This window comes from Pseudorca crassidens, chromosome 15, assembly GCF_039906515.1.
Source record: "Pseudorca crassidens isolate mPseCra1 chromosome 15, mPseCra1.hap1, whole genome shotgun sequence".
Classification (NCBI taxonomy): domain Eukaryota; kingdom Metazoa; phylum Chordata; class Mammalia; order Artiodactyla; family Delphinidae; genus Pseudorca; species Pseudorca crassidens.
In genome coordinates, this window is record NC_090310.1 from 84,042,622 (window position 1) to 84,113,825 (window position 71,204).

The 71,204-nt window shown below is 52.0% G+C and overlaps 1 pseudogene; it reads left to right on the forward strand.

Annotated features, from left to right (window-relative positions):
* The first annotated feature begins 9,202 nt into the window (after positions 1-9,202).
* LOC137208074 (ester hydrolase C11orf54 homolog) lies at positions 9,203-22,595 on the forward strand (annotated as a pseudogene).
* Positions 22,596-71,204: the final 48,609 nt, after the last annotated feature.

Below are 71,204 nucleotides of genomic sequence, written 5' to 3' on the forward strand. Positions count from 1 at the left end.
GGTCTGCATCTCAGCCGTGGGAGAGCTCCAGGCCCCCCAGAGGCCCCCTCTCACCCCTGGACCTTAGCACATGCTGTTCGCTCTGCCTACAAGCACGCCTCCGCCTCCCCCTGCCCCTCAAGATAACTGCCCTAACCTCCCAAGTCTTATCTCAAGACTGTTCCCTCTGGCAAGACTGCTGCTCCCAAGATCAGGTGAGGCCCCCTCCTTGGGGCTCCCACAGGCCTCCCCTGGGCTTATAACTACCTGCTTGTTTGCATATTTGCTCCATTCAGCTCTGAGCTCTGAGTGCGGGGACTGGGTCGGTGCCGTTCACAGTTGTACCCCCGGCACTGAGAACAGAGATTGGCACATTGTAGGTGCTCAGTAAATACTGCTGAGTGAACGAGAGATGGACGAATGAGTGAAGGTCCGAGGGGAAGAAGGAGCTGGTGCATCTCTTGTGCTTCCAAAAGGCAGAACCAGTTTTAGGGGCTGAAAAGGACATAAAAGCTGCTTTAATAACTGATTTCTTTGGGGGTGACGGGGAACCTCCATCCCATCGTGGAAGCTTTTAAATGGGTGCTGGGAACAACCTGACAGGGTCCTGGGGCTGAGAGGTCCCCGTCTGTCTCCTCACGGCACAGCAAACCCCGGGGTTGGGGCAGGGGCTCAGTAGGTACCCATTGGGTGGATGCATGTAGTGGTCCTCCAAACCCAGAACGTTCTAGATTTGTCCAGTAGGGCATCTTAAAATGTGGCTGGTCTGAACTGAGCTGTGCAGCAAGTATAACATACGTGGTGGATTTCACAGTCTTGGTATTTTCAAGTGAAAATGTCAACAATTGGCTTGCACGTTGAAAGGATAGGATTTTGGATATTTTGTGTTAAGTTCATATATTATTAAAATTAATGTTGGGAATTCCCTGGCGGTCCAGTGGTTAGGACTCGGTGCTTTCATTGCTGGGGCCTGGGTTTGATCCCTGGTCGGGGAACGAATATCCCTCAAGCCACATGGCGTGGCCAAGAAAAAATGATGTCACCTCTTCCTTTTTACCTCTTTTTTTTTTTTAGAAGGGATTACTAGAAACTTTTAAATGTGGCTTGCATTACATTTCAATCATGCAGAGCTGGCCTAGAATAGCAGTTCCCAACATTTCTGGATTCACTCCATTCTTTTGCATACGTACAAATAAGGAGTTTTCAGCAGTGTGTTTGAAAGGATCAAAGGACTCCAAACAGCAATCAGCTGTGACCACTCAGCATCGTCCTCAGGACATTTGCTGGGCTGGTGCAGTCCGGTCCCGCCCCCCTCCCCCGCCCCAGTGGCCTGGTGGCGTGTGGGTGACAACGTGGGACCCATCACTGTGCAGGTCCTGCTGTCTTCTCTTCTCCTCTGCAGTTCACACGCCACCCATCTTTGCAAAGGAAGTGCCTTCCTGCTTGTGGACACAACTCACGGCGTGTATTGTGCACTAAGGCCCTCAGCTCACTCAACCCCGAGGCCCCTTGCATAGAGGTCAATGTAAGAGTTTTGTATCATTTGCAGAAAAAGAAATGCTGGTGATTTATATTAAAAGAAGAGTGCACATCCCTAACCGAACAATCCCGTCTGTACAAATGGATCTTAGAGAAATAAAAGCCTGGGGACTTCACCGTCCCAGGAGCTCTTCTCAGAGCTGGCCTCCTCTGACCGCCCACTCCAGACACTGGAGGCCACCTCCTTCCGACAGGATGGTGCCCGCGCAATTACAATTGTTCAGTCTCTTGGCTTTCCCACCTGCATACACAGATGTCAATGGCAGGGTGGTTTGTAGTTAACAAAACAAAACCAGGAACAGCCTAAATGTCATGTGCAGGGTAAAGTGAGGAATATTTGCTGCTATGGAAAGTCACAAGTTAGGGCCACATGAATAGATCTGGGAAGATGCCAGCACAGGTTTCTGTAAAACAGTTCTGAGTGGTGTTTATTGCACGATTACACTTTGTGGGGTCTTCGAGGGGTGTTTGGGGGGGAACAGAGAAGAGGTGTGGATGGCAGAGTGGGGGATTGGGAGTGGGGGAGGGGAGGGACGGGAGAAGTCAACTTCCTCTTCATGCATCTTGGTCACCTGGCTTGTTCCGACAAGTGTGTGATGCGTTTATAATTGTAAAACAGTAGGAAAGCTGGGTGCCTCGCATTGATCCGAGCTGGGGGCCCTTGTGAGGACTGAGTGTCCAGCAAAGAGACTCCACTGCCTGCCTCAGAAAAATCAAGCACCACTGCAGCGGCTGCCGCCTCTTCCAACCCCAGGAATCTATTCCGTTTCTCATGCAGATTCTTCCGTGCGTGCAGTCTGCAGGGTGGAAGATGGGTTCTCTGCCTGCGCTGACACTAGCTTCCCTCATTCTTGCCTGGTCTGGGATCCCACCTAGACATGGGGTCAGAACCAGGAAAAGCAACAAGGAGAACACGGCTGAACGCCAGCTGGGGCGAGATTCAGGGGCGGTTTCGTTTAAGGGTGAGGGTCCTCCCGGCTCTGCTTCCCATTTGGGCCTGTGGAGACACTCGTGATTCTTGTTCCATTGTTTAACACCCAAAGAATTCCAGAAGAGAGAACGCCTTCCCTGGCTGGGAGCCGCCCCCGGCTCTGTGTGTTGGAAACAGTAAGGCAAGTTTCCTCTTGCTCCCCTCGTGAAGGTTTATCAGTCAGGCTCGGCGATGGGTGTCTGATGCTGTACCCTGGACCGCAGTCAGGTGAGGAATTCCTCGAGAAGATAAATCAGTGCGGAGACGGTGGAGACCAAAGCTGGGCAGGGCTCCTGGGTCCAACAGGCCATACGCATTGCCAGGGTCGGCGAGCCCAGACAAGAAGAGTCAGACCCAGGAGGCCCCTGGAGTGGATGCTTTGTTGCTGGAAAAGCCCGCGGGTGCCCGGGGACTGAGTGATGTTAATTCTGGGGACTCACCTTCATTAGGGAGACTAGGGCTCAAGGGACAAGCCCACGCACAAGACAGGCAGCGTGGGTTGGCTGCCCCAGAAAACTCAACTCCAACTGACTTTAATAATGAAGGGAAGGTTTGGGGACCTGCTAAACCTAGAAAGTCAGAAGCTGCTGTGGCTTCAGCAGCTCCAGCAATACGGCTGGGCCAGAGTCCCCCACCTGCCCCTCTGTGTCCGCTGTGTTGACATCATCCTCAGACCAGCCTGCACTTGGCCAAAGGTGACAGTCAGTGTCTCTTGTCACTGTTTTCTTCCAGGTTTAAAATAGTAGGAAAGAGAAAGTTCACTTCTGCAAGAGCCCAAGCAGTTCACTTCCGTCTGGGGCCAGGGACCCATCTTGGAAGCAGGGCCTGTGGCTGGACCGGGACCCAGGGCTGCTTGGCTAACCTGGCCAGGGCTTGTCCCCGAACAGAGCATGGGCCATGCTCAGCAGGGGGCCAGGTAAACTTGAATTCCTGATAAACAATGAAGAATTTTGAGTACAAGATGTTTAGAATGTCCAACATATAAATTAACAAATATATATATATATTAAGCCGTACGTGTAATGTATTATAATTTATATTTACACTTATATATTATAAGTATACATAGATATGGATATATATCTAAACGTATTAATGTTATTCACTGTTTATCTGAAATTCAAATTTAACTGGATATGCTGTATTTTGTCTGGCAATCCTGTGCACACAGGAACTTCAAGGCCCTGAGAGGGCAGTGGAACAGGGGAATGGATGCTGTCTGGGCAACCAGGAGTGTCCACTGCGGACCACGGAGAGGGCTCAGCCTGAGCCTGGATTTGCCAAGATTGACAGCATAAGGCCGGCAAGGCGATGCGTTCCATGCAGAGCTCGGACGCCGGTTGGAGCCCTGGCCTTGGGACCACGTTGCATGGAAAATGACATCTTTAAGCTGCAGCGTCATCCTTCACCCGCGGGGTGCTCAGCTCTGAGCAGAGGAACTGAGGAGATGGCAGCTCAGCCTCCGGCTCAGATCTGTGGGCCGCGTGCTGGAGGGCTCGGCCCCTCCTGATGGGCATTTCCCTCCACCCCTATTCCTGGGGAAGCTGAATGCTTATACTCAACTCCCCCCGTAAGTCTGCTGTGTGTGTGAGATGCAACCCGGTGTTCACTTAGTGTCATTCTGCTCTGCTAGACTGTGCATCCCTGGGAACGGTAGCCAGCTCCTTGCTGCTCATCAGGCAGCCCCCGAGCCTGGCCCGGGGCTGGCCCCAGGAGAGGTGCCCAGCACCCACCTGTTGGCCGATGGCCCAGCCGGTAGGGAGCAGAGCGAGGGTCTGCCTGTGGCTCCCTCACTCCCGAGCCGGGCTCTTGGTAACTTGCCATGTCCTTGAGATCAGGCAGCCTGCCAAGGGGGTCACAGGGGCTGGGTGTCCCTCTCTGCCCAGGCTCAGACCTGCTGGCCAAGCGGGCCCTCCCCCTTCCTGGGCCTCAGCGTCTCCATTCTGATGATGTTCCGGATCTTTTCCATCCTGGTGTCTCAGAACCGGACTCTGTCTTGCCCTCGTGCGTTTGCAGGAGGCTGCAGGTGCTCTACCGTGTCTGCTGGGAGTTGGCTGACGTGTACTGCAATACAGCAGCAGCAGAGCTGGGAAGTGGGAATTCAAAGGACATCGACCCACATCATCACTGAGCTCCCTGCACTCTTCTTGGCCGTGTGTGTGTGCCTTGCACGGATGTGTGCATATGCTTGTTGGGATGTGTGTGTGTGTGTGTGTGTGTGTGTGTGTGTGGAGGGGAGCAGTGGGGCAGTTCAAGACCAAGCAGGGCCACGCAGCAGGGTGAGTTCATCCATGGCGTGCTGCCCCCAGGTGGGCTTTAAGCTCATGAGAGGTGAGGCCACCGTGGGCCGGGGCAGTCTGGGAGCCCCTCCTGAGGACACAGGTCTTGTTTGAGCTCCACAAACATTTAATTGAACAGACATGGCCTTAGCAGGGGTGGGAGTGGACCCAAGTTGGAAGGCTGGGTCCTACTGGTCCCAGCGTGTGACCTGACATTGTTCACATCCTCTACGGAGGCCCAGAGCCGTTATCTGTAAAATGTGTACCAGTTTCCTCCGGGCCGCTGTGGCAAAGTGCCACAGACTTGGCTTCAAACAACAGAAATGTATTCTCTCAGCGTTCTGAAGGCCAGAAGTCCCAAACCACGGCGTGTGGGCAGGGCCGTGCTCCCCCCCGCAACGGTAGGGTCTCCTTCCTTCCTTGCCTCTTCCTGGCTTCTGGTGGCTGCCAGCCATCCTTGGTGTTCCTTGACTTGTAGCTGCGCCGGTCCAGTCTCTGCTTCCATCATCCCGTGCCCCTCTCCCTGTGTGTCCGTGTCTTCACATGGCTGCCTTCTTACAAGGACACTGGTCATATTGGATTATGGGGCCCACCCGGCTCCCGTTCCCGGCTTGCGTGGCTGCCCTGACCAGCTGGCTCCTCTGCAGGTGGACTGGTGGCCGCATGCCTTGGGCCTTCTGTGGATACCTGCTCAGGTGTCTGCCCTTGTCTGTCCCCTCCTGTCTGGTGCCACCACTCACTGTGACCTTAGACGCCCCTGCAGGTGCAAACCCCAGGCTTCCCTATTCAGGGCTGGGAGCCTCTGAGGAGGTCCTGGGCCCCACCTGTGGAGGGAGGACCCAGGGAGCCCCCAGCCCTGCCTATGGAGAAAGATGGGGCCTGGAAGGAAGAGTGTCCCCCTGGGGGAGCAAGCTTTCCAAACTGCACACGTGCTCCTTCTATGAGCCCTTCTGCGGCTCGTCACAGCCTTCAGGACAGCCCCGGCACCCAGCCCCATCTGCCGGGGTCCTGCCTCTCTGCTCTTTTCTCCTACCGCCTGATCTCTTCACGCCCAGGCTACGGGTGCACTGGACCTCTCAGTTCCTCATGTGGACCCACCATCTCCCACCCACAGGCCCTTGCTCGTGCTGCTGCTTCCTCGGACAAGAGTTCCCCATCACTGCCACCTCCCAGCCCTGCTTCAGCTGCCCAACCTCCCCAGCTCTCAGTGCGGCAGTCACCACCGACAGGAAGCCCCTCCTCTGCCCCCAGTCCAGACTCCTCAGGGTGCCCCATTGCAGCACGGAGCTCCGGAGGGCAGGCCCTGGTGTGTCAGGTTCACTGACGGCTTGCGGGGCTTAGAACAGAGCCTGGCACAAAGTAGGTGCCCCGTTAATATCTGTTGAGGGATCCAGCAGGATGCCCCTCGGACTTAGGTGTTAGGCTTCTGTGAAACATCGTCTCCCAGAAGCACTGAATTGCATTCCAGGAGTAAGATGAGCTCTGGCCTGGGGAACGCAGACACAGGCACCGCAATTGTGGCAGGGCAGGAGGGACTGAGGGCAGGGAGTATCTTCCCATTCCTGCCCAGGATTCTCTCCTGAACTGTGGGTGAGGCCAAGCAGGAGGGGTAGAGGAACTCCCTGAGTATGAGGTTGGGCAAGTCACTTGAGTGCCTGGGAGCTTGGTTTCCCCATCTGCAAAATGGGCTAATAGTCATCTCTATATTTCAAAGCATGGTTGTGAGGATGGGTGCCTGCGTGTGCCAAGTATTCCACAAATCATTATTGTATTTGTTTCCTGGGGAAGTTGTAACAACGTAACCACAAATAGAGTGATGTAACAACAGACTCTTATTCTTCCATAGTTCTGAAGATAGAAGTCTGAAATCAAGGTGTTGGCAGGACCAGGCTTTCTCTGAGGAGAGAATCCTTCCATGCCTCTTCCTGGGTCCTGGTGTTTGCTGACATATCTTGTCATTTCGGGCTTGTAGGCACATCACTCCAATCTCTGCCCCTGTCATCACATGGATTCTCTCTGTGTATTTCTCCTCTCTGTTTGTTATGGATTAATTGTGTCCCCCACCCCAATTGTCTATTGAAGTCTTAACCCCCAATGTGATGTTATTAGGAGGTGGAGTCTTTGGGAGGTAATTAGGGTTAGATGAGGTCATGAGGGTGGGGCCCCATGACGGGATTAGTGCCGTTATAAGAAAAGACACCACAGAACTTGCATGCTGGCACCCTGATCTTGGACTTGTGACCTCCAGAACTGTGAGAAATATATGTCTGTTGTTTAAGCACCCCCTGTCCACCCCATCTGTGGTCTTTTGCTATGGCAGCCTGAACTGACTAGTTAACTCTCTCAGTGTCTGCTGTCTCTGTTTCTCTCGCCTCTCCTTCTGAGGACAGCTGTCATATTGGACGAGGTCCAGCCCTGCTCCAGGATGCCTCATTTAACTCGATACACCTGAAGGGACTCTAGTTCCAAACAAGATCACATCCTGAGGTTCCAGGTGGATGTGGATTTCAGGAGGACATTTCAACTCGGCACAGAGGTTATCTTGTTTAATGTTTCATCCAGCCCAACAATTACCCAGTGAGATCAGAATTATCACCACCATTTCTCAGATGAGGAAACTGAGGGCGCAAACAACTGCCGAGTGACAGATGTAGGACTTGTACCAGACGTGAAACCAGGACACGAATGAGGAGGTGGGGAGTACCTGGGTCCTGAAATTCACGGTGCCTCTCCAGCTCTGCAACGTACACAACTGGCTATAAAGAGGAAACCTGAAGGAAAAGAAAGAAAACTCAAATTGTCTCTGTATGTTTACAACCAAAGGGCCTCTCTGGGAGTAGCATATGAAATTTTAATATTTTAGGCAGGCAGGCAGTACTTCTTGTCTAGACATGGAGAAATGTTGAGATGCAGAATTATTTCCAACGCTCCAGCCAATGCAGCATGGTTCCTGCCTGTCCCCCCAGATTATGGGGTGTCATTTACTGTGCATCTGTGGACATACATCACAGAGGCCCCAACTGCCCGCGGGTGGCCTCAGCCGCTGCATGTCACCGTGATGCAGTGGGACTGAGAGATGCCGGCTGGTGGGTTGTCTTTTCCCAGACAATTGAGCTGCTTACAAATCAATAAAAACAAGGTTGATTGGGATGAGGGCTTTACCAGAGGCTCGCACCACTGTTAGAACGACAGTGACTGTGTAAGAGGGATCATTAAACCTGTAATTAAGCTCTCAGAAACATTGGGCAGGGAAGGGAAAGAGAGTAAGGGATGGGGTCGGGTTGGCGTTTCCCATTGTTTGGCCATATTTCTCTCTTATTTGCTACCTGGAAAGGTAAGCAGAGCAGGCTCCTGCTGGCCACTCCGCTGGGATGCTGAAGCTGGGGCTGGGGCACCTGACCCGCCCTCCTCTAAGCTGTGTGATCTTCAGCCAGTTCCTTCCCCTCTCTGTGCCTCCAAGTCCTCGTTTATAAAGCGGGCTCATGAATGGGCAGAATTAGTCTCTTCAACCCCAACAGTCCCCATGGGACCCAGACTGGAGATCCACGGAGGCCGAGGCTGGGAGGCAGCTGAGGATGAGGGCAGTCCTTGCCGCTCTTGGTGCCTCCTGCAGCGGCCATTTAAAGAGGGCACACTGTGTGCTCAGCAGCAAGGGGTTCTCTCACCTGCAGATGGGGAAACTGAGGCTCAGAGCCGGGCAGCGGCAGAACCAATGCTCGGACCCCAGCTTCAGTTCCCTCCCTGCTGCATCTTCATTCACCAAACGTTTCCTTACATTGACTGTGTCCCGGGCCACGTGCTGCCAGACAACGGCGGAGCCCCGTATAGCCACCAGGACAGTGGAGGCTGGCAGAGCAGCTGGGACCCCACCTCACTAAACCTCTCTGCATCCCGTCGTTACTCAGATGCAGACTGTCAATCAAGCAGCCACATGTGCCCAGTGCCCCGTGTGCTCCAGCCACCAAGGGCTGCGCTTCTAATCTGGGACGAGTGGACAGAGGGATGGCGAGTGGGGTGAGGTGTCAGTAACCCCCAGTGTCCTTGTTACAGAGCTGCCACCACCCTCCTGGGTGGCTCTGGCGTTTTCCCTTCTCTCTTGGGCCCTCCCATGGGGTGGTGTCTGGTAAAAACATACCCTCTCCGCCTTGTCCAAATGGCAGTCACAGAGGTAGCCCCGGGACGTGGGGCATTGCACCCTTGAGTCCTTATTCTATTCGGCATTGCTTGTCACCCAAACCATGTGCTGCCTTTCTTCCAACATAACTATGAAGCTCCTCAGAAATGCTCGTGAGTAAGTCCACAGATTCTGAGGCTGGTGGGTGACCTGTTCACTTGTTGAGCACCTACTGTGTGCCAGGCTCTATGCTGAGAGCTCTCCTTTCCGCCTCAGCATGATCCTTTGAGGGACAAATGCTACTGTCCAATTTTACAGACAATGGCAGTGAGGTGAGTGTGGTGGGCAGAATAGTGGCCTCCCAGCTGTCCACAGCCGAGTCCCCATAGCCTGTGAACATGTTACGTTTCGTGGCAAAGGAAGATTAGGTGGAATTAAAGTTGCTAATCAGCTGACCTTGAGATGGAAAGACGATCCTGGGTTATCAGGTGCCCCAGCGGAATCACAGGGTATTCATAAGTCAAAGAGGGAGGCAGGTGGGCAGCGTCAGAGTCATGTGATGTGAGGAAGACTCGGTGGACATTGTTGGCTTTGAAGGTGGGGGAGGGGGCCACAGTGAAGGCGGGGGGCCGGCTCTGGAAGGCAGCAACGGCAAAGAAAGGGGTTCTCCCCTAGAGCCCCCAGAAGGAATCAGCCCTGCCAACACCTTGATTTTAGCCCAGTGATGCCCATTTTGGACTTCTGACGTCCAGAACTCAGGGATAATAATTTTGTGTTGCTTCCAGCTACTAAGTGTGTGGTAATTTGTCATCACAGCCGTGGGAAACCGACTGCAGCTAAGTTCCTCATCCTAGGTCACATATAGTAAATGGTGGGGCTGGATTTAAACCCAGGCCTCAGGGACAGGTTCAGGGATGGACATGCGAACAAGGCTGGCAAATCCAAAGCAATCCTTGGAGTTTCCTTGGAACAAACAGGAAAAGAAATCTCTTTCCATCAGGGCTGCTGAAGACATAGGTGCTATAGCCTGGAGGGGTGGATTAGCTACCACTAGGTAAATGTCGTTCTGAATTACAGAACTGGGGTGAGAGGAAAAACAAGGTGGTGACATTATTTGAGCCCCTGGATACCACCATTCCTGAAACCAACACATCTTTACATTCCGGGAACAAATAAACATGCCTTTTTGCTCAAGCTGGTTTGAGCTGGGCTTTCTGTCTCTTACAACGGACAGATTCCTGGCAATCTCAGGATTTGGGCATGGCTTTTGAAAACCTAAAGGATTAGAACTTGATTTTGATTTCCTCTGTGCAAACAACACCCCCCACCCCTTCCCCCCCCCCCCACTGCCCTTTAGGTTTTCAGAGAGAGAGCAAAAAACTCAGATGCCAAGGAGCCTTTAAATCGTATAATCCTACAACGGCACAGCCTCTAGGAGCCTCTTAGTCCTTAGTTTTACCCTTTTTACACGGATACAGAGAGTGTGAGCGACTTGCCCACAGTGACACAGCTGCTAGGAGACAGCCGAGACCAAAATCTGGGTCTTTTCATCCCCACTCTACCCCTTTGCCTTCTGAAGTTCCACGAGAAAGGGCTCTGAGTGCACACTTTCTGGATGGTTTTCCTGCCGACAGGACTCAGGAAAGAACTGGGCTTGTCCAGCCTTGACTTTGCCGCACTCGTAACATGGCTCACGTTTGCTTGTGGTCGAGCCTTTAGAAGGCGGCTTTCTGGCTGAGCCACTCTCCAGCCCCGGACTCGCCTGGAAGTCACTGTGGGTTCTGCCCGTCTGGTCAGCTGTGGGTGTGCAGTTAATATTTCCCAGACTACGCTTTCTTCCTGGTCCCCAAACTCTCTGACCCCCTCAAAGCTCTGAGAAGGGAGGAATGTGTCGGGGTGGGTCTCCCAGCCATCTTGGTTTCTTTGCTGGTTACCTGTCCCGCGTCGAGGAATCAGATGGCTTCACTTAATGAGCAGCTGGGAGCCAAGAGGTCCAGACCCCAGGTTCGTGCTAAAAATGCCAGCTGTGTCCAAAGCCGGCACCAGCTCACACCCACCGACCAGCCCAGGTGGAAACACACCCTCTACTCCTCCTCCCGGCTCACGCTTTTGTTTTTTCCAGCCTCGCCACCATTTACAAAAGATCTTTCTGCATCCCCTGCCGTGTTCATGGTGGGGGTCCTTCCTCCTCTTCCTGGGAGTGGTCTGAGCAGATTCCCAGCCTCTGATCATGAGCTGGATATTTACTGAGCACTTACTAAGTGCAAGGAAGCTTCTGTCAGTATTAGTATCAGTATTAGTTTAATCCTATGAGGTGGATACAAGTCTCGTCCCATTTGAGATCCTAGGGAATGTGCCCAGGTGTGTGGAGTGACTCCCCCAGGACAGCACAGCTGGGAAGAGGCAAAAGTGGAGGCAAAGCTGGCATCAGTCTTACTCTGTCCATTTTACTGTTGAGGAAACTGAGACCCAGAATGGGGAAGTGACTTGCTCAAAGTCACACAGCAAGTGAGTGGCTGAGATGGGCTCAGAGTTCCTGTTTCCTGACTCCCAGTTTTCTGTCTCCCCCAGGGGTCCCACAGGCCCCCGGGCAGCAGACCGGGTAGAGCATGTGGACGGCCTCCACCATGGCCACCAAGGGTCCCTTCTGAAACCTGCCTCCGCTAAGGTGGTTAGAAACCCTCCCCAGGTGGGGATCCTGCCCCGCAGTGGGCGGTCCTATCCGGCCCATGGTTCGCAGTGACCCCCTCCACCAGGGCACCCCACCTGCCCCATCATGACCCCCAAGAACTGCAGGGCTCCTGGGGTGGGCTGTGGAGAGCACAGCCTGGTGCTTTGCTTGAAGCTTTAAAAAAAGATTCCATTCAAGGTGGATTCTGTCCTCTTGGAAGGAGAGAATCCACCTTCTAGTGGGAGAAGCAGATCGTTGCTGTGGCTACTTCCCATGAGGAAGTCGTGAAAACAGAGCAGGAAGCTGGGCTGGGGGGAGGGGTCGGGGAATCTTGAGGTGAAGGGGCAGGGAAGGCCTCTCTAGGGAGGTGACATTGAGATAAAACCTGAACAATGATCCGGAGGTGGCCATGAAAATATCGAAGAGCTCCAGGCAGAGAGGACAGCAAGTGCAAAGGCCCTGAGGTAGGAATGAGCTTGTCTTACTGAAGAATCCATAAAGTCAGTGAATGAGGGGGTGGGTGGTCAGAAATGGAGTCAAAGAGATAGACCTTCTTAGATAGAGAAAATAACCTATCAGTGATGTCCTCCACCACCCAAATATCCAGGGTGCGGGGGGAAGGGGACTTAGGTTTATGGCAGGTACATCACGTGACACATACGGCATTTCGTGCTGCTCTTGTATTAACTGGTGAGGTGAGAACTCTCATCACCCCCATTTAGCAGAAGAAGAGCCTGAGGGTCCAGGAAGTGGGAGGCCCGTGGAGCTATCGCTGGCCAGGCTGGCTGCTGATGGGGCCTGTGGGCTGAAGGAGGCTCTTTGCTGAAAATGCAAAGTCCAGGGGAGCTTGCTCGCCCGGCGTCTCAGCTTTCCTCTGTATCACAACGTAGTTCCACTTTTCCTATTTCCAGCCAAACGTTTTGGAAACTCTGGGAGGTGTCAACCCATACAGGCTCCAGAGGCTTCTGGGACTGCTTGTGCAAAACTGGTGGGGGGCGGGGACTGATATCTGCCAACCTTTCCTCGCTCAGACATGGGGCGTTGCGACTCTCCCCCTCAAGGGAGAGGGGATCTGGGGATGTGGAAAGCACCTCTCTGGGTGCCGGCTTTCCGGAGAGTCTGAAACACAGCGTCCCACGGTAAGGAGCTGAAGGAAGCAGGCGCTGTTTTGGCAACGTGTACGGATCACTCACAACTGGTTTGACGGGCGATGGTGCCCGGGAGGCCCAGGAGCCCTGGCACCCAGCCTGAGGACGGCTCCTTGCATGTTTGCTGGGGGCGTGTAACCCATGGAAGCTGCGTCCGGCATCTCCCGGGGGCTCCCCTGTGCTTGGCCCAGGTGTGACGGGACCCAGATCAACCTGTGCCGGGTGGGAAGCCGGGATGGGCACGTGAAAAGATCTGGTCTTCTGTTCACAAATATTTCTTGGTACTTCCTTTGTCCCAGAACCTATCAGCACCAGGATGCGGCCACAGGCAGGACTGATGGAGTCTTTTCTCCCGAAGCTAGTGTTCTACTGGGAGAGCCACAGGCCATATAAAGAAACAAATAAAAATACGCTACCCAGGAGTGACACGTGATGGGAGGGGATGAGGTGACCCGTGGAGAAAGGGGGGTCATGGAAGACCACTCTGAGGAGGTGGCCTTTGTGGGGAGACCTGAATCGAGAGGGAAGACCCCCCCCCACTGGGGAAGGACAGAATGACACAGGGCCTCATGCACCCAGTTGATGCTATCTGTCAGCTGTGCCCCTGCCTTGAGGCCCATTTCACAGATCAGTAAGCTGAGGCACAGAGAACCAAAGTAACTTGCCAAGGATATAGAGGCAAGAAGTTGAACCGAAGCCCCCTGGCTCCAGGGCCCACACAGAGAACCAGTAGGCTGCACAGCCTCCCGAAGATACCTGGGGACACAGGGTCCTGCCCAGGATTCCCACCGTAGCCTGCGGCTCCGAATCAAGTCCCTGTGCGCGTCTGAAGACCACGTGGGGGCGGGTGCTGGGCAGCACCAGCCTGATCGATGGAAAGCTGGCCCTACCCCCTCCCTCGTGCCATGTGTCCCCCCACTTCTGGGTGCTCTCAGTGGGGACCTCGAGCAGGTTCAGAGGGGAGGCTGCCAGTTACAGCTCCCCACAGTAAGTGTGGCAGAGGGCTGAGTATTTTGTTTCCAATCTGCCAGAGACCTGGAGGTAACCCCTTGGTGCCCAGGCCTGGCTATGCACGGGTCACGTGCTCTGATGTCACTGCGGCGTCAAATCGCTAGAAAGCTTTTTAAACACTCTCATCATGAACGGGTAACAAGGTCCCGAGGTGAGATGTGTGAAGCTAGCGTCCCTGCACAGCATCCGTCATCCACTGGCCTCCAGAGTCTGGCCGCACTGGTCCCCTCCAGCAGCCTGAGAGCCACCAGCCGGTCTCACCAGTGGCATCTGGGAACGAGAGTGCTGGGCTGAGGCTCTGTTCCTAAATGTCTCCAAAGCCCCGGGCCTCTGGCTCCCGGAGGGGTGTGAGTTCTGTGCTTCTGGGAAAAAGCAGGGAGCGATGCCCCGCTGCTTGCTCTGGCCGCGGACTCTATGCTGGTCTTTGCGAGACCCGGTGGACAGGCACAGCTACTGTGGGGCTGGCTGACCCGATTCAAGTGATTCCATCAACTTCCGGCCCTTAAGCAGCTGTCCACCATCCAACCATTACTACGTTCCCAGCCCCTGCGCCTTGCCTCCAGCTCAGTCTCACATCAGAACTGCCCCTTCTCCCGGGAACACGCCTCTGGATGGCCCACCCACCCACGCGGGAGGGAAGGGTGGGTCCGACCGCTTGCCCCAGCCCAGCCAGCCCCAAACGTCTCTTCCCTGGAGCCGGGCGGCCAAAGCAGCCTCAGGACTGGAGGGCACGGTCAGCCCCTGGCCGGAGAGGGTGGACGGCTCCTGGCGGCCCAATGGAGCAGAAACATGAGAAAATGAAGTGCATTGCACTAAACTTCAGGCAGGAAAAGCATTGACTCATCCCCCTGCCCCCAGCCAATTTTTTTTTTCCCCCAAAAAGCAACCACTGAACTTTTTCTACTTTCAGTCCCCAAACGAATTCAATCATGTTTTGGGTTTGGGTTTTATTGGGAGACGGACCCCAGTCGTGCTTTGTTTTCTCACTTAGGTTCTCAGTGATCTCATCAACCAAGTTGGGGTGTCCTCAGGGCTGGGACCTCGTGGGCCTCCTCTCTTTGCCCCAAGTCCCTCTCTGTTTCAGAAACAGTCAAAAGTAATCCTCCAGCATGAGCTCCCGGGAGGCTTGGGGCTAACAGGAGTTTGACTGGGTCTTGGCACCAACGCTGTGGATACTTCATTTTAAAATAATTAATTAATTAAGTATTTTTGGCTGCGTTGGGTCTTCGTTGCTGTGTGCAGGCTTTCCCTAGTTGCGGTGAGCTGGGGCTACTCTTCGTTGCGGTGCACGGGCTTCTCATTGCGGTGGCTTCTCTTGTTGCGGAGCACGGGCTCTAGGTGTGCGGGCTTCAGTAGTGTAGCACGCAGGCTCAGTAGTTGTGGCTTGCGGGCTCTAGAGTGCAGGCTCAGTAGTTGTGGCACATGGGCTTAGTTGCTCCGCAGCATGTGGGATCTTCCCGGACCAGGGCTTGAACCCGCATCCTCTGCATTGGTAGGCAGATTCTTAACCACTGTGCCACCAGGGAAGTCCCGTGGCTGCTTCCTTTTAACATGGGAATGTTATAAAGTCAGTGGCAGCAGGACCCCCAGGCCCAGGGCCTCTGGAATGTCTTGCTGTAAATCAACACTGGTGTCTTTGGCCACACGTGTCCCTAGAGGATGTTCCAGAGCTTGACCCTGTGTGAGAGCCATTACCTTGAACACGGAACACAGGACGGTGTGCGGCAAGGGTGGAAATGGTTGACTGTCTGGGACTACAGAGGCCGCAGGCTAAAATATCACCAAAAAAGGCACCGAAGTACCCGGAACCACCTCAGTAAAGGGTGCTGGGAGGGTCTGCAGGTTCCAGCACCCTGGGCAGAGGGGTGAACTCAGGCTCACCGCCCAGATGGGAGTGGTGCTGTGTGGTGTTTAGAACACAGAGTACTCTCCAGAACTCTTGCCTTAGGCTTCCACAGCTCTTGTAAGTTTATAAGAATAAATACAAACATGCTAGTCGAAAGATAAAGAAATAAAATAAATGTTATGAAGTCATTTTGAAGGACGGAGGGGAAAAGCTGCAAAGGGACACGTCCATTCTTTATAAGACACTTTATGATCACCTCCTTTCTGAAACGTCTACCGGAAATACGTTATATGAGGATGCAAAGCTGTTTGTTCAAGTTATCACTGCAGCTGAAAAACATAGTATTTTTACCACTTTTTTTTTTTTTAACTCTCATCACTAAGAAAATTGAAGTAGAAAATCCAGCAGACAATTATGCTTCGTGGAGTGGTGTCACGTCTGCAGGCTTCTCCGATGCTCACGGTGGCCTCTAATTAGATTCGGGGTTCTCTACATGTGGGGGCCTCAGTCTAACGCAATTTGAAAGCTAATCATGCTTAATTAGGTTGTACTATTAGGAAACAGCCAAGCAAACGGAAGAATTGTGAGTCATGCTTGGGAAACTTACAAAAGCAATATCACAAAACACACTGTTACTACCGGAGAGAAGCGCAAAAGTCACTCGCCTTCTGTTTGAACGACTGGATACGCAACCATGCTGGAGAGGCACTGAGGGTCGTCCCTTCTCTAGGGGGCCAAGTTCTCAAGGTGTACTGGCTACATCTGGCTGCCTCCTCTCAGAATGGAGGGGACTTTGTTTCAGGAAGTGATCTGGAGAAATTTCTTGCGCTTTGCTGCAAGATGTGAAACAGACACCTTTACGCCTCATTTTATTGGGGCAAGTGGTTCAAAAGCAGCTGAAACCCGGGGTAGAGGGAGGCTGTCACTGTGCTGATACGTCCACGTGTCATGGTTTAAGGACCTGCAAGAAAGTAGCTGAAAGACATGTGCCTTGTAGACGGCACAAGTCCAAGCTCAAGGTTAATTCACCTCCGGACAGTTGGGAAAGCTCCGAGGCCTGGAGAGGAAACCTCTTGTGTTTCCAGCTCTCTGAATTTATATCACCAGGTTCATCTTCACAGAAGTGAAAAGAGGTTCTCAATTCCCCACCTGTTGATAAGAGCATAAGGATTCCAGTTCAGCCATTAGATCAATTTCTGACCAAGGATGCTAAAAGAGAGCTTCCACTCACCTCCTCTGTGCTTTTATTTTTCATTGGCAAAGTGAGTGTCAGAAAAATGAATGAACACATCACTCCTCATATATTCATTGCCAGGCACTGGGATTAAAATAATGAATAAGAAATGTTCCTGTCTTCAAAGAGCAGGGATCCTTTAGAAAGCAGAGCCTGAGGCAAGGATTAGGTGACTTCTGATGTACTGGGGAGGAGCAAGCCCAGGGCAGTGGAGGTGATGGAGAGGGAGGTGAGGTGGTGAGGGAGGATTTGATGGGCGGTGTTGCAGGGCACTGGCTGCCACACCCAAAGTGCTGAGGAGGGACAGAGTGGGCTGCCCGGCAGGTGTGTTCACCCAACACACGAACTTCCCTGGAAGGGCTTCAAGGAGGAACCGCATCTCCAAGAAGTCACGGGAGAGAGAAAGGAGAAGGCATTCTGCCCGGCTCAGGGAATCCCCCCTAACACACTTCCTCCCCAGGCACCTCATCCAGCCCCTCTGTGCTGCTAGAAAAGCCAGGGTCCCCTCTGTGTGGTATCTCACGTATGGAAGTGGAGGTGTGGGGTGGTGTCATCCAAGAGGGAAGGAAGGGGCACCTGGGAGAATCTGAGAAGGGACACGAAGCTTGTGACCCAACACAGGGAGACAGACAAGTGAAGACACAGGTGCATGTGTCCGAGGGGTTGTGGAGAGGGGGCATCTCACAGTCTGCGAGGTTCAGACAGACCTTATTCCAGGAGGAAGGAACATGTATCCCGACACTGGAAAGATGAGTGGGATTTGGCCAGGGGAAGGATGGGGCAGGGACAGTGTTCCAGGCAGCAGGTCCAGGTAGGCAAAAGTAGGTAGGCTGGAAGGTGCAGGGGGAGACTGAAGCAGGAAGAAGGCTAGGATGAGCCTGGAGAAGTGGGGACCACGAGCCAGACCACGCCCGGCCTCGTCAGAGGGGCTTGGGTTTTACCCCCAGCAGTGGGGAGCTCCCCTCCAAGCAGCCGGGGCCCTGGCCCTTGGCTCTCAGCACCGGGAATCTGTTTCTCTTTTACGTTTCTGGCTTTGCTCTCCTTCCCTCTGGGCTGGGAGCTCAGGGGAATTTAGAGCAGCTGTCTCCAGACACCAGGGGTGAGAAAGTCCAGTCTTCCCCATGCTAGCCTCATAACAAGTCACCGTCACACCTCGCCGGCCTTGGGGGACATCAGCACTGTGCCAAGAGCTGGCAGCCTCGCTCGTCTGCTGGCCCAGGATCAGCAAAAATGAGGGCAGGGAAGCAGGTGTGGACAGGGCTGGAGGCGTGGGCGGCCGGCTCTGCTGTCCTGCCTGGTTGGCTAAGGAGGACCCATGATGTGAGGCCAGCTCAGCCTCTGGTGAGGGCCCTGGGGATGTGGCTTTGGTGGGTCCTGTCGTCTCTCTCAGGTCCCCTCTGGAGTTAGCTGAGCACAGATCCACTTGGTTGCTATGGTTCAGAGATGCCCACCAGAATTTCCCTCCTCTCTTCCTGGGTATTGGATGAGGGATGGGCGTGTGACCCACCCTGGACCAATCAGAAGTCTGAGATCGAGGCTCTGAGATGTTGCATAAATGAAGCTCAGTCTCTGGGTGTGGTGGGCAGAATAATGGCCCCCAGAGAAGCCCAAGTCCTAATCTCTGGAACCTATGAATATGTCACCTTATGTAGCAAAAGGGACTTTGCGGACGTGATGAAGAATCTTAAGATGGGAAAATTAACCTGGATTGTCTGAATGGGCCCCATGTATTCATAGAGGTCCTTATAAGAGGGAGGCAGGAGGATGAGAGAGAGAGAATGTGAGGCCAGAAGCAGAGGTTGGAGTGATGACTTTGCTGCCTTTGAAGATAGAGGAAGCGGCCACAAGCCAAGGAATGCATCAGCCTCTAGAAACTGGAAAAGGCAAAGAAGTAGATTCTCCCCTGGAGCCTCGGGGAAGGAAGACAGCCCTGATACACCTGAATTTTGGTCCAGTAAGAACCACTGCAGAATTCTGACCTCCTGAACTCTACGAGAATAAATCCATGCTGTTCTAAGCCACTCAGATTGCGGCAACTTGTTAGAGCAGCAAAGGGCACTGAACACGCCGGGCACATGGGTCCTTGCTGTCGGAGCGCCTTCATTTCAGAACAGTGTCACGCTCCCCTCGTCAGAGATGTGGGGCTTGACATCGCTTGTAGGAACCTGGGGGCGATGCCCTCTGCGTTGCCCCTGGCTTGTGGGCTTCCCTGCAGCCAAGCGTCTACACTACCTGATTCTCCCTCCAGATCGGCCTCCTGGAGATGCAGAGTATTTGTGCTCCACTCTCCTCACTACGAAATAACTGACGGCTGCTGTGGGATTAGCCTTGGGTTTCCTCGTCCACAGTGGTTGAAGTTTCCCCGAGTTTGGAATCAGCCGTTACCCTGACGGCACTTTCGGTGGGCCGCTCTTTTCTGCTGTGTGACTGTGACCTGGCGGGTGGCCTTCCTCCCTCCTCCCCTCCCTCCTTTCTTCTCCCTGTGAACACACACAAAGTGCACCCTGATGAATTTTCACACGTGCACACACCTGTGTCATCACCACCCAGGTTACTCAGACCATTTCCAGCACGTCTTCTGTTTAAGCCCCCAAAGGTAACCTCTGTCCTGACTTCTATCACTGGATCTGTGTTGCCTGTTTTTTTTTTTTTTTTTTTTTTGCGGTACGCGGGCCTCTCACTGTTGTGGCCTCTCCCGTTGCGGAGCACAGGCTCCGGACGCGCAGGCCCAGCGGCCATGGCTCACAGGCCCAGCCGCTCCGTGGCATGTGAGATCTTCCCAGACTGGGGCACGAACCCGCGTCCCCTGCATCGGCAGGCGGACTCTCAACCACTGTGCCACCAGGGAAGCCCTGTGTTGCCTGTTCTTGATCGTCACATAAAGTGAGTTGAGTTGGGAAAACTGACTCTTGTAAAATGTGCATCTGGTTTCTTCCACTGGGAGATCCATCAGTGTCTTGTGGACCAGTAGTTCCTGCATCACTGCTGGGTAGTGTTCACTGTGTGGATGTATCACAGTTTGTCCATTCTCCTGTGGATGCACGTTTGGGTTCTTTCCAGATTTGGGCTACAATGAATAAAGCTGCTTTCAACATTCATGTGCAGGTCTTTGTCTGGACATTTGCCCTCTTTTCTGTTAGGGTGTTTCTAGGAATGGAATTGCTGTGTTGTAGGGTAGTTGTATATTTGGTCTGAATTCCTTTTTGATTACTCTCTTGCTGGTTGGATCTCACTGTCAAAAAATTGACTCCAGTTCTCTTTCCAAAACTCTCCCAAGGAGTTCTCCAGGCATGTGTGTCCTCTTGTGTGTGGAGCATCTAGCCACTGTGTTGATTTGAACATCTTGCCTACATGTAACGTTTCCAGGTCACATCCACGGCCCGTCTGGAATTTGTGGAAGTTGTTTTCTGGTGCAACGTGTTTCTGTGGAAAAGTCAGATCAGCTCAAATATTTCCCTCCTTTTCCCTGATCTGTTTTCCTCTTCAATGTTTGAAGAAGTCTTTCTCTGTCTTTGGAATTCAATTGTTCAATTACAGCATATCTCGGTGTTGGGCATTTTAAAGAAAATTTTCTTGGAACATATGAGTGTTTTAAGTATAAAGTTTCAGAGGTTTTTCTTCATTTCAGGGAAAGTTCCCTGCTTCATGTCTTTGAATACATTGTCACTGTTGGGCTTTGTAATCCAGGGACACCCCCAAACGCTTATATCGCATCTCCTGCGACAGGCCTCCACCTCTGTTAGCTTCCCTCAGCTTTGATCTCTTTGCCCTTTTCATGTGTATTCATTTCATCTCATGCCTTTTCTCTCTGTTAATATTTGATTTCCAGCTGTATCTGTTGTGTTCTCTGTCATTTAAAATTTTATTTCTTAGTTATGTAAAAATTTTTTTAAAAAGTCTGTTCCCTTTGGTCAGTTTATATCTTAAATAGGATTTGAAAATCATTTTGTCTTCCAGCATTTGTTTTACTGAATGCATAATGTTTATTAAGTTTTTCTAGAGGGTGAAGCAACGGAGAGAAATTCTCTTCTGTTTCTGGAGACATATTTTCTTCTTGGTTGGGCTCTTTTTTTTTTAATACATTTATTTATTTTTTATTTATTTATTTTTGGCTGCATTGGGTCTTCATTGCTGCACACGGACTGTCTCTAGTTGCAGTGAGCTGGAGTTACTTTTCGTTGTGATGTGCGAGCTTCTTATTGCAGTGGCTTCTTTCATTGTGGAGCACAGGCTCTAGGCGTGCAGGTTTCATTAGTTGTGGCACGTGGGCTCAGTAGTTATGGCCCACGGGCTCTAGAGTGCAGGCTCAGTAGTTGTAGTGCACGGGCTTAGGTGCTCCGCGGCATGTGGGATCTTCCCAGACCAGGGCTTGAACCCGTGTCCCCTGCATTGACAGGTGGATTCTTAACCACTGCGCCACCAGGGAAACCCTGGACTCTTTTTTAAAAATACCTCTTTTCGGCAGAAGGGGAGAGGCAGCACATCGAAAGGAGGGCCTCTGGAGTGTGGAGTTCCGGAGTCTGGAGTTCTGCAGAAGGGGCTAACGGATACCTTTGCTGATGTCCAGGTCTCTGTAGTGGATTGCCCTAATTTGACTAAGGAGCCATTTACCTTTCCCGTAAAAGGTATCTGTGGGAAAACTAGAATTGCAGAAGTAGGAGGTGTGCCTTACTTATTGCCTCTTATAAATAAAAAAAAATTATGATCTAAATAAAATCGCAGGAGAAATCCAGCTTCCTGGAGCTTTTGTTCTTGGAGCAGAAGCAGGCCCATTTCCGACTCTTGGATTCAATTCTGAGTTTATGCCAGTTGTTCACACGGAAAGTGAACACAAACCTCCTGTGAATGGACGTTACTTTGCTCATGTTAACTCTGCAGATGGAGGGTGCCTACTAGGGAAATACAGTGAGAAATATCACGATTTGGGGTTTGCATTACTGGCTAATCTTTTTGCCAGTGAAGGTCAACCTGGAAAGGTGATTTTGTTTTAAGAATGCAGTATTCTCCAAAAGTTCTCAGATAGCTAAAACTTTGAATGCTTACTGCAACTACTGTAGTTTTCTTCAGAAAATCCAAAGCTACCCAAGTCCCAAACCTCTTTAAATAACCCAGTTATAAAAGATTCAGAAAATACTACAGGCAGAGTGAGAGTCTCATTTAAAACTAAGGTTAAGAATAATACGTTGGGCTTCCCTGGTGGCTCAGTGGTTAAGAATCTGCCTGCCAATGCAGGGGGACATGGGTTTGAGTCCTGGTCTGGGAAGATCCCACATGCCGTGGAGCAACTAAACCCATGTGCCACAACTATTGAGGCCCACGCGCCTAGAGCCTGTGCTCCACAACGAGAGAAGCCACTGCAATGAGAAGCCCGCGCACTGCAACAAAGAGTAGCCCCTGCTCGCTGCAACTAGAGAAAGCCCACATGCAGCAATGAAGACCCAATGCAAACAAAAATTAAAATAAAAAGATTTTTTATTAAATAAAATAAAAAAATTAAAATTAAAGAAATTTTTTTTAAAGTAAAATAAAAATTTTTTTAAATAAAAAAAATTAAATAAAAAAAATATTTAGTAAGCGATAGCATTTTTCCAAGGAACTAAAAGGTCATTGAGGTGAAAGCCAAAAGAAGAACTGGAAAACTTAACTTCGTGACTTGTATAAGACAGACTCTTGAAAAACATTATGGAGATAAGCCTGTAGGAATGAGAGGTACTTTCGTGATTCAGAAAGGAAAAGTGAAGACTCACATTATGCCGGCAGAATTTTCTTCCTGCCCATTGAACTCTGATGCTCTATCACATTGATAAACCAATAGAGACCCATTCATTTAGGTGAGATTAAATCAACAGATACTCGTTTGACTGATTAACTCATTAATTGATACTAACATAAAGCCTAATAGAAATGATCTCACTACTTAAGCTCTATTTTTTTTGGCCTTTGAAATGAAAGGTATGTCGACACTGTGCTCTGTATTACTTCACAGATCTATCTGAAAGGGATTATTGGGAACAAAGACACATGATGGAGATGTTTTTCATTCTTTTTATTCTAAAAATAAATCTTATGTTTATAATTAAATATAAACACGATTAAGAATCAAGTGGTTATTAATAAACCTACCTAAGGAGACAAAAGACCTGTATGCAGAAAACTATAAGACACTGATGAAAGAAATTAAAGGTGATACAAACAGAGAGATATACCATGTTCTTGGATTGGAACAATCAACATTGTGAAAATGACTATCATTGACAATAGCCAGGACATGGAAACAACCTAAGTGTCCATCGACAGATGAATGGATAAAGAAGGTGTGGCACATATATACAACAGAATATTACTCAGCTATAAAAAGAAACGAAATTGAGTTATTTGTAGTGAGGTAGATGGACCCAGAGTCTGTCATACAGAGTGAAGTAAGTCAGAAAGAGAAAAACAAATACTGTATGCTAACATATATATATGGAATCTAAAAAAAAAAAAAAGATTCTGAAGAACCTAGGGGCAGGACAGTAATAAAGATGCAGACATAGAGAATGGACTTGAGGACATGGGGAGGGGGAAGGGTAAGATGGGACGAAGTGAGAGAGTGGCGTGGACATATACACACTACCAAATGTAAAATAGATAGCTGGTGGGAAGCAGCCGCATAGCACAGGGAGATAAGCTTGGTGCTTTGTGTCCACCTAGAGGGGTGGGGTAGGGAGGGTGGGAGGGAGACGCAAGAGGGAGGAGATATGGGGATATATGTATATGTATAGCTGATTCAGTTTGTTATAAAGCACAAACTAACACACCATTGTAAGGCAATTATACTCCAATAAAGATGTTAAAAAAAAAACCCAAACACCTCTTTTCTTCTTTCCCCCATCCCTCTCTCCCTCCTTCCCTTCCTTCCTTCCTTCCTTATCGTTCTGACTTTCGTTACTCTGAAGTCTGCTCTGTCTGAATTTAAATATCCACTCCTGCTTTCTTTTCATTAAAAAGAATGATCTATCTTTTTCCACCCTTTTATTTTTAATGCATCTGTGTCATTACATTTAAAGCAGGTTTCTTGTGGACAACATATAGTCAGGTCTTGTTTTCTTATCCACTCTGTAAGTCCATGTCTTTTAATTGGTGTATTTAGACCTTGATGTTTAAAGTGATTATTGATATAGTTGGATTAATATCTACTGTAGTTGTTTCTGTTCATTGTACTTGTTAATTTTTGTCTTCTCTTTTTCTGCCTTCTCTGGTTTTAATTGAGCATATTCTCTATGACTTCATTTTTCTCTCTTCTCTAGTATATCAATTATGCTTCTTTAAAAAAATTTTTTTAATGGTTGCCTTAGAGTTTGCAATATACATTTATAGCTGATCCAAGTCCACTATCAACTAACACTATCTCACCTCATGGGTAGTGAAGATACCTTATAACACAGTCTTCTCAATCCATTCCTCCTTCTGTTTCCTATAGTATTGTTGTCGTTAATTTTGCTTATTCACAAGCTATAATTACCCAATGCATTTTGCTATTATAATTTTGAAGTTATCTATTAATCAATTACAAGTAAGGAAAATACAAGATTCAATTTTACCTTCATTTATTCCGTTTCTAATGCTCTTTCTTTATGTAGATCTGAATTTTCCTTCTCTCTGAAGAACTTTTAAAAATATTTCTTGCAAGGCAGGTCTACTGGTGACAAATGCCCTCAGTTTATTTTCCCTTCAGATTTGAAGGATAATTTAACTGGATACAGAATTCTAGGTTGTCAGGCTTTTTCTTTCAACACTTTAAATATTTGACTCAAATCTCTTCTTGCTTGAATGGTTTCTGAAGAGATGTCCGATGTAATTCTCATCCTTGTCCCTCTGTAGGTAAGGTGGGTTCCCACCCACACCCACCGCCCTGGCTTCTTTCAAGATTTTCTCTTTGTCTTTGGTTTTCTTCAGTTTGATATGCTTAGGTGTAGATATTTTGGTATTTAACCTGCTTGGTGTTCTCTGTGCTTCCTGGTGTCTGTCATTAATTTTGGAAAATCTCAGCCATGTTATTATTCATATATTTCTTCTGTTCCTTTCTTTTTTCTTCTCCTTCTGTTATTCCCATTATGCTTATGTTATGCCTTTTGTAATTGTCCCACATTTCTTGGATAGTCTATATTCTCTTTTGTGCTCTCTCTCTCTCTTTTTTTTCTCTTTGCTTTTCGATTTGGAAAGTTCCTGTTGACACATCTTCAAGCTCACTGATTCTTTCCTCAGCCATGTCAAGTCTACTCATGAGCTTGTCAGAGGCATTCTTACTTTCTTTTGTAGTGTTTTTGGCTTCCAACATTTCCTTTTGATTCTTTCTTAGAGTTTCCATCTTTTTGCTTTACTGTTCTTGCATATTGTCCACTTTTTCCATTAGAGCACTTAGCATATTAATCATAGTTATTTTAAGTTCCTGGTCTGATAATTCTGAAATCTCTGCCATTACTTAGTCTGGTTCTAATGCTTGCTTTGTCTTCTCAGACTGTGTTTTGTCTTGCCTTGTAGTATGCCTTGTAACTTTTTCTTGAAATCTGGACATGTTGTATTGAGCAACAGGAGCTGAGGCAAACAGGACTTAGTGTGAGGCGCTATGACAGTCTGGGGCTCAGAGCTGGGCTGTGTTTCATGTTTGTTGTAAACATAGGTAACAACAAAGGCTTCAAGTTCCTCTCACGCCCATGTTTTCATCCTCTTGTTGTTTTTGGTTTTCCCTGGAAATTCTTTCTTAAATTGAGTCTGTGTCTCATGGCTCTCACTTGTAACCTCCTGTTATTATACTGGAGCTAGTATAGTGATGTGATAGTAAAGTAATGAGGAAAGGACCTATTCTGTAATCTTATCATCAAATCTCTGTGGGCCAGAGCCTCTGGGCTGTGACCTTCAAAAGAGTTTCTTCCTCTCCCCTAAAGTGAGATGGAAGGCCAGAAGGGGCTCCAGCTATCTAGTTGCCCTTGACCTAGGTGATCAGGCTCTGGTAAAGTATTTTCCCTTGAGTGCAGGCCTTTGCTAAGGAGAATAGAAGGTTTGGGGCATATTTCAGAAGGGTTGTTTCCCCCTCTCCCTGTTGGAAGCACAAGTGGGACTTCCGAAGGGAAAACTCATGAAAGTGTGGGACCCGTCTTGAAACGGGACACCCTGGAGTTTTTCATCTCATGCTAGCCCACACTCAACCTCCAGCAATTAGTCAATTGCTGTTAAGGAGTTCCTGCCCACTACTGGCTTTAGCAGCTTCTGGTCCCTGTAAGTTAGCACTCTGTATCTGCCTGTCTCTCCCAAGTTTCTGGGGAGGCAGTCTGCCCTGGGACCTCAATTCCTTGAAGGATCTAAGAAGAGATGTTGATTTTCAGTTTGTTCTGCTTTTTTCTTGTTGTGAGGATGAGAATGATGAGTTCTAAGTTCTGCATGTTGGAGCGGAAACTAGAAGTCCTCAAATACATTTTAAAATCAAGTTGTAATGTATTTTGTTGTCAGTTACTTGAAACCTCTTGAAAAATTCAGATCAAAGGGACAAATTATTTCTTGTGTAAGCAATCTGCATAATTGTCTCAATTACCCCTTCTGCATGTGGGGGCATGTGACCTTAGGTCAGCCTCAGAACCCAGCCAGCACGTCCCCCAGTGCAGGTTGTGAGTGATGTGTGATGGGTCGGGTGCAGGACTGCAGGGAAGCTCATTCCAGGGGGCGGAGTGCACAGAGCCATGAGCAGGGCCTAGACCAGGGTGAGGCAAGTGAGGCACTCAGGGTGCAAAATTTAAGGAGGCCTGACTCTCAGGCACCAACTTTGCACAGGACCAACCCTGAGAGTGACATCTCCCTAAATTTTAAACCTGAGTGCCTTGTTTGATCACCTGAGTCCCAGCCCTGGTTACCAGCACAAGCTCTGAGTCCAGACTGCCCAGCCTCATCCTTGTCTGCTGCCTGCTGGCTGAGTGACCTTGGGTGAGATTAGAACCTCTCTGTGTCTCAGTTTCCTCACTTGTAGAGTAGAGATAAGGCTAGTGCTTACTAGTGGGTAGTATAGACTGAATGTTTGTCTATAGCAAAATCCATATGTTAGACTCCTAACCCCCAGTGTGACAGCATTCAGAGATGGGACATTTGGGAGGTGATTGGGTCATGAGGGTGGAGCCCTCATGAATGGGGTTAGTGCTCTTATAAAAGAGACCCCAGAGAGCTCCCTCAGCCCTTCCATCATGAGAGAACTGAGTGAGAAGGCAGCCATCTATGAACCAGGAAGCCCTCATCAGACCCCAAATCTGCCAGCGCCCCGATCCTGGACTTCCAGTTTCCAGACCTGTGAGCAATAAATTTCTATTGTTTGTAAGACATCCAATCTGTGATATTCTGTTATAGCAGCTCACACAGACTAAGATACTGGCAAATAGTAAGCCCTCAAACATGTCACTTGTCTTTATTCTCCTCTCTTGACTCCTGTAGCAGAAGCTGCTTGTCCGCTGGGTTCCCTCAGCCATTCTAATTTCTCCTGCAGCTCGGCCAGCCCATGTCCCCATCCGCTGCCCCCTGTTCTCAGCCTGGCTGCCTGCTGGCTCTTTCTTGCACCCCAGAGCTCGTCCAGCCCATCAGCAGGGGTGGCCGAGAAAGGCCCCTGGCCGCCCTCAGCCATGAGTCTGAGTCAGTGGGTGAAGACCCGGGTGCCTGGTCTCAGCAGGGCGGTTCTGAGGTGCTGCCCACAATTCCTCGGAAGGAGCAGCTGCAGCTTTATCACCCCTCTTCTCTGACCCCTGCTTCCTGGTGTCACGACCCTCATCAACTACCTTCCTCCATGGCTTGTCTCAGGGTCTGCTTCGGGCTGCACCCAAATGGGGCGATTTGTCAGGGATGAGTTTCGTCTCCGGAAAAGCCCTCTCTGTGGTCTCCCAGGACATCTGTCCAGTATGCGTGTACGTGGTGAGGATCCATTCGTTCAATATCACGTCCTGTGCACCTCCTGGGTGATAGGGCACCCATCAGGAATCGCAGGGCCAGATTCTTGGGGCCATCAGCTGTAGGACCTATAATGCCCCCTTTGTGGCCAACACTGATTAGAGCAGGTAGCGGTCAGTGAGGAAGGGAGTGAGCTCTGGACTCTGCCTGCCAGGGTCTGGACCTTGGCTCCAGGCCATGAAGCCATGTGATCCCGGACACGGCTAATACTGCTGAGTGTCAGATGCTCATCTGTGAAATGGGCAGAGCCCAGAGGACCTCGTAGGGCTGCAGTGAGCATGAGATGAGTTGATACCCAGGCATCTATGATGAGCTCGTAGTTCAGTGGGCACGTTGCAGTTCAGTACCAAGTTTAACAAGCCCATTTCCCCCCATTACCTTCTGATTCGTGAGTGAGTTTTACGTCTATATAAAAACAAAATCACCTTCACACCAATCAAAACTGCTTTCCCTTTAGGAAAGAGGAAAGTGATTACTGACTTGTAGAACCCCCAAAAAGACCCGAAAAGACATTCCCTAATTTCCCATCCTGGCGACTCACTGCCGAGTCTGTCTTGTTGAAAGTTAATCAGAGCCGACATTGTTGCCCCAAAGAAAATAAACTTCTCCTTAATGATGTGACAGAGATACAGAGGCAGGAAATTTTATCCAAAAACTCCAAAGGGATGGAAGATTCTGACTTCCCCTTATACCAAGCATCTGTAATTTTGACAGTTTGCTGATGAAAGAAAAAAAACAAAAAAAACCAAAACACATCTTCTTAGCAGTGAAGAAGTCTGTCTGGTGAGGGAGGTTTCAGGGGAAGAAAGTGGAAAATTTTCCTCCGACCCCTCCTTTCTCGGGTTGAACACTAGCCTACGCTGGTTTCCGTTCCCACCTCCTCTCTCTCCGCCTCTGTCCTGTCTGTCTATTCTCATCCCTCTCTCTCTCCACACTCATAATTCCTGATTCCTCAGCCACGTTTGCTCACCTTGAGACCCAACTGTCACCCCCTCCGCAGCCTTCTGAGACGTCCCCAAGTTCCCCCATCACTGGGTCTCTCTGCCGGGTGTAAGCTTGCAGACCCCACCGTGCACCCGTACTTAAAATGCTGCTGAGACCTGTCACAGTCCTGGGAGGACCAACTTGTCTGCACCCAGAGAAGCCTCCTTCTGAATCTAAGGGTTTCCCTCCTCCAACGCAAACCTAGCCCCCGGAAGATTCCGGGTTTTTCTGACACCCTGGTGTGGAAGCCGTGAAGTGTTGGGTGTCAGGTTAATCCTGGCCCCTGGCTTCCCTTTGTTCAGTCTGTTGAGCCCCCAGAGCCACTCCCATGACGAGCCAGAAATGAAAGCCACCCCATCCTACAGAAACCACGTGCCCGCTGTCCAGGGACGGTGCAGATGTTCATGAAGACCCATCGGTGGGTGGATTCAAACGCTGTTGTGGCCATCAGGCTGCCTGTGGATGTCTAGAAAGATTTTAGGGCTCATAGGAGTGGGAAGCTCCTCATTGCCGAGCTGTGGTCCCTGCTCTTAAGCCCAGAGCCCTGCCCGTATTATTCTTCGGGGACACTGAACCAGGTTCAAATGTTGTTGTTGTTTGCCTGGTAATAGGAAAAAGCTCAGTGTCTCCAGCTATGTTCATTTGTCACAGGACTCTTTCCATTTCCAGTAACAAAAGCCCAACTCAACCTGGCTTAAGAAAAAATGTTCAGAGATCTAGCCAGCTTCAGGAACGGCTAGATCCAGGGGCTCTAACAATGTCACAAGAAATGTCTCTCTCTCTCTCTCTCTCTCTCACCATCCTTTGACTATGCTTTTGTCCATGTAAGTTCTGTCCCAAGCAGGGCCTTCCCCTGCCTTGGCTTCCCAGAGCTCCCAGCTTCCATTCCTGCAGCTTTACATCCCCTGGTGAGAGAGTGCATCACTCTCCCAACTTCTGTGGCTGCCTCTCTGGAGCCCCATGCACATCCTTGAACCAATGACTGTAGTCAGGAAGATGACAAGAATGAAAAGCCCTGATTGACTAGGCCTGGGTCATGTGTCTTCCCCAGGAATTAAGGGTGAGGTCAGCCCCACCCCATCCTGTACATGGAACAGGAGTGAGAAGTCCCCACAGGTAAGCCAGGTGCTGTTGGTAAACAGACTGGGAGTGGATGCTGGGCAGCAGACACAACACACACGGCACGTGTTGATGCATGGAGTGTTGGGTTAGCCTGGAATTGTGCCCTGGTGCTGCAGTCAGTCCCACATGGGATTCCTTCACATCTTCTGAAGACCCAGAACCCAGCCTTGATTGGGAGCGAGGATTTAGGGGTCAGACAGAACTGATTTCATAACCCAACCCAGCCATTTACCAGCAGTGTAGACACTTGCACAAGCTCCCTGACCCCCCTAAGCCTCGGCGATATTAACCAGCACTGGCTTCACGGGCCTGCCACCTGGGCAGGCGCCCAGGGCCCCATGTTCTAAAGGGTCCCGAGCTCAGTTTAATGCTTTGCTGTCACCACCTTGAAATCCTTTTTTCTTTTAATTTTTATTTATTTATTTCTGGCTGCGTTGGGTCTTTGTTGCTGCACACGGGCTTTCTCTAGTTGCGGCGAGCAGGGGCTACTCTTCATTGCCATGCGCGGGCTTCTCATTGTGGGGGCTTCTCTTGTTGCAGAGCACTGGCTCAGGCGCGTGGGCTTCAGTAGTTGCGGCTTGCGGGCTCAGTACTTGTGGCACACGGGCTTAGTTGCTCTGCGGCATGTGGGATCTTCCCGGACCAGGGCTCGAACCTGTGTCCCCTGAATTGGCAGGCAGATTCTTAACCCCTGTGCCACCAGGGAAGCCCCACCTTGAAATTCTTAACAATTTTTGAACAGGAGGTCCTGCATATTCAGTTTGCACTGGGCCTTGGAAATGCTGCCGCGGATTCTGACAAGTCAGCTAAAGGGTTGGGAGGTGGCACTCGCTTGGGCAATCCTGTATCTGTAGCCGGGAGACACAGCGCGGTGGTCTTCAGGGCTGGCATCTCAGAGCCCTCCGCTTGTGTTTCCATTTTCTGCCCCATTCTCACCTCCCTCTGTCTCGCCCGGCTCTTGTTCTTCATTCAGTCTCCCCGTGCACTTTGCACGCCCACACTGCTTTGTTCTGAGTGCCCACCTGACAATCCCTGCCTGTCCTGGGGCTTTGCTGCCCACAGAGCACCCACAGGGTCCACACAGAAAGTGGACCAGGTGAGCCTATCATGCCTCTGGCCCCTGTCAGCACCCACGGGGCACAGGAGCCGGTGGATAAACCCCTCCCCCGCCATCCCTGTTCCGGGGGCTCTGAGCCCCCGAGCGGTGCCAGTGCAGCCAGGGCCCCTGAGCCTCTTCCTCCCTCCCTTCCCACCTGCCTCCCAGCTGCACTCCGGCTCCCCAGGCCACTTTTCAGACGAGCTGCCTGCACTCAGGCCTTTGCTTCGCTGCTGGGGGCAGAGGGGCCGCATTTCCCCCTGACCTAGTCATTACAGGCCACTCTGAAGACAGTGCTAAGTGACATTACTGTACCGACCCCCTTCGCCCTCTGCAACCCTCCGCTCTTCCTTAAAATGCAACGGTGCTGGGAGCCCTGCGCCAGGAACCGCTTGGGCGGAAGGGACGTGGGACCTGGAGGATCCCCACTCAGGTGGCCCCCCCAGGGAGGGCCGGAAAGCCCAGGGGTCGCTGGGATTTGCGAGTGCACAGCCCCGCCCTCCCCGTGTGGCTCGGCGTCTTGGGAGGATGAGTCGTGAGGACCGTCCCCTGAAATCCCGGCTTGGACGGCCTTGGGGGTCCCACGTCAGAGCCTTCGCTGGGGCGGCCTCTGGGCTCCTTGAGAGTCCGAGGCTGAAATCAGTCCACACCAACCAAACACTCAGCTGGGGGCCTGGAGGCCCAGATGAGGACAAAGGGCTCAGGGCAGTGAGGGGGCTTCAGGGCCCCCCGGGCGGCCTCCCTGCTGGCCCAGGGCTGTCCCCACTCGACGCCGACGCCCCAGCTTCCAGGTCAGCAGAGTGAGAGTTTAGGAATGGAGACCTAGAGGCTGGGGACCCGGTCTCCTCCAAGCTGGGGATACCGGCCAGAAACTGCTCTTCCCTGGGGGCCACGGTGGGAATAAAGGAGACAACGTCTGAAAAGCACTTATGCCGTAAGCTCTCAGTTAAAACGGACGATGAGGATGGAGACTGGTCTTTCCATTTTATTCCCCACAGTGACTTGGGTCCTCAGGGCCTGCCTTTCCCATGATCCCCCAAACCCACAAAGAAGCCTGAGCCCCTAGGAGGCCCCCAGCAGTGGTCTCCTGTTTGCCCCACAGAATAGGTACTTTCTGGGGCCCGGAACCCAGATCCTGTGCCCCAGACAAGAGCTGAAGGTCACCCCGCTGCCTGCTCCTGACTGATCCACAGTTTTATCTCATTTCTCGGCTTCAGGCACAGCCAAACGAGGTGCTACCTCTGAGGGCAGCGGGCAGGGCCCAGCGGGCTGGGGGATCCATCCAGCAACAGAGAAGCTGGCAGTGTCGCCGTCCAGAACAGCCTCGTGGCAGGACGTTGGCAATTTTCATTCTCAAGGCTGTGACACAGTGTCTGTGAGCCCTACAGGGTGCAGCCCTGCTGAGAAGCCCCCCTTCCTAATGTGTCCCTGCAGCCCACCTGCCCACCCCTCTCTACCCACCACCCCACTTACCCTCTTGGGCTCAGGCTGGAGTTTGAGGTGAGGGATTTTCCCTGAGACAAGCCCTCTGACGCAGACCGATGTTTACTTCCCTGTTTGCTTTGCCTTGGGTTGGGTTAAGGAATGTTATAAAATGACTGTTTATGCCCTAAATGAAACCTGAGTGACAGTTCCTCTTTCCCATAAATACTTCTGAATATTTCCAAAGTCCGTTCCAGACCTCCAGGGGCATGTGGGTGCAGAACCGTGTGGTCACAGGCCCCAAGGGAACTTCTTTGACCTCAGGAGACCTCAGTTTACACATGCTGTGAAATGGGGCTGGGACATGCCTTCTCTATGGGGCTGCTGGGAAGCAGGATGGATTCATGCTAAGGATGCCTCTTTGGACAAAACTGCCTGTCACTTCTCTAGGGGTTTGTGGAAGGTGGAGGTAGGAGACGGTCCACGTCTGCCTGAGTTGCCTCCGTTCAAGGATGGCCCCTGGGGGGTGCTGCTCTGGGTCTGCACATTCTGGAATCCAGCCAGCTCGGCTGACGGTGGCCCTGCTGAGGGCTGGTCATGAGACCAGGGCAAGGTCCTCTGGTCTAGGCCCGCCAGCTTGCCTGGTTTTCAGCGTTAGCACCGGAAATCTCACATCCTAGGCAACATCTCAGTCCCGGGCAAATCAGGACAGTTGGTCACGGGGCCTTGGCTCGCTCGTGAGCAGGGTGGGGATAATAACAGGGTTGTTGTAAGGCCTAAATGAGATCACGCACGTGAAATGCATATGGTCAGAGAGAGCTGTTATAGTCGCCGAACAATGCAGGGGGAATCGGTGCGACGGCAGCTGGGGTGGCAACGGGAGGACGGCCTCAGCTCTCTGCCTGTCCCCCCCAGGCCGCACTCACAGCCAGCATTAACTGTGTGCCTGCTGCATGCCAAGCGCAGGGCTCAGTGTTCTCCACGGAGCGCTTTCTGTTCTGCACAACAGTATTCCCATTTTAGAGATGAGAAACCAAAGGCCCCCAGAGCTGAAGCGACTTGCCCACAGCAAGTCCGCCAGAGTTGCTCACCCAGGTTTGTCTGACTTCAAAGCTCTCACTGTTCCCAAGCTTCTGCATTGCCTCCAGGAGGGAAAGAAACTTCCAGAACCAAAGTCAGAGATGAAACCCTGGAGGGCATACACCCTCATGGACCCTGGAACCACACTGGCCCCAGTGGAAACATTCAGTGGGTCAAGGCCACGGGTCTCGGTTTCTTCCCCGCACTTACACACCGAGTGGGCCGTGTTCTGTGACCAGTGGGCATGGCTGCGGCTGAGTGAGGCTCACTACTTACCCGACCTCTGATTTTCCCTCTGTCTGCGCCCATACTGGCCTCCGTACCAGCCTTGGCTCAGAGTTTGAAACCCAACTCCTGGCACAGATTCCTTTGCCCTGCTCTGATGTCTGTGGTCCTGGCCAGCTCTGCCCAGGCTCCCAGGGCTGTCACTTCTGAGACTGTCCATCCCTCCCTAACACCCTCCTCCCCACTCCCGACTCCAACATAGTCCGAGGGAAGAGGGCTGGGTGGGTCTCAGTGCAAAGGGGTAAAGTGACGTTTCTTTAGTTTCCCAGAAATAGTCCTAAACTATTTTTTATTCAACTCATCAGCTCATGTCAAGTCATCTCAAGCCATGTCAACTCAGGTTAAGTCCATTAAAATCAACTTGGATCCGATCAGACCAAGTCAGCCCACCGGTCCCCAGCCCTTTCCATCCCACTCAGATATTTATTGGGGATGCTCATGTGACAGGCCCGAGGAGACTCTGGGAGGGTTGTCAAGGCCAGGAAGATGGTCTAGCGGACAGCAGTGGTGCAAAGTGCTTCACCCATAAGTGGGCAGTTTAGGAAACAAGAGACCAGGGGCACAGCCTCTGGACTTAGACAGTTAGGTTCCAATCTTTGCTCAGAAATTTAACGACCACGTAACCTGAGAAAGGGGCCCCAGCCAGGCTGAGTCTCACCTCCTCCCCTTCTCTATAAAATGGGAGTAGTGATGGCATCTTCGGTGGGAGTCCAAGTAAGGATGAGACAAAAGGTTTCAGAGCGGCACCTGGCCGGCGGCAGCGTTGGACACATGGGAGCCGTCACTGTGTTTGTTACTGTTTTGATGATTATTCCTCCAACTCCTCTGGGCAACCCTGTGCCAGGCAGGATGACTCGAGAGATGTGGAGAGAAGCCCTGTCTTCTTGAATCTGGAACTGGTTCCCTCTGCCAATCCCATGTTGACATCAGATATCGTCAAGTGCGCTCCCCGGCTGACCGTAAGCTCTTTGAGGGCAGGAATCTTTGCTCAGACTTGTGGGGTAGCAGACCTCCAGGACCACACCAAGTCCCTTCACTCTGGCACGCTCAGAGTGACTCCCAGGGGGTGGCAAGGATCCTTGGAAGGTGTTTGGAGCCCAATACAAGGGAAGAATTTCCAAGTGGAACATCTGAACGATGGAGGACCTGCCTCAGTTTCCTAGAACTGGGAGTGCTCAAGCAGATTACATCACTGAATCAATGGTGGCCCAGAACCTTCTGTCCAACCCACGGTCCGTGGTGGGCAATCCAGAACCCCGGCAGACTGAGTGTCTCCCCGGCACTGACCCCTGTGTAGTGTCGGGACGTTTCTCTCCTCCCTGAACCTGAGATGCCCCCTGGAAATACTTCACAGGGATGCTTCATGGGCTGATGGCGAGAGGCGTGTGGAGCGAAGACAGATGGGGTCTGCGTCCTTGTCTGGCCACCTGCCATGTGTGCTTACAGTCACTTAACCCCTAGAGCCTGGGCGTCCTCATTTTTTCTTTATTATTATTATTATTTTTTGCGGTACGTGGGCCTCTCACTGTTGTGGCCTCTCCCGTTGTGGAGCACAGGCTCCGGACGCGCAGGCTCAGTGGCCATGGCTCACGGGCCCAGCCGCTCCGCGGCACGTGGGATCTTCCCGCACCGGGGCACGAACCCGTGTCCCCTGCATCGGCAGGCGGACTCTCAACCACTGCGCCACCAGGGAAGCCCTGGGCATTCTCATTTTAACTGAGTACTAACCTTATAGGGCTGGCGTATCAGTGTCCTGTGGATGCCGTAGCAAGTTACCACAAACTAAATGGCCTGAAACAACAGAAAGGTATTTGCTCACAGTTCTGGGGGCCAGAAGTTCAAAGCTAAGGTGTCAGCAGGGCCGCACTCTTCTGAAGGCTCTAGGGGAGATTACGTCCTGGCCTCTTTCAGCTTCTGGTGGTTTCTGGCTTCCTTGGCTTATGGCCACATGCCTCCAATCTGTGCTTTCATTTTCACCCGCTCTTCTCTGTGTGTCTCTTGTCAATGGATTTAAGTTTCAACTGGATAATCCAGGATGATCTCATCTCAAGATCCTTAAGTCCATCTGCAAACACCTCTTTTCCAAATGAGGCCACATGTACGGGTTCCAGGGAACAGGACGTGGACATATCTTTCTGGGAGCCACCCTTTGATTCACTCCAATTCGTCTGAGAATTACACGAGACGGAGCGCAGAAACCCAGGAGTCAGGGGCTTACATTCAAATCCTGGATTCATTGCTCTACTGTGTGACTTTCCAGAGTCACTAAACCTCTCTGCCCTAATTTTTCAGCTGTAAAATCCCAATGCTATTGGGATTCCAACAGAATCTATTTTAAGGGTTGTTTCTGATAATTAAATGAGTTCATACATGTCTAGGGCTTAGTCTAGTCTTGGCCATAAACATAAAACGGCCACTAAACGGAGGCCAACGTCGTTGTTTCTAAAATAAGTCTGGTATTGTATGTGCTGAGCCTCTGGCCCTCCCTTACCTAACCCCTTCTCTCCTCTTCCCTGCGATGGGCCCCCTTCTGTCTGAGCTGCCACGGAGCCCCCTCCGCGCCTTCCTGCGGACACCTGCTTGCCCACGAGTTCCTGGACCCATTTCCGCTGCAAGCCTCTCATGGGGGAGCCTTCTATCAATTACAAATATTGCCACCACCCCCTTCCCACCGCCTTTGGGGCAGAACATTAAGATGCAGTTTCTGCAAAGCCACTTTATAAAATGAGAGTAGCTGAGTGCTCTCGGGTGTAGGAGTAATTATAATTCCCAAGTTTCTCTGAACATTTTTCTAACTGGATCTTTTTGTGTCATCTCAGAATAGACACGCTTGTGGGCTTTCCTGGGCTCAAAATAGTTGTGAGATAGGAGTTGAAATCGACATCTGAGTTTGAATTATAACAACTTGGGTACAACTTTCGATTGGATGAATTTCACCAGCCAAATGCGGCTCCTTCTGCAAATACAGCTTCCTTCTATGGAAGAGCAGAATTCCTGCGCTCGGGCTGTGCCTCACTGCAAGTGGCCCTTCAGCAGCATGGTGGCCCCGGCCAGGGAGCGGGGACATCCACTCCCCCCAGGGCCTCTGATGGAGGCAGAGCAGCCAGGCTTAGGGGGTCTGAAGCACCGACAGGTCTACGTCTGCCTGAATGGGGGCCTCCGTGCCGTCTGGGCTGACGCTTTGGTCCACGTCCCTGGAGCACAGGGCTCAGGGCCTTGGCTCTGAGGCTGTCAGATGGGGTTGGAATTTTACATCCTCCACTTATGATCACTGTGATTTTGGGCAACTTACTCGATTTCCCGTGCCTCAGTTTCCCCTTCTGTCGAGTGGGGATAACTGTCCCTAGGGGCGTTGTCAAGACTCAGTGAGCTGATACGTGGAAGGGTCTTAGAACAGTGACCAGTGACGGTCACGGGGTCAGTGTTGCTGGTTTTGATTGTTTGACGCACGGTGGGTGCACAGAGAAGGCATGAGGACCCAAACCGAGTTAGAAGTCACTGGTCCTCCTGCTTCACAGGTCAAGGTACCTCAAAAGAGACTCGGGGGTCTTGAACGGGGTAGGTTCCCCTGGAGGCCGGCAGGAACGCATGAAGGGTCGTGGGGTGGAGACGGCACCGCTGCGGGGCCAGCTGCAGATACGCGAGGGAAAGCAGACACGTTCCATCCCGGACTCTGCAGTCCTCTTCTTCAATGTGACAAAAATGCGCTTGAAAGGCTTAAAAAGAAAAGCTGTCCCTCGCCCCCTGCCGCTGCCTGGGGTGAATTCATTCTACATGCAGGAAACCTAGGCACCGATTACCTTGGGGGACCTGCATCTCTGGCAGTGTCCTGGGGCAAGCCCTACCCGTGGAATGGAGAGATAATGCACTCTAACTTCATTTTTTAAAACAATATTTTATTGATTTCACTGAAGCTGTCTAGTCAGTGGATCCCCTCCCTCGCTCCCTGAGCCATGAGCAGACAGGGGGCGGGGGGGAGGCCTGTCTGATGTGATTAACCCTTTCAGAGTGTGACTGAGAGGGGCTCTTGGAGAGCCGGTGGGATGGCAGCCCCAGGTCGGGTCTACACTGCCTGATCCCGGTGCGGGTCCCCTAGTGGGTCCCCCTGGTGGGCGAGGCTGAGGGTGTCTGCACTTTCTGAGGGTCTGTGTTGCCCCAGTCAAAGCAAAAAGCAGTACTACTTCACATCCAGAGAGCTCTTCAACCCCTCAGAGGAGAGGCTAGGAAACGGGAGAGGTCGAGGCACCAGCCCGGGTGGCGCGTCCCCTGAGTCGCTGCTCCAGCCTCTTCTCAGCTGGGGGTCACTTTATCTGAAGAAGATAAGACCCGTGCCTTTGCTTACAGCGTCCCTGCGTGGAGTCTGGCCAAGCCTGCGGCTCTGGGGCGAACAGACTCGTTACAATTGCATCCCACTCCTCCGAGTTCAGGCGAAGCAGGAATAAATATGGAATTTTTTCCTTTAAAAAAGAGATAACATTCCTTCCCTGCTGCTAGGGTAAAAATTGCTCTTTTAAAGTCCCAGCATTCTCTGCTTCGCTGCCCTGTTGTCATTCTGCTTCGTGCTCAGAACAGCGTCCAAGGGCAGGGCCATCTTTTTTTCCGGCCTCTCTGAGCACTTGGCGAAATGTAATCAGTCTTTAAACAGCAAACCACAGGCAGGAAGAGCCACCCAGGGTAGGAGCTCCTTTGAGACCCGGGCCTTCATTGTCCCAAGCCAAATCCTATGACACGCTGTATTGAACCGCAAGCATGTGCTACTGAACATTACCTTTTTTCCCCCCTCTAATGCTCTTTTTTTTTTTTTTTTCCTTTTTGGATCTAAGGTGGAGAGGTTTGAATACATCTAACTTCTGAGCTCAAAACTCTCCATCTTCCCGTGTCCCCGGAAAGCCTCCACGTCGCTTCGTATATTCTCTTACTTCCCCTCCCCTTGCCTCCATCCCCGCTTTGGTTTCCCATCTCCCGCCTCTCCATGCAGCCCACACCCTGGATCGGATGTGTATCCTCGAACGGTACCTGTCTTTCTGACGAGAAAAAACCCGAGAACACACGATCACCCGAACTCTTGCCCTTCTGGCTTCCTTGTCTCCCTGCCCCCCACCCCCCTCAAAAGCTCTGTGTTTATTACCAAAATTCCTGCTGCCATCTTTGGGACCCCAGGGAGTGGGAAGCTTTGAGGCCAGAGGATTGAGTTGTGGTCGCAGATGTTTCTTGTCACCCGCATCTGGGTCTTTCTCCTCGCACAGAACAATTTTAAGATGTTACTGTCATAAAGTCCCCGCAAGATTGGCCAACTGCCGCTGCCAGCGCTGCATCAGTTCCATCCCTTGGAGTCGGCTAAGAAGACTCCCACTTAATTACCTCTGGGGTGAGCCAAGAAGAGGGGCTGCAGAGTATTTTAATAATCAGGACACAGCTTTCAAATCAAAGCGATTATCCTAGCCAGGATCAACCCAGGTCTCGCACAAACACTCGGCCAAAATGAGTTTTCAAGGAGAAGTTCTGTCTTAAATTATGTTTATGGATCGTTCTGGTTTTAAGGGAATATTTAGACTACAGTTCACAAAAGCCTCCCTCTTTGGTGGGGAAAAGAAAACTGGCTTTCATGTTACAGTTTTTGTCTTTGTCAGCATTTCTAATGGCAAGAATGACAAACTCTGCTTGGGAAACGCCAGTGCTGACAGCTGTGTTTTATTATTGAATATTTCTGGTGGCGAGGTTGGCGGCCGCTCTGTTTATATTGCTCGTAAGATTTCATGCAAGACTCTGCGAGGTCCTGGGCTTCAACCGAAGTGTCTGATCCACTGGATAATTCATTCCATCCCCTCCATTCCTGGTCTCTTTCTTTCAATTTTTTCCAAGGGCAAATTGAGCACTTCCAGAAAATGGAGTCTGACGGAGGAATGCTGCAGACCCCAGGCCCCAGCACGGCTGAGGTCTCCTCCTTGTCCCAGGAATGTGCAAGGTGACCTACAAGTGCTGCTTTGCTGCTTCTCCACTAAGTGCTGGTTCGCAGGTCAAGCAAGTCAGCTCTGGAATTCTGCCTTGACATAGGCTTTTTTTTTTACACCTTTATCGGAGTATAATTGCTTTACAATGGTGTGTTAGTTTCTGCTTCATAACAAAGTGAATCAGCCATACATATACATATGTTCCCATATCTCTTCCCTCCTGCGTCTCCCTCCCACCCTCCCTATCCCACCCCTCAGAGCACAGGGAGATCAGCTCGGTGCTTTGTGGCATGGACTTTTTGGCAAAGCACTTCCTGCCCTCAGCCCATCAGATCCTGCTGCTGAGATGTTGGGAAGCTCTCTGCTCAGCGACAGAGAGGAGCTGCATTTTACCTTTCAAAAACTTTCTGCCTTACTGAAAGCCAGCCAGCCTGTCTTGAAGCGTTACATCTGCCTTTGGAGGTATAAATGGGGTCTCGGCCTTGTCTCTTCCCCCTTTTTCTTCATAAATATGAAAAAAAAACCCCACAAGAGCAGACACCTGGCTAACTTGGGTCATTTGTTTTTTCATTTGTTTTGTCAACAGACTTTTGCCATCGGCTTCTGGGTGGGTGTAGAACTGGAGTACAGATATCAGCTGCGATCCCCCTGCCCCCTAAGAAAAGATGGTTTCCAGCCCCCCTCCTTGCACACCCAGTGTAAGTCCAAACTCTCTGCTCGATGTCTGCAAATTTGGGGAAGGGGCGTCAGTTTGTCACGGTCCCCTCTGGTCTGTCCCCATAATGAATTGTGGGTCCTCCCATTATCTTGGTCTCCATCCTTCATGGTGCTGATTCATGTGAGGGGTTCAGCCTTTCCTGTATTTCCACCGAAAGCTGTCACTCTTATAAGACGTGCACATGCGTGGAAGATTTTCCTGGGAGTTAGAGACACTGAGAAGATTCACATCCTAAAGGAACGGACAACAGTCAATTACCATTTATTTTTCCTGAACATGTCTCAGCCATGTCTGCAACATGGGTTGCCCATGTTGTCTATTCCTTTTATGTTTATTCAGCTCCTGCTATGTGCCCAGGAGACCACCATCCCTGCCCTCAGCATCTACTGGATTGGGGATGTGCAGGGGGTATGGGGTGGGCGTTTAGAAGTGGGGAGCTCTGTAAAGGACCACGCCCCATACGGGGGCATGAATCGGCGAACTCTGAGCCAGCCCTGAGAAGAGGACGGTCAAGGGTCAGGCTGAGGCTGGCAGGACAGACAGGGGAGGGGAGGGGTGCTCCTTGGGATGAGGGTGAGTGTTCTAGCCACCCGCTTCTAGTGCCCAGAAGCGGGTGGGTTCGCTGTGCAGATTCAAGGGTGGGAAATGTCAGGAGGAGCTCAGGGAGGGAGGCTGGCGCCTGCCCTGGGATTCCCCGGGGATCCAAGGCCCTGGGCTGGGCGGCTGAAGGGCATGACCCCAGGGCTCTGCCCTCGGGGGACCCTCCCACCTGCCCCCAGGTCCTCCCTTCCCCCACATCCCCCGCACACGCCCCTCGGGCTTCTGCAGCCGCAGGGGGTCTGTGCGCACATAGCCCGTCACGGCGGCCCCGACGCGCGCGCCTCTTCTCCACGTCTGCCGAGGTCATGGGCTATTGGCGCCTGTGGACCAGGCGCTCTGGGCTCAGATGTCTGTCCTCATCTAACAGCTGGAGTTGGGCCAGGTAAGGAGTTGCGGGCTGACACGTTCCGTGTGTGGGGGAGCGTTTCTCGCACCCTCTCGGGCTCTTGGTGGGCAGTCCCTCTGCCCCGTCCTCCCAGCTGGCCTCAGAGACAAGCCCACGGGGGGCTTCCATTTCAAGGGTCCGACTCTCACTCCCACGGGAAACGGACGGGTGGTCACAGAGTCCGTGCAGCCTGGACGGGACCGCTGTTTGGGGGCCCAAGACGTCCCCTCAGCCCTGCACTGCGTGTGGTTCCGGGACCCCTCTCTGGAGTCGCTTTTCTTGCTGGAGCTGGAGCCCCCGGGTCCCCCCACTTCTGAGAAGCGGCTGCAAGAGGCCCCCGGGGTCGCTGCGCGTGCCCACACGTGGGCCTCGTTGGATGGTATTTGGAGACCAAGTAGGTCGCCGGCCTCCACCCCGCCCTCCTCTCAACCTGGATCCTCCCCAGCTGAGGAAAAGTCGCCTGCCTACTGACAGTTGACACCGAATCCCAGAGCAGGAGGGGGGTGTCTAACCTCTGGAGATGTCTAGACCCCCCTGTGCAGACACTTTCCCGCCCATGAAATGGGAACAATACAGGCGCTGAGCCCTGTGAGGACGGGATAGGATCGTCCCACGGGGAGGCACTGCCACTGTGACTTCTCCTTACAAATGGGAACCGCGGCTGCGCTGGATCTGGGGACCAGATTGAGGCCCGGGCTGGGAGGGTCCCTGCCGGACTCCCCCCGAACGCAGCGCCCGTTCCTCTACCCCCGACTCCCTACCCTCTGCCCACAAGCAGGACGTAGAACTAACCGGCCCCCAACACACCTCTGTGGGAGGCACTGTCTGTGCTCCGTGCTCTGTACCCTCCTGGTCCTTGCAGACACAGGCGCTGTCCTCACCCCATTGTTCAGGTGGAAAACTGAGACCCCGACACGGGTAAACTGCCCAAGGTCAACAACTGGCAAGTGGCAGAGCCCGGATTAGGTTTCCTGCCCTTCCCGCCGCACCAGACTGTGACGTGGAGCTGAGTGGTCCAGGCGGTGTAGACGCTATGCCCTCCCGCACCCCTCCTCCCAAATCCCACACAGGATCACAGGATCAATTTCCACAAGAAATTCTCTTGAGCGCAAAGGACAATCAATCAAGATTAACAGCTCGAATCGCCTGGAGGCCCCTTTGGTTCCAGATGCTTTTTGCTAATTCCAGATGGTTGTTTTGTTGGTGGTAAACTAGCGCCTTCGTGCTCTTGGATTCGGTTTGCCCGAGTGTGATTTCTTTCCAGCCCCAGTCCTGAGGCTCTCGTCCTGGAATCCAGGTCACAGAGGCACAGGCTGCCAGATGTTTTGTAGCCCTCTTATGGTGTTAAGAGGCATTATTCAAGCTTGGAAATAAAAGGAAAATATTGCTGCGTGTTCTTTCAGAATCGTACTAGAACAGTATCTAACACACCTGACTAAAACTGATCTGATTTTCTGATCTGTGACTGACTATCGATTGGAGCCCAGACTGATAGTAAAGTGAAATGTTAGCTTGTAGAGATTAAGAAGTTGCAATGACTGTCCAGAAGAGATGGAAATGATTAATGGCTAATAGAAAATATTATCTCAGAGTTTACAAATTTTTTTTGCCTTGTGGGACACAAGACATGAACCAGTTTTGTATCTCACTTGTATCCAACTCTCACATCCTCTTGAATCGACTTTGCCATCCTATTTCGCTCATTAACAAATATAATACTTGTGACATCTACTCACTGTGTGCTTTATGAGTTGTGTTTTTAATTTTTTTGAATATTATACTTTTACATTAGTCCCCTTTCTCTAGTCTCTCTGGCAGTAAACTTATTTTATACCCCTCAGGTTATTCCAAATGAGAAGCCCAAACTTAAAACATGTGAATATCATTGCGTAAACGTCTCTTGATTTTATATCCTTTTTAATCCTTCATTTTTTTTCAGAACCCAAACTGTGGCTTTGAATGTGACCCAAATAACTTCTATGCTCCACAAGGCTCAGCCTCTGCTAGTCAGAGAAACACAGCTAAATAGTCAAGAGGAAACAAAATGTAATTCCAATTCTCACTTTCATTTTCAAAGGATATGGAGGGGATGCAAATCACAACCCAGAGGACACTTCTGAAAAATGCCTTTTGCCTCCACCCCAATTCTCTCACACTCAGCAAACCACTTCCAAGCCTCTTGTTCAGCACTGCCTCTGTGTTCACTCACTGCCCTAATTGTCCGGAGCACACTCCTCAATGGCTGGTGCTAGGAATGCTTTTGATCGCAAGCCCTAGAACACGCAATAGACCTTACGGTTTAAATCATAAGAAGATTGTTTGTTCACTTAATCAGGTACCCAGAAATACTGGGTCACAAGGCAGGCTCAGACATTCAACAGTATCGTCAAGGATCCGGTGTCCATTCTTACATCCAGTGAAATTTTGTCCTCATGCTTGTTGCCTCATGGTCACAAGATGGCTACCACAACTCCAAACATCACGCCCTCATATGCAACATCCTCAGCAGGAAGAATAGAGTAGGAACTAAGGACTTTCTCCCCAGATGATCCTGTCTTTTTATCCAGAAAGAAAATCCTTCCCAGATGTAATCCAGCAGACATTTTCCTTTCTTCTCATTGTTTAAAACTGGGTCACAGGGCCACTCCTAGTTATACGGGAGGCTTAGAAAGCAAGCATTGGACAAAGTAGAAAGGAATCATCATGGCTGGCTTCGACCAGTCACCACTCATTCCCTGGGGCTGGGAACAGCACAAGCCCATGCAGGTGGGGTTCTGTTAGCCTTGGAGGCAGGAGGGGAAGCAGTTCACACTGTCGGTCACACTCTTAAAGTTGGTGAAACAACCATAAGACAAGTGATGAGCTTACATACGTGAAACACTAACTACAGCCCCTCACAGGGCACATCCTTCGGGAAGAATTGCCATCCTTGGCACGCAGCTTTCTCACCTGCCGAACCTGTGGCGCCTTGCAGCAGCTCAGCTTAGCTCTGCAGCCCCAGAAAGTCCTCAGCAAGTCAGAGCTCAGAGGTGGGAGCCTTCCAGATGCATCACCTCTGGCCACCCAGGAGCTAGGACGGGTCTCTACAGCACAAGCAGCCACCACACCTGGAGCCGTCACTCTGCACCCAGCCTCAGTTCAAGCAGCACGTGTTGCTCTATTTCTAACAAATGGCACAGTGTGCACCACTGTTTTCTGTCTTACGCATGAGGGATAAAGAAGGTCGGAGGAGTTAAGTGACATTGTCAAGGGCAGCTAGTAAGTGGCTGAGCTGAGATTTGGCCCAGCTCCGTGACTTCAGATCTGTTGTTGTTTTAAACACTTAGTACCCTATTCCTTCTCTTAGCAGAGGAGGGGATGGAGAGAAAGTGGGTCCCTGGGGCTACGGGTGATGGACCAGGCTTTGATGCCCAGACCCTTCCAGAACCTTGGCCCATGGCATCTGGGGCCCATGTCTTACACCCTCTTTCTCTTGTAGAGATTGCCAAGGCCCCAGCTCATCTCTTTCCTCACAGGCTCTCACTCACGCCTCCTGCTTTTTGAAGGTCCTGGAATCCATTCCATCACCACCTAATTCAGAGTTCCGAGGCGTGTGACCAGCCAGGTCATCAGAGTTGGAATGATCCTAGGAGTTGCCCTTATCTTCCAGGGCTGGCAGTGATGGAGGGGTGGGATGAATGATAGGGTTTCAACATTAGGAGGGAAAGAAAACGTCAGGATCACTCTGGGGCCCACGTAGGCTGAGTTCTGATGGCCTTTAAGGGACTGAATTGTGGGGCAATCCCATCACCGTTGGGCAAACTGCACTGGGGGCCTGGCTGGGCTCTGGCGCTGCCTGGAGCAGAGAGGCCGCCCTGGCCGGGCTGCGTTTGCTCCCGCTCCAGCTGCCTAGGAAAGGGGGCTGTGTGCTGATGGAGACACCAACCTTGGAGATCTGGGTTCGAGGCCCTGTCCCCCACTCACGGACTATGTGACCTTGGGCAACTCAGTCCAGCTCTCCAAGCTCGTTTCTTCCCCCATGAGGCAGGCAATGGCAGTAGTACATCTCACTGGGAAGCGGCACATTTGAAGGCACCCATACAAGAAAAGCCCCCTGTCCTGCTGGGCATGCAATTCAGAAACTGGCCACCATGACAACTGTGCCTAAAATACTTCCTGTGATTAATCTTAGGTTTGATAAACCATGCAGTCAATGACCCAGAGCTTTCCCCCACCCTGCCCGACTTCCCTTTCTGTGCCCTGAATCCTTTCTTTCATCCACTACTGTGGGTGGTGGTGTTTGTCTCTCCTGGAAGGATGTTCTGGGCATGGTGAGCAGAACAAACCCAGATTCTGGAATCCTCCAGGATCTTCCAGAACCCTCCAGGACCGTCTAGGCTCTTCCAGAATCCTCCAGCATCTTCCAGACTCCTCTAGGATCTTCCAGGACCTTCTAGGATCTTGCAGAATCCTCTAAGATCTTCTGGGAGCTTCCAGAATCTTCCAGGATCTTCTAGACTCCTCTGGGATGGTCCAGGATCCTCTGGGATCTTCCAGAAGCTTCCAGAATCCTCCAGGATCTTCTAGGAGTTTCCAGGCTCTTCTAGGATCTTCCAGAATCCTGCAGAATCCCAGTCCCCCTGCTCACCTGTGGTGGGACCTTGGGCAGGTGCTGCACTTCCTTACACCTCAATTACCTTTTCTCCTGAGAATGTAAAATGTCTTTCTTGGGGGCAGGGGGCGGTGGTTTGGAGAATGAAATGTGGTAACACCTCAGAGCCCGCCCGTCCCTGAGCCTCACTGGAATTTGGTAGAGGTCAGCCCTGTCACCCCTCTGGGGCTCCTTCTTCCGCATTCACACCTTGGCTGAGATCCTATAAGAAATGGTCAAAAGACTGAAAAAATGAACAAACAGCCCAGTACCTAGTGGGGCCTGATGGGAGACCTTGGGCGGGGGTATTTCCACATGTGAGGGAAGGAGGAAGGCCTTGGCATTTAGCAGGTTGCTTCCTGAAGCTGTTATCCCCCCGGGAGGTAGTTGTCCCCCTCGGTACCCCACACTCCAGCCTTGCCCGGAGGACGGGGATGTGGAGAGGACCGCAGAGGAGGGGCTGGGGCTTCTCTGCTGCACCCACCTGGGGCGCTGGCTCTAAAGTATGGCCCGGTGAGCACTGAGCCGGCAGATTTATCTGCATGGAGAATGAAAAACTCCATTTTCCATGCAAATAAATCCGTATAGGCTGACCTCTATAGGTGTTCCCCACTTGTGCCATTCAGGGATTTGTAAAAGACCTTGAGTTAAATTTGACCTTGAGCCCTCCTGGCACTTGCTCCGTCCCCTCCTGTCCCGGCTCACCCTGCCCCTCACATCAGGCTGGGCACTCGGATAACTTGCCGACTGATGATTTTGGGGTTTTGTACAAGACGTTTATACAGATGTGAACACGCTGGAGAGAAATTCTCAGAAGCGGCTATAGTCACTGTTAGTCTGGCGACACGCTACCCCATGTGGCAACCAATACATGTGCCTATTGAAGTTTAAATTGAAACTAAATAAAACGTAAAATTCTGTTCTTTAGTCCCACCAGCCGCATTGCCGGTGCTCCGCTGCAACATGTGGTGAGTGGCTGCTGTACTGGTTGGTGCAGATGTAAAGGGCGTTTCCATCACGGTAGAAAGTTCTAATGGACAGCACTGGGCTTGAGGAGAGCCCTGGTTTTTTTTTTTAATTCTAGATTTTATTGGTGTTTTTTGTTAACAAAAGTAACAACTGTTTGTCGGAAACCGTGTGGAAAATACAGAAGACCATACAAGAGAGCAGAGAGGGACCCGGGCGCAGCTCAGTCACTGAACGACTGAACCTCAGAGGGACACCAGCGTCCTCACCATGGGCATGGCCCTCCTGGGTCCTCCTTCCCCCAGCCCCCCTCCCGGCCTCCCATTGCCTCCACGCGGATGGCAGCAGTGGGCAGGGCAGCCTGGGAAAGGTAGTCTCAGGGGAAGAGCGAGGGCGGATGTGGGAGCATTTACTGACGTCCTGGGCCAGGGACAGAAGTGGGTCCCCTAAATTCCTGTGTTGATGCCCTAACCCCAATGTGACGGTACATGGAGGAGATTAAGGTTAACTGAGAACACAGGAGTGGGGTCCTCATCCGATAGGAGCAGTGGCCTTAGAAGGAGAAGGAGAAGAAGGGGAAGAAGAAGAAGGGGGAGAGGGAGGGGAGAAGACAGGGGGAGAGAGAGAGCCATGTTCCATCCCTTCCACTTGTAAGGCAGGAAGGAGTTCTCAGCGGAGCCCACCAAGTTGGCATTCAGACTGATCTCAGACTCCCAACCTCCAGAACTGTGGGAAAATGCATTTCTGCTGTTTAAGGGCCCCAGTCTATGGTATTTTACTGTGGCGGCCTGAACTAAAACATTCTGCAACTTGGAAATCCATCTCCACAGACTGGCTGTGCTAGGCAGCACCATGGCCCCCAAAATGTCCACCCCTAGTCCCCAGAACCTGACGGAGCAAAAGGGTCTTTGCAGATGACCCTGGGCTAACTAGGTGGACCCCGTGTAGTCACTAGGGCCCTCATAAGAAAGCAAGGGGGACAGAGGGCCAGTGTCAAGGAGGGAGTGGTGATGATGGAGCAGAGGTTGAAGGGATGAGGCTGACAGCTTTGAAGGTGGAGGGAGGGGCCACGAGCCAAGGAATGCAGCAGCTTCTAGAAGCCAGAGCCTCCAGAAGGAAGGCAGCTGTGCCCACACCTTGATCTTACCCCGGTAAGACCCCTTTCAGGCTTCTGGCCTCCAGAACTATACGCGAATAAAGTTGTACTGTTTCAAGCTGCTACATTTGTGGTGATCTGTTACAACAGCAAGAGGAAACTCAGACACTGGCACAAAGTCTATGAACCCGGAAGGTGGGCAGAAAGTGGCCAAGACGACAGATTTGACGGGCACGCCCTCCTGGGTTTCGAGTCCTGGCTCCGCCACTTACTAGCTGTGTGTCCTTGAGAAAGCCACTCACCCTCTCTGAGGCTCAACTTTTCTGTCGGGACGTGGAGGAGAGTGACCAGTCCTGCCCCGCCTGCCGCCGTGAGGTCAGGCTTTCTCTCCTAGATCGTCGGCCACGTGCCTGTCACGGTTCCAGGTGTGGGGAGACTGGTGTCCCAGAAAGCAAGCTCCTGACCGCCAAGCCCACACGCCGGCGGGTTCAATAATAGGACGTCATTCCAACACAGTACCAGGTCTACAAGAGGTGCTCAAGCATTGCTGCCCACAACCTCCTCATCGAAGAAATCACAGACGAGTCACCATCTTGCCAAAGTCAATGTGAGCAGGTACGGGCTGGAATTGGTCACCAGGTTTCCTGCCCCCAGAACCCGGGGGGCTCGAGAAAGGGCTTCTCCCGCATTTCTGATGCTGTCGAGCCTTTAGGCTCTGGTGGTTAGAGTTTGACTCACTGGGGCCTTGGCTGACCCGGTGAGACAAAGCGTAGTTTCCTTTCAAGACACTTAAAGGACTTAGTGTGAAGAGTCCCCAAAGTGTGTCCGTCAGTGACAGCAAGTCCTGGGGGGCCCAGGCCCATGGCCTCGTTCCCTGACATGGCCTGAAGTTCCCAGGAAATGGTCTTCCTGCACTGCCCTCCCCCCCATGCATGGGGGTCACGAGGTCTTAGAACTCTTGGGAAATCACTGGAAAAGCCCCAAGAACAAGAGAAGATTTGCTTCTCCCAGGCTCCCACGGGCACGGCTTCTGGAGACGGCGAGGCAGGAAGCCGAGAGCCTGGGGTCTGTCTCAGGACTGGGGGAGCCGCGGGGGGACCGGGCCACTAGCTGGGGCCGAGGGCCAGAGCTGGTCCTCAGATCGGTTTGCCTTGACCAGCCCAATTTTTTAAATCAGAAAAAGATCACGGGCTTTAGCTCCCTTTAAAAGTAGAGTGGGGTTGATGGGGGACCGGGCAACATCAGGGCTTCAGCCCCAGTGGGGCCCCCAGTTCACCGCAGCCCCGGGCGTCCTGGGCCTGCTCTGCCCCGTGTGAGACCTCGGGCCCTTGATCTCAGGCAGCGGTTCTTGGGCACCGGGGTTTTGCTCTCGGGGGCATTGGGCAACGTCTGCAGACATTTTCGGGCATCACGAATGGGGCGGGGCTGCTCCTGGTATCTAGTGGGTGGAGGCCGGGATGCCGCAAGGTCCAAGGCAGCCCCCATCACAGAGAGCGACCCACCCCGTGTCAAGGAGGCTGCAGTGAACCTGCTGGAAGGCGGCGGGTCTTGGTTCATGTCCCCAGAGCAAAGCTGGAGGCAAGACTTGGGCACAGGTGGTTTTATGAACGGTGGACCTGAAAGACAGTAAAACGGGGAGCTCCGTGCTGCCGGGGGCCTTTGGGGCACCTCAAGGACGTGCTCAGAGCTGAGCACAGATGGGGTTGGGGGGACAGAGAGGATGGGGCATTGACCTCTGACTCCCGCCCCTTGGGTGAGGGTGGTCTCCTCAGACCCCTCGCGCCAGGGCTGCATCTGCTCAAACTTGACCCCTGAGCCCCACTCCCTGGCCAGCTTACCCTGCCCTCCATGGGGGTCCCCTACGGCCCACAGACCTTCAACCTGGACGGCCCCAAGCCAGAGAGTTGTGGGCAGGATAACCTCAGCTCTGCTCTCCATGAGCCCGGAAGCTCGCCGTGCACCTGCCCTGACAAATTCTAATTCAAAACTCAACGGTTCTTTAACCGTTGTGACGCAAAGAGAAGACATCCCAGCACCGGCCTCCAGGATTGGTGGGATGGGGGCGCTCATGGCCCCAGGAACTTGCCAAGGTCCTAATTTACTGGCAAAATACGACTTGAATCCCATCAGGTAAAGAGAGCTTAGCTTCACGAAGTGATCTCTTAGGCGCAAACAGAGGAAAATATGGTCAGACAGCTCTGGCCAAACAAACTCACAACTTTCTGCTCGGAAATTCCAGGCATTCTCACAGAGCCAGCAATGGCCTGCCGCTTGCCCCCCTCCTCAGGGACAGACCTCAGCCCAGCGTGCGGACCGCCGTGCTCCATCCACCCCATATCTGGGCGTGTGCGTGGACCCCGCTGGGAAGCAGCCTTCTTGCTGTGGCTCCTTCCTGCGTAATTACTTTCTGTAAGCTCGAAGAGCTTTATCACGCAGGAGGCAGAAAGCCCTGGTGGGCGAAGAACAGTGTCGTGGATGAAGATGTGACAGCGGGCATGGAAGGAAGGTGTGGTGGCCAAGGCTGGTGCCTTTCCCTCCATCCTCGAAGCGGCCATGAGACTCAGTGTCTTTTTGTACTGGGAAGGAAAGGTACAGTGTCCCAACGTTTAGGACCCTTTTACCCCTCCTGCCTCACATCTCAGGCTTGCTTTCGATTTGCTTCTTTCCATCAACTTTGCAAAGGCATGTGTGTTCATGCACCTTGAACTTGAATTACCTTCTGCAGCCCACACTGATGGGCCCACGATGGCCCAGGTGCCCTGCTGGGTACTGGGAAGCTGAGATGAACGAGCCCAGCTCTGTCCGCACAGAGCTCGTGGTCTAGGAGGGAGACGTTACCACCTACATGGCTGCCCACATAATTATTTAATTATCGAATACAGCAGAGAATGCGGGAAAGAGGGAGATGGAGCACAGAGGAGGAGATCTGGGAGGCCTCGTTGTGGAAACAACGTTAAAGTAGAGACCTGAGTAAAGTGAGGGGAGAGAGACATGTGAATATGTGGGGAAGGCGTTCCAGTGCAGGGACAGCATGGGCAAAGGCCCTGAGGCAGGCATGTTCCTGGTGTGTCTGGGGGCAGCTGGAACCGGTGAGCCGGGGGTGTCGCCAGAGGTGAGGTCAGAGAGAACAGAGAGCAGTCAGCTGACATGGCGTGGATTGTTTGGAAGGCATCCCTCTGGTTGTTGTGAGACGGCCGGAGAGGGACCAGGGACCGGATGGAAGCTACTAGGTCCCCTCAGTGGGCGATGCCAGGGCAGGAACCAGGGTGAGAGCAGGCCTGTGTGGGGTCTTTGCAAGGCCTGGACCATGGATGACCCAAGGCTGACTGATGACATTCTTCCATCTTTCTCAAGCCTCCTCAGCCCCTCCCTTGGCAGGAAGGATGCTGGAGCCCCTACTTCTTAGGTCAAAGGGGCCCTCGTTCCCAGGAATTAGGGAATTAGAAACTCATTTCAACACACCACCCCCGGGGCAGAGCCTCCAGCATCCTCGAGCCAGTCCAGGACATAGAAGGATGAGGTCCCTCAGCCTGCCAAGGCCAGACCATTCTTCACTTGGCAATATCATAGAGCCCTGCCCCCACTGCCCCCTTTTTCCTCCACCCCGCAAGGCTATTCATGAAAGAATTAGCCCAGCGCTAAGACAATCTGAGTAATAAATGTGCTGGGACAACCAGACAGCCATTTGGAAAGAAGATAAAATTAATCTATTTCTCATCCCAAACACAAGAATAACTCCACAGGGATCAGTGATCTACGTGTAAAAATGAAACTACGCGGGCACTAGAAGGAGATGTGGGTGAATTCCTCTAAGCTGGGTGAAAGGGAAGACCTTCTAACTATCATGAAAATCAAGACTGATACATAATTTGATACATAAAAATGAAAAATTGTTTCATAGTGGAAAACACCATATGCAAAGTCAAATGGTAAGCTGGGAGAAAATATCTGTAATATATATCAGAGGTAAAAGGTTAATGTTGTTCAAAATACACAGAGCATTTAAAAACTGAGAAAACCAGACCAAAAAGACTATGGGAAAATGACCAAAAGACATAAACAGACAATTCACAAAAGGAGATTTAAAATGGCCCATAAACATGTGGAACGTGCCAAGTAAGGGAAATACAAATGGAAACTCCACCGAGGTATCATTTCTTACCCATCAGAATGGCAAAGGTCAAAACTTGACACCAGTCTCTGTCGGAGAGACTGGGAAACAGACACTCTCTTGCATGGCTGGTGGGAATGCAACATGGCAGAATCTCTACAGAGGAAAACTGGGCAATATCGTACAAGATGATACACGCACTTGCCCTTCGATCCTGCAATCTCACTGCTAGGAATTTACCCTAAAGACGTACCTCCGATTACATGAAAATGCACACACACATTGTGTACAGTTGCAGAATATTGCAACCAACCTGAACACCTATGTGCAGGAGCAAGTTTGAGTAAACAATGGCATCACCTGTGATGTGGAGTACTACGCAGCTGTGAAGAAGACTGAGGAGGACCTCTGTGAAGGAATAGGGAGTGATTTCCGGGAGAGGTTGCTGGCTGTAAATAACGAAGTACAGAAGAGCACACGTTGGACATATGCTACCTTCTGTGTAAAAAAAAAAGTGGAGGGAGGGGCTTCCCTGGTGGCGCACTGGTTGAGAGTCCGCCTGCCGATGCAGGGGACACGGGTCCGTGCCCCGGTCCGGGAAGATCCCACACGCTGCGGAGCAGCTGGGCCCGTGAGCCATGGCCGCTGAGCCTGTGCGTCCGGAGCCTGTGCTCCGCAACGGGAGAGGCCACAACAGTGAGAGGCTCGTGTACCGCAAAAAAAAAAAAAGAAGTGTGTGGGGGGGATAAAACATACACAGGAAGAAAAACATGGAAAGGATAAACAAGAAAACAGTGAACTTGATCCCTATGAGGGATGGAGTGAGGGGAGGATGGAAGGGACCCAGGAAGGAGTGCTTCTCTGGATGTGCCTTTTAGCCCAGTTTTGAAATTTAGAAGCATGTTTATATATTCAAGAACATAAAATTAAATCAGTAAGGATGGGGGTGGGGAAACTAGAAAGGAAAGGAAGCTAACAAATGAACTCAAATGTATTTCAAATGAACACCATAGCCACACTGAAATGAGAAGAGAAAAAGAGAATCAGAACCCATCCTACGAACTCACAAGCACGGTCCCTGGCAGCTCTGGGGCGGGGGGTTGGAAGAGCTTTGCAAGCACACCAAGCTCTTTTGAATGGATGCTTTTGTGGTGCTATGAGCAACACAACTGCGGAATTGTTTTCGATTATAAAATTGAGTGTATGAATAAGTGTGGTGTTATTTTCAGGAGCCAGGTTCTCACTGGGAAAGAAGGGAGCATCAGCTGCGGAACCGGGAAGGCAAGAAAGACCTCCAGGGTGTGGGCTGGGGTCGGAGGCGCATGCGTGGAGGTGGAGTTGGGAGTGCACAGGGTGTGGAGGAAAGGGGGGGTGCAGGGTTAGGCAGCGGGGCTGTCAGACTATGGCAGACTCAACAAGTTCTGTCAGCCTAACAGAGAGTTCCAGAGCAAGGACTGTCTGTGGAGGGGTCCCAGATGGGGTGGCAGCAACCCGACCCTTGTAGCACTGCCTGCACAGCCATTGCTTCCCCAGAGGAGCTCCAGCTTCAAAGCTGCGCGGGACCTTGAGCAAGCTGACAGCTGGGGACTGTGCTCTGCACAGCTGGGGGTCTGAGAGGCAAACTTCTTTGCCTGCACGGAGGTATCAGGCGAATGCATGATTTCCAAGATAAATTTATGTGTGTGTGTGTGTGCATGTATATGTATATATGCAAGTGTTTCTATATATCAGTCATTTCTTAGCTCTGTCTACTAGAAAGGCCTAGAAGCAAAGACACCCCAGTAGCAATAGCAGCGCTAATGCCCAGATCTAGGTTTCTAAAACCATTCACTATGAAAGGAACAGGATCCTCAGAGAAATGGCCATTTCCAGGGCTGGGGCAAGGAAGGTACTAGATGAACCTTGAAAAGCTTATTATTCCAAAAAGTAAGGAGGTATTAAGAAAAAATGAAGACATATCATAAGAACACATCTTGAAGGGGCTCCAGGGGCCAAATCTAGGACAATTTGAGCACCAAAATAATTAAGAACAGTAATGAATTGTAAACCATTGTGGAAACGTGGTTTCCACACGTTTCCACTCATCCATGAGCCCATACCAATACTAAATAGATGAGTGAATGAATGAGTGAGAGAATGAATGAGTGAGTGGATGAATGAACAAACGAATGAATGAGTGAATGAATGGGTGAATGAATGAATGGGTGAATGAATGATTGAATGGGGGAAGAAGGGCTCTTGCTTATGGAAGAACACCAGATGCTGACTGAGAACTGGGGAGGGTGCTGGACTTAAAAGCATTACTTTGCAATCATGGTTGTAAAGATGGGTCAGGGCCAGGGTCACCAATGGGTAATTTGGGAATTTGTTGAGGGGCTGGATATTTGCATGGTCTTAAGGAAAATTCGTAATTAAGCAGTGGAGAAATCAGGCAATATCCTGACCAGGTGATAAAAATTAACATCTCAGCACAGAGCCAATGGGCCCCTGAAGGGCACACACATCACCATGCAGTCAGCTGGCAGAAATCCCATCCTGCCTCTAACTATGTGGAGAACATCAGATCCATCCAAAAAGAGTAACACACTATTTTTTTTAATGGGGTCAGCGGGGGAGGGACTGTATTTTTCAAATATGTCCATGTCATAAGGACAAAGAAAGACTGCGGAAACGTTCCAGCTTGAAGGACGCTAAAGAGACACGACAACTCAATACAAAACCGGGTCCTGGACAGGACCCTGTACGGCAGGAGAAAATGCTAGCAAGAACTGCATTGGGCCAATTGGCCAAACTGGAATATGGATGGAAAATCAGAGAAAAGAATCGCATGCATGTTAACTTCCTGGAGTGAGTAACGGTATGTGGTTGTGTATGAGAATATCCCTTTTCTTAGGAAATGCACACTATAGCATTGAGGGGGAAAGGCCTCTTAAAAGGCTTAGAAAAATCTATACAAATGGGGGGGCAGGCAAGAGGGGCAGATTGAGGTTGAGAGACAAGGAGGGAGAGAGAGCTCGCAAACGATGAAACAGAGATAAAATGTTAGCCGTCAATCTGGGCAAACAGTTATATGGGGGCTCTTTGTACAATTCCTATTCTTTCAACTTTTTGGTAAAGTTTGAAATTATTTTCAAATAAAAACGCCTTTAAACCTGAGCCCTTTGTCTCCCCTGGCCGGTATCGCATAGAGATTTACCGGTGGGCCAGCCTCTGACCCTGGGCGCCCCTGGGGCCCCTTGTGGGCCCACCTCAGGGCCGAGGACAAGTGGAAGGCAGGACTCATCGTACTGTGAAACCAGGGGGACGGCAGGGGTCCCGCGGCCCCATGAGCCCCGCAGGAGGCAGCTGTCAGCCTTCCTTCCTTCAGTCCCCGGGTGGAGGATGTGGCGCATGTGGGCAAGTCACCCGCCACGTCCCTGTCCCCAAAGCTGACCCTCCTCCCTGCTGTCCTCTTTGGAATCCACTTGCACCCCAGCCTTCAAACACGCCTCGCACAGAAAGCACGCACAACCCCTTCTCACTTCTCGCAGCGTGCTCCCCGGCCCAGCAGCTTCGCACCCCCGGTAGCTGCTCAGACAGCTCAGGCAGAATACCGGGCCTCACCGCAGCCCTGCTGAACCCAAACCTGCATTTTAACAAGACCTCCGAGTGTGTGTGTGGGTGCATCAAAATCTAAGAAGCCCTGAGCTAACCCACTTAACCTTTAAAAAGGGCCCATCTAGAAAATGGGGGCTAAGGTAGCAGTTTCTGTAAGTGTGCAGATTACAGGGGCTGGGACTTCTCGGTGCTGTTGACTCTGGTGGGCTGAGGGCACCCCCAGGTCTCCCCTGCCGGGTGGCAAGGCTGCAGAGCCCAGCCCCCATTGTGTCACATCTGTATACAGCAGTGGCGTAATACGTGGGTGATGCTTCCCATATGTGCACAGACACACATGTACACACACACATGCACACACCCGGGCAGGAGAACTCCTCCTTGGACTGAAGTGTAACCCTATTAAAACCTGGGCCCTGTGTTGCCCCACTGATACCCTAGTCATACGTGGTTGCTACAACCAACAGTCGGTCAAAAGGCATTTGCTGGTTACCTGTGTCTCTCCGAGAACATCAGAGGATCCTGTTCACGACCAACAACGTGACTTGTCAAGACCGTATGCGCCCAGAGAGCCTCGCCTTCAGCAAACTCCTGCCTCTTTCAAACTTGCTGCCTGTTGAGTTTTAGTCTCCCTTCCTTCTACCAAATCTCCGTCATTTCTTTGTGGACAAACTTGGTTTCTCTGGGCAGGTCCTCCCCTCCGCTTCCTGCCTTTCTAGTCCTATCCTTCTGATTCTGTGTCACGAAATTCTGAGAGGTGGTTGGCGAAGAGCAGTCCTTGATGGGGGGCTGGGATCAAGAGCTGGGGCAGGAGGTGGGCATCGTCACACATTAATAAATGTCGCTTACTTCATGTTGTACCTGGGGCTCCAAACCGAAGAAGGCTCGGGTGGAAAGATGCCAGCTCCGTGTGTGCACACACATGCTCACACTCTGTCTCTCTCTGACACACACACACGTTTATAGTGAAGCCCATACAGCCTGAGTCCCAGGGCCTCTTCCTCTCGTGGCCCTTCCAAGGCCCTGGGAAAGGCCCTAGCTGCCTTCTGATCATCACGCCGTATCCGTGATCTCATCGAAGGCCCCCCAGTTGTGCAAGCACCCGGCCCTGTAGTCCTTCTCCAACAGTAGAGCCAGGAGACCTGCCACAATATGGGGGATCTGGGCGGCCCCCTGGCAGTGTCTTTTGGGTGCACATGGCAGCCATCTTGGTGGTTAATCTTGTTCAAGGGACATGGGACCTGCTTTAGCCCATGGTCTCCATCACCAGGCTGCTTCCCGGTCACCCTTGGGAACACAGTCGTGATCCCGGGGTTACCAGGCCCCTGGAGATCCATCCTTTTCCTCCTGACAGCAGGTAGGAGACAAGGCTGGCACGTGACCCTGGGGAAGGCGAGGCGGCCTCCACGGGGCCTAAACGACGGCTTCATCACCTGGCCTCCACCTCCGTCACACAGCCCGGAGGCACCGACCAGCCTCGCGCTGCCCCATCCTAGCTAATCGGCTCTGTCACTGGCCTCGCTGGCTGTTCCCAGGCTCTCCGAGCCCCCCGGGCCTCTGTCGCTCACCGATTTGGGGAACCGGGGGCTTATCTTTAAGGAGCAGATGGAGAAGTTCTCATTTTTTATTAAAGCCATCCAGTCTGCATAGAGAAAGTAATCTGCCGGCAGCTGCTAGAATAGCTATTTTAGATGCATTTCCATAGCTCCTCGGCTGTCCAATGATGCTGGATTTCTCTCTCCCTCTGTTCTCTTGGAACACAGCCAAGTTCTGGTGTCCTGCTCATAGCTGGGGGCCTCCTTCACGTTGGGGGACAGAGAGGGAGCCACCCTGAGTCTTTGCCAGTGTCTCCTATGGCACGGAAGACGAGGTGCCCAGTGCCCAGGACAGGCTCTCGTGGAAGCTGGATGCCAACTGGGTGGAATCTTGGGAACACGGGGAGAGTCAGGGCATCCCTTTCAAGCTGGCCCCCTCCCCCGCTCATCCATGGTCTGGCTTTGTCTTCATTCATCCATCCATTCATCCCTCCTACAGGCATCCTTTGAGACTACCATTGCCACACTGTTCTAGGTGGAGCTACTGCAGTGAACAAGATGGTGAGGCTTCCTGCCCTCACGGAGCTCACCTTCTGCTTCAGGAGAGACCGTGGCCGAGTAAACACAGGCTCAGAGAAGGTGACCTTCGAGAGCTCTGGGAGCTGACGCAGCACAGCTGGGCCAAGGGGCAGAGCACAGCTGCCAGACCGGGGAGGCGCAGAGTGAGCCTGGGCTCAGGCATGAAGACAGGAGGGATCTGGCCCTGTGCACGCCTGGGGGAAAGGATTTCAGGCAGCGGGACCAGCACGTGCAGAAGCCCTGGGGGTGCAGAGAGCCCAGGGTCTGTGAAGGGAGCTTGAGAGAGCCCAGATATTATTCGGCCAGAGGCAGTGGAGCCTGGGAGGACTCGCCTGCCCCTGCCGTGAGAGAAATAAACAGGGGCGGGCGGCGTGTGCGGGACACGCGTGGGTGCTGTGACTAGCGCTTAGTCTGGGCTCCCCCAGAAGCAGACCCTGGCACGGGCAAGAAAACGGCTTCCTGGAGAGTCCACCCCAGAAGCATCGGTGCGGAGGGGGAGCTGAGGCAGGCCGGGAAGGCAGCGGATCGAGGCCGCTGCTGTGGGCACCGTGGTTCGTGTGAGGGCGGTGGTGCTGGGCCGCTCCAGGAAAGGGGGCCCAAGGGACAGGGCAGTTGGAGGGAGGATGAGAAAGGACGTGGGGGAGGGACGTCAGCGGCAGAGAGGAAGGGACGGCTGCAGCCCCACCATCTGCTCCCCTCGGCGGTGGTGCTGAGCCCCGACACCTCCGGCTCTCCCACAGGGATACTGAGGGTTTGCTCAGCTCCACGCCTGACTCCCTCCTTGGGGCCCTCAAAAGCCAGGACCTCCCACCCCCCCGGCAGGCCCCCAGCAAAGAAAAAGGCAAAGAAAAAAGGATGTTCCAGAAAGAAGCCAGAGGGCTCCCCTGGCCGTCTGTTGGGCTGGTCCTGAGCAGCTGTGATTTCCCTGGGACACGTTGTCACCGCTGCGGACAGAGGGTGGCCGCCGCCCGGCCGAGTCTCTGTGTCCCCGTCTGTGAGATGGGCATCCCTGGGGGCACTGGGGGGAAGGAGTGGGATTATGGGCATGGTCGGACCAGGCCACCACTGCCTCATGGTCCTTCAGGATGCCCCACACCTGGGCACCTCCTCCTGCCCGGCCCACAGGGCTAAGGACCCTCAGGGCCCAGTCCCACTGCAGGTAAGAGAACCCGAGGTCCAGGCCACATTCTTTAAAACAGGACACATGGAGGGAGCCACCCTGTCCTCTAGGCACATGGTTGTCACTGCTGGGATGGGGTGGGGCTACCAGCATCATGTTGGCAGAGGTCAGGGAGGCTGCTAAGCTCCCTATATAGCACAGGGTAGCCCCCGGCAACAGAGAATTATCCGGCCCAAATGCCAACAACGTCAAGGTTGGGAAACCCCCCTCTAGTAGAAACATGAATGTTCTGGAATGTCCTAGAAACATGGCTTGACTCCTGCCACCTGGAGACTGCCTGGCTTTGTGACCCAGGGTAAGCGACTTGCCCTCTCTGGGCCCCACTCCCTCCATCGCTCTCTCTGCATGTAAGACAGTTACCTCCCCCATGAACTTTCTGCCTCGACTCTTCCCAGGGCGAATAAGGCTCTTGTAGGAATGAGTCCTGATAAATAAAGGCCTGATTTTAGTTCACTGCCTCCGAGAGAGAAAAAATAAAGTCAGCTCAGGCCCGAGGCTGAAAGAGCTGCTTCATTTCTTTCTGGAAATAATCTTCTCTTAAGCCCCAGCCAGGAGGCTGAGCTCTAGCATCCTGCCCCCTCAAGGTCAAATTGGTTTGAACGTAGCCTTGTCTCTTCTTCAAAGCTTGGCAGTCCTGGCTCCTGGAGCATGGAGCCTTTGCAGGAAACCCTTAGAATAATGAGGCGATTCAGCCGGTACCTGGACAGGTAACCTTCTCAGAAGGGAGTGAGCTTTCTCCTCTCAAAGGATCTGAAAAGGCCCCGTCAGGCAGCTCTTCCTAATTTGTCTGGCAGTTCTCCCCTGGCTGGCGGGGTTTTTATCTGAAGGAAGTTCCTGAAAGCCCCGGGCAATGCTGAGTCTCCCAGACAGCCTGGTATTTGCTAACCCAGTGAGCAAGGACCACAGGCCTCCCTGGGCGGCAGCTCTTGATTGAAAGGAGTGAGGCAGTTGTGCAACATAAGGAAATTATTAGAGCTCAGAGAACGGGCAACCTTCTTGTCCCATCGGAGACACTCTGTTGATATTTATACACGGATAAATCACGGTGTTAGGCAAGGCCCTGTGTTCAGTGGTGGCCAAAAGGATGGGCGGGCAGGGGAAGAGAAATGATAAGTCATCCATTTATTTCTCCTTAACCCCTTGTTCCCTTGAGCTTACTTTCACCTGGGCCATGCATTCACAGAGTCCCTTTGGAGTAGAAATGCCAGCATTTTCCCAGGGCTTCTGTTTAAATTCTGCCAAAAATGCAAAATACCTCCATTATGTATCGACTTCCATCTTCTTTCCCCAGTTCACGTCTCTCTGTGTGTTGGGAATGATTGAATGGGGGAAAGGGGAGGCCATTGTGGGTGAAGGGCTCCGTCACTGGGATCAGGTGGCCTCGCTTTGAGTCTCACTCTGCTACTGGCCAGCTGTGTGTCCCGAGGCAAATTATTCACCCTCTCTGAGCTCAGTTAGCTCATCTGGGAAAAGGGTATAGAAGGGTGCCCCTCTCACCCCAGTACTGGCGTGAGGACAGGTGTGTTGGGAAGCTTTCGGCACCACCTGTGCCCTGGGCCTGGGAAGCTCAGAATGGCAGGAAGAGGCTTTGAGAGTGAACAAAGGGGGCTGCGCCTCGCCCAGGACTGGGGCCTGCCCTGGGCTCCGGGGGCTGCCGCCACACTGGGAGGGGAGAGACAGGCGGGCAGTGTGGTCCACAGGCTGCTCCCACGTAGGGGCAGCTGGACCAGTCCCTGCTGGCTGCTGCGTCCGTGTGAGCTCAGAGTAGTCTCGCTGTGCAAGAAAGGGAATGAAATGAAATTTTTATGTGCAAGCCACAGATTTTTAAACGTTGGGAACTCATTTAAAGTTTTTTAACATAGTATGATTCAAGCAAAATGTGTCTGGTGGGCTCCTGTGGCTGCCTGGAGGCCAGCATCACCCCCCCTCACCCCAGCCCCTACCGTCACCAGGCTTGGAGGGGCCGTCTGTGAGGTGTTCACCCAGCACGTTCACCATGACCGTGGGCTGGACAGACCCTTTGCCCAGGCCGTCCAGGCCCTGGAACTCAGGGCACACAAGGAGGGACCGGCTGGCCCCGTGGCCAACCAGAGAATGTGTTGGCCACAGCCCTGAGGTGGGGACTTCACAGAGCCTCTGGGATCAAAGCAGAGAGGGTGACAGGAAGGTCAGGGGCCAGGGGACTGTGGGACTGGGGTCTGCGGCCTGGCTACATGCATTGACCTCCATCACCCACCACATGACCGACGGCTGTCAGACACGCCACCTAGGCAAGTCCTCTCTCCTTGTAGAGCAACTGGGATCACAGGACCCAAGTCCTCCATCCTCGGGTTCTCAGCCTTGGCTGCCTGTTGAAATCGCCAGGAACGTGAAAATCTCCGATGCTGGGACACAGACCCAGAGATTCCCACATAGTTGTTCTGAGATGTGGCCTGGCCATCAGGAGGTTTAAAACTCCCGCGTGATCCCAGCGGGTGGCAGAGGTGAGGGCCGCTGACTTGACGGGTGACCGTCGAGAGTCAGTTCTTGGTGCTGATTCCTGAGAATAACAGAGTGTTGGGGGCGGGGGTGGATAAAAACAATGACAACAACACAACACAGCACATGGAACTGCTGTGTTGAGCCGTGAGCAGGTGCTAACAAGCTCTGCGTACGTTATCTCACCCAACCTCCATCACAGCCCACTGGGAAGGCTTGACTGACATCCCCATTTCACAGATTCACAGGTTCATGTCACTTGCCCAAGGTCCATAGCAAAGGGCAGAGTCAGAATTTAAAACCAAGCCATTTGGCATGTTCTAGAAAGGCCTGGAACACTGTGAAGTTGGGGAGACAGAGGAGTCTTAGAACAACTGGCCCATGAGTGGACAAGATAAGAGGTGGGGACTCACCCTCCCTTCCTCCATCTCAGGGTCTTTGGAAACCTGGACCCTGGGGCTTCCCTGGTGGCGCTGTGGTTGAGAGTCCGCTTGCCAATGCAGGGGACACGGGTTCGTGCCCCGGTCCGGGAGGATCCCACATGCCGTGGAGCAACTAGGCCCGTGAGCCACAACTACTGAGCCTGCATGTCTGGAGCCTGTGCTCCGCAACAAGAGAGGCCGCGACAGTGAGAGGCCCGCGCACCGTGATGAAGGGTGGCCCCCGCTCGTCGCGCCCTCGCGCAGAAAGGAAGACCCAACACAGCCAAAAATAAATTAAAAAAAAAAACAAACTGGACCCTGACGGCGCCTTGGAGGATTGGTTTAGAGGCGTCCTAGTTTGATTACTTCTAGGTTGTGAAGTTGAACTGCTGAGTGCTCAGGAGTGTGTTTTCGTTTTATGTCTGTCTTTGGTTTTTTTGCTCATGAGTCTTTAAAGTGTGACGGGACCAGGTGAGAAATGTAGAAAAAGACCGAACATTATCAGCCTTGAACGCTTGATGTAAATTAGTGTCTCTGATGCAGAAACAACAGGGCAGGAACCCTGGGGTCCCACAGACCTGGTTTCAGGTCCTGGCTCTCCTCCTTCTAAGGTGTGTGACCTTGGTCATAGTCATAGGACAGCTGTTCCGAGCCTCGGCTTCCTCGTCTGCAGAGTGGGGATCGTGGCGGTCCCCATTTCCTGGAGTTGCCGGGACCAGTCCGTGAAGGGATGCTTGTTACATGTCTTGTGCAGTGGCTTATGCATAGCAATCCCTGAAAAACTTAAAATTGTGTCTATGATTTCAGATTTACTCATCCACAGAGAATGACAGCACAGGGCAGAAAGCAAGCCCTTTACTTTAGCTGTAAAGGGTCATAGAGAAGGCTGTTCCCTAGCTCCACGAGGTCAGGCTGAAGGATTTTTTATAACAGCCAGAGAGCCAGTCCCAGGCATCCCAGTGTCTGCCGGACACCATCCGCAAACGATGTCTCAGTTAGCGGCCACATCCTAGTCTGCCCCGGGCAGTCCAGGTCCCCCGCTGCTGTCCTGGCATAATGGTTAGATGTGCTTCCTCTACACTCCCTGTAGTGGCCAGGAGTGGACGACACTTACGTGGTCTCCCTCACCTTCCACCTGGACGATGCAGAGCCCGGGCCTCTCTCTCCCAGGCCCCCCTCTCCCAGGCACCCCGACAGAGCGTACCACCCTATTTGGCATCTCCCGCCTCCATCCTGAGACACAAACCCTGGACCTCCTAGCCTCCTTCCCTGATTCTTGGCAGTGACAACCCCAGCCCAGCGTCCTCTTCAGATCGCTGAGGGCCCCTCCAGTGCAGAGGAACAAAAACCAGCTCAAGAAGGCTGACAAACGACCCCTGTCCAAAACCACATCAAACAAGACAACACAAATTCAACCGTGTCCGCAGGGCAAGCGTTTCTCTGCTTCCCACAAGAACTCAGCAGGTATATGCCATCCCTAAAACAGCTAAAAGGGTTGGGTTTTTTCATTATTACTTTTATTTAGAAGGTTTTTTCCCCTGCCATAGTAATATTCATCATTATCATACAGAATACCACAAACGTTTCTACTGATGTGCTACAGGGGTCCTCCGGGTTCAGCATGAGCTGTTCTTTTCTTAAATCAAAGACAATAAAAATAATAAGCTCTAATTAGTTATCGGAATAATTCAGGTCCATTTCGATCCAGCCAAGCCCAAGTCTTAGTGAAAGGATTGCTGTTGTCTTGGGATTTTGTTGTACTGAAATTCTGTTGAAATGAATATTAGGGCCCATCCCTGTGGCCTTGACAGTCTGGGGGTGCCTCTCCCCTCTTGGTCAACAGAGTGAAGAGGAACAAAAACCAGCCCACAAAGGCTGACCAACGACCTTTTGTGAAGGTTTAAACGTCTTCAGCCTGGAGGAAGTGTTGGAGGAAGCCTGGTGCGGACTCAGTTTCGGGAGGTTTGACTCTTTCGGTAAAGGCGATTCACGAAAGATGATTCCGTTTAGAGCCCTCTGCAAAACGTTTTATACAAACAGTCTCATATTATCACACAAGATATTTTTAGACCTTATGTACTAACTTTTGATAACAAGAAAATGCATATCACTAGGATAAAACTCAAGTAAGCTATTTATTCCCTTTAAGGTAACGGAAAAAACTGAGGCTTGAAGAACCCAGAAAAAATTGTAAAGGTGCCTTGGAAGGAACTAGTGGCGTAAGAGCTGTGGCGTCAGGCAGATCTGAACTTACCTCTCTAACCCCAGCCACCAGACCGCACGTTCAGAAGCCTCTGACTTTGCAGGCCCTAATGTCGCGAACATGCAATGAGGTCAAGTGTGGAACAGCAAGGCACACAGTAGGTGCTCTGACAAGGATCGTGCATTCATGGTGCCCCGAGCCCGCAGGACTGCATCCCACAGGCCCATCCAAATACTGTAGGACGGGCGGTGGCACCAGTCTGTAAGCAGGAATACCTGGCCCTGGGCTCGCAGGATGGAGGTTTGAAATACGTTCCAGAGGGACAATTTATTTCTGTCGGCTGATGAATTGATAACCATGAATACTTTACGTCTGTGTCCGGGCTGCCTAGCAAACCAGTGTGCCTGGAACTGGAGAGAAAAATGGAAAGGGCAGCAGGGCCAGGGGAGGGTGTGGAACAGGCGTGGCGGGGTGAGACCCACCTCCTGCCAGGGCCTTTGTGGAGAACCGCCTGAGGCCATGAAGGTCATCCAGGAGGCTGGGACAGGGAGACAAGTGGACAGATTCTGGCGAGAACTTGCAAGGTGTGGATGAGAGAGAGGGACAAGAGTGACCCCAGGCTTCCGGCATGAGTGGTGGGGTGGCCGGTGTCGCCGGGCGCTGGGCGCTGCAGCGTGGAGTCGGACAAACCAGGACACGCGGACTGGCCAGGTGGACGGGAGGCGTCCTGGGCTTGTGGACACCGCTAAGCAGCTGGTTAGAGCAGGGGGGATGGTCCTGGGTCGGCTCATGACCCAGACACACCCTCTCTCGGGGAACCAAATCCGGGAAAGCTGGACTGTCCCCCTCTGCGTGGTGTGATGTGTGGGGGGTGACTCCCGCCACCCCCATGCCGCAACAGTCCCAATGGGGATGGGTGCAGGTCTCCCTGGGCTTCTTTCTCGTTCAGCTTGAACTAGGCCCCTGAGCAGCCCCCTTTCAACATTGCTTATGAAACGAGGTCACTTTTTATCTCCGCTCGTCTTAAAGGCATCCTTTCAGTGGTGAAACATCAGTCCGTGCCCCGCCTCCTGCCCCGTCCAGACGTCCTGGGGGAGGGGCCGTAGCCTCCAGCTAGTGATGGATGTGACTGTCTCTCCGCCAGGTGCGCAGCTGGCCCGGAGCGTCATTCGCTCCCCCGCAAACGTGAACTGAGTGCCAACTACGTGCTAGGCGCTGGTCCAAGTGCTGGGGACCTTGCCAGAACCAACAGCATCCACAGACCTTTACTTGGCCCTTTTCCAGACTCCACCTTTCGAGATTGGAGAGCCCCTTTCTAGCAGGTCAGCACAACCTACAGATAGCCAGGGTCTGGGGCCCACTCTGGGCTGCATCCTCTGTCCCTCCTAGTCTCTTAACATTCTATTGAACACAGACATTCCTCTCCAACTGGAATTCCCAATTTCACCTATGATGGGATGGAATTAGAGGGCTTGCCCAGGGTGGCCTGACTCATGAGAGCCATCCAAGTTTCCTAAACTGTATGAGGACAGGAGAGGATCGGTATTTAGGGAAATGCTAAATAAATTGGACCCAGCCCTGGTCCTAGTGCCTCCTGTTGAGCCAGAGAAGGCCCTGTATCTCTTTGTTGTGTGTCTCTAACTTACTGTTACATCCTTGATATACAGCATTTCTCCCTGTGCTGTGTTGATTCTCTTCTTGCCAACCGCTGTCGGTAAGCTTGGAACACCTGCTGGACGCCTGTTACCATGCCGTGTATATTTTCACTACTTATTTAATTTAATCTTTACATTGGTCTTGAAGGGCTTTACTATAATCCTCAGTTTCCAGGTGGAAAGCTGATTGTCTCTGCAACACTTGCCACTCTTTGAAACTTCCTTGCTGTTTTAAGTGATACCCATGCCGTTTGTTTCCACCATTAGACTGTATGCTCCTTGAGGGCACGTGTCTTGACTTTTTCCTGGCTAGGTCTCCAAATGTGGAATGATGCCAGGCACATAGGCAGCTCTCAGTAGAAGACAGATGAATGAATAGATGAATGAACGAAGGGAACAGGGGTGTGAGTGAGAGGTGACTAACACCCCAGGCTCCTCTGAGCTGAGAGGGAGGCTGCAGCCCCACATGCTGGTATCCTTCCCCCCAGGGGGCATGTCCGTGGTGTCAGGAGGTGATGGGGCTGAGTTTCTCAGCTCATCCTGGGGCTTGAGCTCTGGGAACTCAGATGGCATTCCTGTGCCCGGCCAGCTCCAGGTGGCTCTCACCAACCTTATCCAAGCACATCTTGGAACTGGGACCCAAGAATCTTTCTCCTGAGAAATCCTGGCCCTTTGCCTCATGCAGAAGCTTCTGCCGCTCATTCATCCCCCTTTTGCCCTTCTGCCCACTGCAGCCCTGAACCAGTGTTTCTCGGCCCTGGTTGCACGTGGGAATCACTGGGGAGGTTTTAAGACCCACTGATCCTCAGATCACCATCCTGCCAATTAAATCAGGCTGGCTGGCCACCGGGTGGGTCCCAGGCACCAGCAGTTTCAAGGCTCCCCGGGGCGAGGACCAGTGAGTAGACGTTCATGGCTAGAGAGTGTTGCTGTGGATGGCTGCTTCCGGGTGCGTTCCTCACAAATTCCCACTAACTAGTCCACCAGATTTGCTGAAAGGCCCTTTGAGTGGACCCAGGAGGAGAAGGTAAATCTGTGTCTCACCACTCAGGGGACAAAGCCTCATCCCGACTCCTCCCCATCTCTAGACCCCTCCAAGCCCACCTAAGCGTCTTTGCACATTTAGAGCTTTTCAGGTTTCTAGAAATATTGAAACTTGGTCATTAACTCCGGAAACTCTGGAAAATGGGCAGGGTGTTTGGGAAGAAATCTCATCCCAGGAGGGCGCTCCTTCCATAAAGTTGTTGGGGAAACACGGCACCCGCTCTGCCCACCCCCCTTCCTCTTCACTGGCAAGTCTCGCGTCAGGAGGGGTCCATGTGGGCTGGAAGCTCCAGCAGCAATAGTCAAACCTGCCACTTGCTGGGGTCTCCACACGTGACCAGGGCTGTGCTTCGCAGGAGCGTCTCTGAAATGGGCTCTGCCAGCATCACCCACTGACCCATGAAAACACTGGGGCTCAGAGAGGTTCATTAACCTCACACAGCCAGGAAGCAGTCCCACCAAGATTCCAGCCTGGTTCTTCCACACTAGGGCCTCTGCCCTTTAAACCATTGCTCTGTTCAGAGGGCCAAGGGTCCAGGTGAGGGGGTAGTGGGCCCTCAGCCAGTGTTTTGAGTGACTGCGTGAATAAGAGGATGAAGATAGCTGTATTGAAACCCTTGTGCCTCTAACTTAAGTGTTTTTCTTCTTCCAGCACAGGTGGTAAATCCTAATGGGATGGTGGGGAAGGGCTGCCTCTGTATTGGTATTCTATTTGGGTTTTACAACATAAATGTTCAGCAGCCAAAGGTGGGGTGTTTTCACAGAGACATCTGGCGTTCTAGCAGGCGGGACAGGTGGGACTTATCAGAGGGCTGGGGGTCCCGAGTGTTGTCTTAACACCTATAAGCTGAGCAGAAAGCACCCATTTCAGCCTGGCCCACACCCCACTCCTTCCTCACCTCTTCTCTGTTCCTCAAGACACACGGTGCCCCGAGGATGCCCCGGCTTTGGGGTTCAGCCACCCAGACACCCATGTGCCACTCTCTGACTTGGAGAAGATGGGGGTCGGGGAGCAGCAGTGGGGACGGGGATTCAGGGAATCGAGGTTTCACAGCTGATGATTGGCGGGGCCGGCGTGAGAACTAATGCACTTTGGGGGACTTCTGTCCCAGTCCCTCCCAGGCCCCTGAAAATGCCCGCAATTCATTCTCCTCCAACAGGTGGTATCGGGGTGGATTAGAGGAGGAAAGCTTGAGGGACGGGAGACCAGCGGGGTCACATCCCTGGGCCTCAGTTTGTACATCTGGTAAATGCAGTAATCTAGAATTACCCCCAACACACATGCACATGCACTCATGTACACACAAGCAAACACACATGTACACGCACGCACGTGCGCACGCGCGCACACACACACACACACAAACACACACACACAGAGCCAGCTCAGGCCTGGCAGGAGCTGGGAGCTGAATGGACTCCCGCTGTAGGAGGCTGGCAGCTTGGAGCTGCAGACGTGCACGCACACATGCATGCACACACACACGGGGAAGGTTTAGTGAAGCGTAATCAACACTCAGAGGATGCTTTGATCACTATTGGTGGAAATTCCAGTGCATTGAAAGACTGGACAGTCATTGGATCCTAAGCATTAAATTATCACCTATCTTGGAATTAAGGAAAACGTGGCCCCTGGTGATCTCCTGCTACCGCTTCCTCTGCGGGTGGTTCCTCGCGGGTTTTGTGGAGGCTGGGACGTGACCTGACCTCTCAGCTCTCACCCCTCATCTGAGAGCCTGGACGCCCATCGCGTCCCCCACTTCGCAGTTAGCTGGCAGTTGCCCCAGAGGCCGCCAGCCCAATGCTGGGGATCCTGATTCCAGGATGCACGGGTCTCCTTCACAGCCCCCAGAGGCTGTCTCAGAAGACAGGAAAGAGGGGACATTGTGTGCGGCTGCCAGAGACGGCGGCCGCTACCTTAAAATATTCCAGTCACATCGCCGGCGGCAAAGCCGTAACCCGGGTGCATTGTAACAGAGGCAGGATTTCATTTTGTTTTTGAAATGCTGTTATTACACACTCAAGGAACCCACAAAGGCACCTTGGCAGGACAGGATCAAATAAATACCTGAACTCCGAGTGCCGCAACATTTACTTAGCAAATGACATTTTAATGTCGCCAGTCGAATTTACATACTAATTAAAATTTCCCTTTAAAACATGGAGACGTCTGGCCTCTCCGCCTACCCACGGTGACAAAGATTAAAAGACTTTTTATTACGTCCTGTCAAACGGAGCTCACTGGGAGAGGTGGGAGCGCGGTGGCCCTGTCCCCGCCGCTTGCGGCGGCTCGAGTGTGGCCTCGGGCACCCCCTGCCCCCCAGTCGGGTGTCGCCTGTAAGGAGTTGAGGCGGGTGGACGAGAGACGTAGTGTCCGGCTCAGCGCCTCCAGGGAACACTGCTCCTGGGCGTCAGTGGTCCTGGCATAATTTAAAAACATTCCAAGGCCACCCTGGCAGGAGAGACCCCAGAGGTTTCATTTTGCCTCTTCCCTCTTTCTTTCTCTTTTTCCCAAGGTTGCTTTTGGCCGAAAGGAGTGATTCTTTGAGTAGCAGCCCCTTCCGGGTGCTGGACAAGTCAGGGGGATCCAGGTGCCCCCACTGGTACCTACGGCCACGCTGGCCTGCCATCAGCTTTGCTCTTGCACCAGGAAATCCTCCTTTTCTCAAAGCCTGTTCTCGGGTGGCTCTGCCTCATGGGTCCCCGACCCTCTGCTCAGTCACTGGATGAATATGTATTGAATACTTGCAGTGGCCGAGCAGTGTCCCAGGAAGCCTGGCGGACCCCTCTCCCACGAAGCTAGCGTTTCAGCCAGGAAGATGGACATCCTGTTCGCGAGATGATCTCAGAGTGGGAAGTGCTGTGATGATGGCAGAAATTCCTGTGCTGCAAGTATTATACATCCACCACCACCGTCACTCCCATTTCACAGATGAAGAAATGGAGGCACAGATATGTTAAGTAACTTGCCTGAAGTCACACAGCATATAAGTGACCCTCTCAAAATTAAGCCCCCAAATATCTTCGTGACTCCCTCTCATAAGTAATTACAAGGAAAATCAGATGGGTTCTTGGGATAGCGAGTGTCTGGGGTACGGGCCTGCTTTATTTCTTTTTATTTATTTTTTAAGTAAACTTTAATAGAAGTATAACTCACATTTGGAAAAGTGCGGAAACCATAAGCATTCAGTTCTGTGAGCCTTCACTACGTGATCGAACCATGTCATCACCCTCCACGTGAAGAAAAAGAACCACCCAGCCCCAGGCTGACCCCCAGGCCGCATCCCAGCCCCTACGATTACCTGTCCCCAGGGATTAGTTTTATCTCTTCTTGAATCCTACGTAGAGGGAACCACGCTGCATGTGCGCTCCACTGCGCCTGGCTTCTCTCAAACATAAGTCTATGAGGTTTGTCCATGATGTAGGTGTCAGCAATAATTTATTCCGTTGTATGAAATACGGGCACGCCTCGGAGATATTCCGGGTTCATTCTCAGACCTCCACAATCAAGCAAATCTTGCAGTAAAGCAAGTCACATGAATTTTTTGGTTCCCCAGTGCATATAAAAGTTTACACGATACTATAGTCTATTAAGTGTCTAATAAAACAATTACAGGCCTTAATTTTAAAACACTTTATTGCTAAAAGATGCTAACCGTGATCAGAGCCTTCAGCAGGTCGTAGGAGTAACATCAAAATCACTGATCACAGGTCACCACGACACATATAATAATAATGAACAAGCGTGAAATATTGTGAGAATTACCAAAATAGGGCACAGAGACATGACGTGAGGAAACGCTGTTGGAAAAAATGGCTCTGATAGATTTACTCAGTGCAGGGTTGCCACCACCCCGCAATATGTAAAAAAACGCAATTATCTGCAAAGCTCAGTAAAGTGAAGTGCAATAAAATGAGGGCTGCCCATACACCATAATGTACCCTCTTCTGAGGGGTGGACGTCTGGGTTGTCTCCAGTTTGGGGCTATTGGAATGGTGCTCCTAGGAACTTCTTGTACACGTCTTGTGGGCATGTATGTACACCTATTGGGTCCACGCCCAGGAATGGGACTGATGGACCTAAAGTAAATGCGTTTAGCTTTACTAGATGCTGCCAAAGCATTTTCCAAAGTCAAAGCATTTTACGTTCACACCAGCGTGTAGTCCCGCTACATTTTAGCCCACACTTGGTGCTGCCTGGGTTCTAAAGTTGAGTCAGTCCAGTGGGCATGTGTAGCATCTTACTCTGGCTTTGATTTTCATGTCCTCGTGGCTGAAGAGGTGAATCCCCTCTGGTACGTTGCTTGTCTGCTGG